Genomic DNA, 60948 nt, shown 5'->3' with positions numbered 1-60948 from the left:
GGCCAGGACTCCCAAAGACAAGGATCCAGCCCACTCTGTAAGAAGCCTTCTGGCCAGCTTGAGTCCTACTAAAAACTTCTCCCCAGAGAGGGGCTGCACACAAGTATCACTAATCCTCTGAATGAAAATAGATATGTGTTGAGTAAAATTAAGAATTTGTTGATTCCATGAAGGAGAAAGTAAAATTCAACAAATTTCTATCGCTATTCTTAATAAAGCATAAAGAATCATTTAAATTAAAATTCTAGGAAACATTGGCTCTCTCAATCTCAAAGTTAGCTGCAGCTTTTCCAGTAGTCCTGTTGGTGGAAACTATGACCAGCCAGGTGGAGCTACTTATCCCCACTGACATCAGAACTGGGAGTTTCATCACAAAGCTCTAGTAGATCTCTGCCTGGGTGAAGCTTCATAGGGACAGGGCACATGCAATGCCCAGGAATCCAAACAGGACTTTCCGCATCTTTAGGAAAAACACAAACAGAACTTCTCGTCCTGACTAACACAGGGTCAAGGCCTTTCCATATACCTGATGACAATTTTTTTCATTTCACTAAGCCCAGTGCCTTCTGGGCTCATTTCTAATGTCTGTCTGCAGCAGACAATGCGTTGTTATCCACTAATAAGGACTTTAAAATATATAAAGGATAATCTTGCATGAGGTGTGAGGTAAACTCCTCCTTTTTTTTTTTGCTTTTTCAAGGTAATTTTTAAAAATTAAATATACTCTTTCCACTATAGCTTGGCTGAGCCATCTCTTTAGCCCTGAGTTACTAGTTAAACCAACTTTCTATTACCAAAGTTGTGAATATTTAGTCATACCCAATAACTTATAGGCCAATAATCTATAACCAAAACAAGCAGAACATATTTATACTTTTAAAACCAGACAAAAACAAAAATGAAGTAGGTATGCATCTTATATATTTAGACAAAACAAAATTTTCTTACGTTTTCTAGCTGTAATTTTGAAAGAAAAGCACATTGTCACTTGTTGAACCCAATAAACACTTTTTTGAACATACAAAAAGAACAGCAATCATTCAACCAATGACACAAAACCAGACAATTAACACACATGGACAGACTGGCTTCCTGAGTACTGAAAATGGACAGGGAAAGCAAAACTAAGGATTTATCCAGTAGTAGCCAGAGAGAAAGCAGGACATTTCATGATTTTCTCCTGCTCCTAGGAGGGCTCTGAAATAGCCTTTTCCTTCTCTTTTGCCAACACGGCATGAGAGAGGACAACTGCTTTTCTGAAACAGTTTCTCTCTCTCTCTCTCTCTCTCTCTCTCTCTCTCTCTCTCTCTCTCTCTCTCTTTCTCTCTCATTTTCTTTTTTATTTTCTTTTCTATTTTCTTTTTTCTTTTATATTTTATTTACATTTCAGATGCCATCCCCTTTCATTTCCCCTCCCTAGAAAACCCTTATCCCATGTCCCCTTTTCCTTTTTGCTTTTATATAATTTTAAATTTTAAATTTTAAATTTTGAACAAAATGTTAGTCAAAGGCTTTATATGTTTGGTAATGTGTTGGGGACCACACTAGCCCCAAGTTGGGGCGGCCAAAATAAATGTTGCAGCCCAGGCAAAATGTTGAGGCTCGGGCCGACCCACGTTTGGGCAGCCACTGTATCCCGGCCCAAGCTGCTGCTCTGGTCTGCAGGTCGGGTTTCAGCAAGAGCGAGGGTGAGGGCAGATTCTACCTAATGTCTGATGTGTATGAATCTCTCTCTCTGGTCTGATGTCTGGTTCTGTCTTCTATAGTCTCCCTAATGTCTGAATCCTACTGTCTGCCTCTGCATTTTATATGTCTTACTTCTAAGCCACGCCTCTAAGTTACACCTTTAATCATGCCCTTAGGTCTTGTCTCTAACTCTGATATCTATACTTCTAAATCACACACATTTAATCTCACACACCTTTAATCTCACGCACCTTTAATCTCAAGGTATCTAAACCAAGATTATCGGAGTGTTCTCAGCTGTTGTAGGCTATTGTAATTCAAGTCTCATGTCAGGGTATATGGCTCAAGATGGCTGCAAAGCTGATAGCCACTTTCTGCTAAAAGTCGGCCCCCAACAGTAATGCTTAATCAGAAGTCTAACCCAATACCCAACATAGATATATAAACTGTCTTTGACTGGTGGAGACACATGGACATCTGCCTCCATGCCCCCCCCCCCTCTTTCTCTCTCTCATCACCTAGCTTCTCCTCTCCTTCATCTTCTCCTCTCCTTACTCCATCTCTTCCTCTCTGTACTCTTTCCCCCTTAGCTCCTCCTACATATCACCCTTCCTGTTAAAATAACACTTTTCTCTCAAAATACAATTAGAGCATAATTATGCCAATTTGTACCAGTGAGGTACAAGATAATCCTAATACCCAGTCCATCATTTTGTTGACTAAACAGAACATCTGTCATCTCTCCTAACTAAAACACTTAGTTTTGAACCTGGCTTTTTTCTTGGCTTAGAATGTCAGCTGAAAACCTTCCACTCAGATCTTTTCTCTCAAATTAAATAGCCAGGATTGGCTATGAGACTATAGGTCTTCAACCCTGTCAGATATCTAGAATGACTGAGTTAACTAAAATTATGGGAAGCACAAAGCATAGCTTCTAAAAGTTAGCCAATTTATAGAGACCACTGAACACCTGGTAACAGATTTGAGATGGTTAGCCTGTGAGTTAAGGGACTGTAGCAAATTCATGGCTTGGAGTTTATTGTTACAGTGTTCTCTATGTTTTATTTAGAAATAGCTGAGAGGAGTTAACAGCAGTCCAGTTTATCTTACATGGATAGTTGGTTTTCAAAACATCAGAAGTTCACAGAATTGACGTTACAAACATTTCTATATTAATGTTCATTTTGATTAGAGACCTGTCTGCTCCTGACAGCTTCCTGTCTTGGATTCTAAGACAAAATTGAGCATCCTTGCAGTTACTCCAGTTGTACAGAGACAGCCACAAGGCAAGAATTGCTTCTTTCCATCTACAGACAAATTACTGTCCAGAAAAGGACACACTTGCAGAATAGTCGAATGATTATATCTGCCTAGACAGAGTAATCAGTCCTTAATAATTCTGCATCACTAAGGTTTGTCAGATGATTCTGGGCCAGAAGGCTGAAGATTTGATGCTCCAACGTTCTCTCTCTCATTTTCAAGGTCTAAATTTTTATCTCCTTCCTAGAAGGTGTCACGCAAAGCCAAAATACTCCTGAGTTACTGTCTTTTTTAGTACCTGGGAATTCGCTTTGGCTAGATTTTCTATTTTAACCCATGCTTCTTCTTGCTCTTTTATTTTTAGCTTCTCTTTGAGTTTCACTGCTTTGAACTGCTGGGTGCAGTCATCAAAGAGTTTCTGGTTCATCTCCATGAAGAGTTTCAGAGCACTGTATATTAAGCCATGAATTGTCTTGTTCCAGTGGGTCTTTGAGTTGTGGTATAAGGATGGAAACATGATGAGCAGAATCTTCACTGCATTGTCACTGATTAAACTCATTATGTACTCATTGTTCCAGTAATAGAGTGCCTGCTCTGCCACTTGGAAATGAGGGCTGGAAACACATTTGGCTAACTGTTGGAAAAGAGGCTCCATGATCTTCACAAATTCTGATGGTTCAATTACATCTAAATTTCTTCTAATACATTTAAGAACATTACTTCTTTTGGACTGTGAGTCTTTGGTCAGTATTCTAGAAGTGCCATTACCACTGGTTCAGTGGGGGTACTGTTCTTCTCTAAAAACTACATGACACAGTATGCCAGCTTGGGATTGTAGACACTCAAGGACCTCACTTTGTGGAAGAGCAGCAACACCTTCAACAAGAAAATCTTGTGTTCTTCCTTTAGTGGTAAGGCAAATCCATTAATTATACTTCTCAGGATCTCCAGTAACCCTGCTATGCCATTGTGGTGTTCTGTCTTACAGATAAACCTACAAAAGATATTATGGATCTCTTTCCTGATGTAAGCGCACAGGCCTAAGAACTTCACATATGTTCTGTGCGGGGTCATTTTTAGAAAATCTCATTCCCAAGGATCCTCACTGTCAAAGAATTCTAGAAGCTGCAATACAAACTTCTGATCAATATATTTCTTTACTATATTGGGCTGGAAATCTGGAGACTCTAAAAATATTAAGAAAAAAATCATTAATAAGCTGCAGATGAGGCCAGGCTGCTTCTAACATGGGTTCATCTTCTTTTTGAGTTGAATTCAGGTCCTGTAGGATTGGAGGAGGGTGGCAAGGTTTGAAACATGTTAACTGAAAACATGTGGACAGCCTCAAGGTAAATAAATGGGCTCTGTGATCACGTTCTGGTTGTGGGTGATATACTCCACCATCTCGCTTAGTGTAGCTCACTTTACTTCCTTCCACTTTAGGTCACTCAGTGGGTCAGAAGCAAATTCAAAGAGGATACAACACTAAAATAGCTTCTGGATAAAAAGCTGCTCTTGGCCTGTAGGAGGAACATCTTTTAAAAATAAACATTTTAAAATGTTTATTATTTAAACATCTTTTAAATAATAAAAACTGCAAAAACTCCCATAAAGATGTTCCTTTAACATCTGGCATTGAACTGTGAAGAGTTCTGCTGTTCATCTGTCTTCACAGGGACAATGATGGCTGAGGGACTGGTACTTTTATTTTAGTAGATGTCAAAACCTGGACAGCTACAAGGCTGTTTTTTCTGCTGGCTATTTCTGCTTCTGCTGTACCTTGTCCTTCTTTTGAAGGTTTTCCACTTTTCAGCAGTTTTGGTGATTCTTTCTCCTTCTTGTTTGTATTCTGCATGGCTTGTGTGGAACAAAGCTGCATGCAGCCCCTGCAGCCACCTACTGCCACTGCTGCTGCAGTAGCAGAAGTGACCCTGGCCTGGCTGTCATACCGCACCAGTCACCACTGCCACCGCCAGGAGACTGAATTGCTCACCCATTCTCATTTCCTCCTCCCAGGCTCTGTTTCCAATTTTTTGACCTTACATTTCTTCAAATTTTCCTTTAAATCAGCTCTTTTCTTTTCTAAAGTTTCTTCCTCATCCACAGACTTGGAGCTATTCTCTACCTTATGCAAAAATTTCTTAGCTGCATCATCTGGTGCCACTTCTTGTAGAGAGGAACTCCTAGTCCCCATGGTGTGCTAAAAAAAAAAAAATGATCAAAAGTCACATAGCACTAATGACTTTCAGTTTGAAAGTCACACACACAGCTTCTCCAATACATTCTACTCACTGTGTGGCCAGCTTCTTTCAGGAACGATCCCATCAGGTTCTCCTCGTTTTCCCTGTTATGAGAGAATGCAGAAACTTTTACTGAGCAAGTTCAATATATACACTATACTGGGGAAGGAAAAACACAAACAGGAACTCAATGGGGGAGGGGGCAACAGTTTGTCAAGTGGAAAGTCCCTGCCCAAGGCAACACACCTACAACAGAATGTCTTGTTCTTAGAAAAACTGCAGAATGTTACTTGACATCAGCACACAGAAAGTCTCAGCCAGGGCATGAAAGCCCTTAGGGTTCTTTAACTCTTTGCTTTAGTAAACATTATAACTCTCTGTGCTTCATTTACCTCTTTATACTTAAATAAGCACTAGGGAAATTTAAGTCTTTCTTACTGTTCTGTGCTTCATTAAGTACTAAAAACTTAACTTTTATTACTTATGTATTAATAAGTGCTAATATCTGACAATTAACATATACTGTTTAGCAGCAGGGAATTAAGTAAAAATAATTTATTGCTAGTGCTCCTATCTTTGTTTAGTTAGCCAGAGGACTCTCTATCTAATCTAGTTAACTATTTGTTAACCAAAGAGGGAAGAAAGGAAAAGAATTAACATGCTTTATACAGGCAAGTATTTACAGACACATATGAATTCAAACATTCGTACATTCACACTCTGGTAAGGCTTGACAATCTGTCAAAATCAACTCCACAGGTATTCATGCATGCTTACCTACATGCAATTATACCTACATACAAACATGTAGACAAACAGACATACACATTTGGATGGATGAATGGATGGATGGATGGATGGATGGATAGATGGATGGGTGGGTGATAGAGAGTTCCCCAAGCCAAACCATTCAATCAACAACTTTATTTCTTTTCTCTGTCTTTTTATACCTTCTTTCCTTTTTTCTCCTGAGCCTTGCCTACTGAAGCAAATTCATCATAGATTTTTAATCCATGGCAGACACATCTCAGGAAGATCACCTGCTAGTTTTTAGCTTCTCCAAATGATGGCTTCTGACATTTTCCCCCCTGGAGTTACATAGATAAAGCATGTAAATGTCCCTTTGAGCAGATCTGAAAGCAGACCCTAAGTGCTTGAAGATGACTGGAAGAAGAAACAAAAGCTGAACAATTAATCTTATATTATTACTGAATTTATATGAAAATTCCATAAAGAACTGTTTTTAACAAAATTTATGATTGAATTTGAAAAATAATGGGCCCACTCCTCTGCTGAGGAACTCTGTAGTCTGGAGTGACTAATGACACTGATATGGGAATGTTAAGTATCCATATCAAGGATGAGTTGTGAATCATTCCACATGCCACATAGATGTATACCTAGAACATTTCTGACCTGTTGTAGGTCCAGGTGCACCAGTATCCTCTTCTCCTACTATTTTAAGCAAGTTAAAACTCATTTACTTTATGAATTATAGGCTTCTCCAACTCTCTTTAAGCTGCTGCTCTTTCTAAAATTTCCTGGTAAGTAGTATTTGCTGTTACTAAGTGATATACAACAATTGACTCTGACCAATTCTACAACATTTATGTGAGCCTGAAAATAAGACTGGGGATTCTCAAACTTAAAAAGAATTCTGGTACAGTTGCCAGAATTATGTTAAACTTTTAAAAAAGATGAGTAATAATTATGTACAACTCCTGCTTACTTTTGTTTGACCTCTATATGCCACTCACATACACACATACACCCAACAAATAAATGAAAGTAACTTAAGATGATTTAAATGCTCTGAGAAGGTTGTGAGTTTTTATCCACTGAAAACTTGATAAATTCCTGCCCGCAAAAAGGCACTTTTCAAAATAGATAAATAAAACTGCAATATAAATAAAATAAAATAAAATAACATTTTCAGAACAGAATAGAGTCAGCATATTGACATACTTCCTACCCAATCACTGTCATAAATGATCACTGTATCTGCTGCAGTCAAACTAATACCTAACTCACCAGCTCCTGTCCAAAAAAAAAAAAAAAATTGAATCCATGCAGAAACTGTGTATTGAAAAGCAAAAGAAGAAACAAACAGAAACAGAAAAACATTTCAAACGGAAACTAACTTTAAGCATTCATGGAAGCCATTATGTTTTTAATTTAATTTAATTTTTTTATTTATTCATGTTACACACTGCTTACTGCTGTCTCTTTGTCACCCCCTCCCACAGTCTTTACCCAATCTTCCCTACCCTTCTTTTCTGAGAGACAGAGGTCCCCTGGGTATTTCCCCGACTCTGGCACTAGAAGTCTCTGTGAGCCTGGGTACTTTCTCACCCACTGAGGCCAGACAGGGCAGCCCAGCTAGAAGAGCATATCCTAACTACAAGCAACAGCTTTTGGCATAGCCCCCACTCCAGTTGTTCAGGAACCACATGAAGGTCAAGCTTCACATCTGCTACATATAAGTGGGGAGGCCTAGGTCCAGACCATTTATGTTCTTTGGTTGGTGGTTGAGACTCTAAGAATGCCAAGGGTTCAGGTGAGTTGACACTATTTATCTACCTGTGGAGTTCCTATTGCCTTCAGGGACTGCAATCCTTCCTCCTATTCTTCCATTAGAATAACCAAGCTTCATCCACTGTTTGGCTGTAGGTATCTGTATCTGTCTGAGTCAGCTGCTAGGTGGACCCTTTTAGAAGACAACTGACTCCTGTCTGCAATCATAATAGAGTATCATTAGTAGTATTAGGGATGAGTACTTGTTCATGGGATGGATCTCAACTTGAGCCTGTTATTCACTGGCCATCCCTTCAGTCTCCACTCCCTCCCCTGTGCCTACATTACTTGTAGACAGAATAAATTTTGGGTTGCAAGTTTCGTGGGTGCATTGGTGTCTCTCTTTCTACACTGGAATTACTATCTAGCTATAGGAGGTGGTCTCCTCAGGTTTCTTATCCCCAATCTAGTGAGTCACCACTAAGAATACCCCCATTGATTATAAGTTTTTTAAGTTGTTTTATTTATATTACCAATCCCTCCCCCCATTCTTGGTATCTATTCAAAAGTTCTTCACCACAATCCCCATCCTCTTTGTCTCAGAGAGGGGGATCCCCCACCAACTCCCAAACCCCCTCACCAACATATCCTCCACATACACCTTCCCTGGATAATCTGTACAAGATTAGGCATATCCTCTCCCACTGAAACCAGAAAAGGCAGTTCTATGTTACATATGTGCCAAGGGCCAAGGACCAGCTTACATGTGTATATTCTCAGTTGGTAGCTTCCTTTCTGGGAGCTCCCAGGGGTCCAGGTTAGTTGATACTCCTGGTCTTCCTATAAGGTTGCCATCCCCTTAAGCTCCTTCAATTCTTTCCCTAACCCTTCCATAGGAGTCCACAACCTCAGTCCAATAGTTGGCTGTAATATCTGTATCTGTCTCAGACAGCTGCTGGTAGGGCCTCTCAGAGAACAGCCATGCTAAGCTCCTGTATGCAAGTGCAACATGGCATCAGTAATAGTGTCAGGGTTTGGTGCCCACCCATGGTATGGATACCAAGGTAGACTGGCCAGTAGATGACCTTTTCTTCAATTCCTGCTCCATCTTTCTCCCTACATTTATTTTAGACAACTATTCTGGGTCAAAAATTTTGAAGGTAGGGTGGTGATGCCATCTCTCCACTAGGGGCTCAGTCTATCTACTGGAGGTTGTCTCTTAGTTTCCACCTCCCCAGTGTTGGGCATTAAGGATAAGGTCATCCCCACTGAGTCCTGGGAGACTCTCACATCCGAGGTCTTTTGGACTTTCTACATCCCCCCAACACACACACACAACACACAGCTGAATATTTCCATTCATTCTTTTGGCCATCTGGGCTTATCTCCTGTCTCCCCCAATATATTATCCTGACCCCCTAACCCTCCATTCTCCCACCAATATCTATATCTTCCTCTGTTTCCCATGATTATTTTTGCCCCCTTCTGAGTTGGACTGAAGCACCCTCACTCGAGAATTCCTCCTTGTTAAACTTTTAACAATCTGTGGGTTGTATCATGGTGTTTGTATATGCTTTGGCTAACAGCCACTTATCAATAAGTACATACCATGCATACCATTTTGGGTCTCAGTTGCCTCACACAGGATGATATATTCTAGTCCTATCTATTTGCCTCTAAGGTTCATAATTTCTTCATTTTCAATACCTAAATAGCATCCCAATATGTAAAGAAACCACATTTTCTGTATCCATTCTTCAGTTGAGGGACATCTGGGTTGATTCCAGCTTCTGGCTATTATAAATAAGGCTTCTATGGACATAGTTCTTGTGGTATAGTGAAGTATGTTTTGGGTATATGCCCGAGAGTGGTATAGTTGGATCTTCAGATAGAATTATTTCCAACTTTCTCAGGAACAGCCATATTGATTTCTAGAGTGGTTGTACCAGTTTGCAATCCCTCCAAGAATGGAAGAGTGTTCTTCTTTCTCCACATCCTTGACAGCCTGTGCTGTCACTTGGCCTTATTTTATTGAATGTTTTATGTGTTTACATTTCAAATGTTATCCCCTTTCCCAGTTTCCCCTCCGGAAACCCTCTAACCCATTCTCCCTCCCCCTGCTTCTATGAGGGTGCTCTCCCACCCAGCTAACCAATCCTACTTCACCATCCTGGTATTCCCCTACAATGGTGCATCGAGCCTTCACAGGATCAAGGGCCTCTCCTCCCACTGATGTCATACAATGCCATCCTCTGCTACATATGTGGCTGGAGCCATGTGTTCCTCCAGGTGTGCTCTTTGGTTGATGGCATAGTCTTTGGGAGCTCTGGGGTGTCTGTTTGACTGATATTGTTGTTCTTCCTATGGGGTTGCAAACTCCTACAGCTTCTTCAATCCTTTCCCTAACTCCTCTATTGGGGACCCTGGTGCTCAGTCCAATGCTGGGCTGTGAGCATCTGCCTCTGTATTTGTCAGGCTCTGGCAAAGCCTCTCAGGAGATAGCTATATCAGACTCCTGTCAGCAAGCACTTCTTGGCATCTGCAATAGTGTCTGGGTTTGGTTTCTGTGTATGGGATGGATCCCCAGGTGGTGCAGTCTCTGGATACCCTTTCCTCCAGTCTCTGCTCCACACTTTTTCTTGTATTTCCTTTAGACAGAAGCCATCTGGGTTAAAAATTTGGAGATAAGTGGATGGCCCCATCCTTCAATTGGGCCCTTGCCTAACCTCTGGATATGGTCTCTACAGGTCCTCCCTCCCCTTTGTTGGGCATTTCAGCTAATCTCACCCCTGTTGGGTCCTGGGAGCCTCTTGATTTTCTGGCATCTGGGACTTCCTGGTGGCTAATCCCAGGTCCCCATCTCCCACTTATTTACATCTCTGTTAAAATTCCTGATCCTTTGTATATCATCCCTGTCTGCTCCCATACCTTATCCTGACCCCCCGCCCCCCCCCCCCCCGCTTTTTCATCCCCCTCTTCTTTTCCACCCAAGTCCCTTTCATCTTCTACCTCATGTGAGTATTTTGTTCCCCATTCTAAGTCATTCTGATTGGCTCTCATTCTAAGGTGGACTCCCAGGTTTATTTTGATTTGCATTTCCTGATGACCTAGGATATTGAACATTTCTTTAAGTGCTTCTTGGTTATTTGAGATTCCCCTGTTGCGCATCCTTTGTTTACATATATAATATCTCATATAATATCTCATATATTGACACATATATGAGATATTAACTCAATGTCAGATACAGGGTAAGTGAAGATCATTTCCAAATATGACAGATAGGAAGAAATATGTATTCATAGACAGACAAACATAGGAAAGGTAGAGAAAAAATATATATGTAGACAGATGCTAGATGCTAGATAGATAGATAGATAGATAGATAGATAGATAGATCAACAGATGAGAGTCCATTTGAAATAACATTTGGTTCATGCTGTCTTAGAACTGAGAATCCAATTGTAAAGGCCTTAATATACAGAAGTAAAGTATGTACCCTATCTTTTCTAGAACAAAATACACAATTGCACTTAAATGCTTAAAAAGCATTTAAGTTCAATTTTACAGAGAGCCACATTAAGTGCCACAACTATCAATATATAGATCACATAGAATATGTGGATGTATGACTTTCTCCTAACATTTGTGAGGACATATCTCTGCAGTAAGCTCCACAGTAGAAACTTAGAATAACAGACACAGTGACTTCTTTTAGACTGAGTCATGAAGGGGTAATGAGTGATGTCAGTGTTTATTTGGTAATCTTTAACACAGTGGAAAGGAAATGGAGCATCTAGAAATAATAGAAATGTGAATTCCAGGAACCATTATTCTCGTTGGAAAAGAACAGTGGCACCCAGAGCATGTGACTAGCAATAGGAAAGCAAAATGCATGCTCAGTTCTAATCTGTGAACATCAAGTCAATCACAAATTTAAAATTTTACATTTTGTTGACAGCAACAATAAAGTAAGATTTGCCCTGCATTTTGCCTTTTATTCTCCCCTGTAATTGGTCTTCTACAGAATGAAGCTGCTCATAGTTATTGTTTATGTGTGCAAAATTTACAGTGACTCTAATGTCACTTAGACAAAAACCTTTAATACCACCTTTCTCTTCACATTCAGTTTTACATGTATAAATGTGGGTGTATGGATGAGTATGGATAATCAGGTGCAAGTGTGTAAAAGAATGAATGTGCATGTATACTCACACATGTGTAAGTAAGAGGTGAAATTTGGGTATTGTTTATTAGGAGCTTGCAAGCTTGTTTTATAAGAGAGGATGTCTATCTGCAACACTAATTTAGCCTGTCAGGATGCTGAGCAAGCAACAGGTCTCTCTGCTCTCCAATGTTGGTTTAACAAGCACACAAAACCATGCTTGGTCTCTCTCTCTCTCTCTCTCTCTCTCTCTCTATATATATATATATATATATATATATATATATATATATATATATATATATATATATGCTAGAGATTATCTAGGTCTTCATATTTGGACTAAAGCACTTTAGCAAACAATATGCATCCTTAGCATTTTCTCTTGCATTCTCTATGCTTCTTTTGATGTGGTCCAAAATGATGTGTTAGCATACTAGTTTCTTACCTAAATTGTAAGCAAGTCTGAGACAGATAGACAAATCAAATATAATTGTTATTGAAAATTTGCAAAAGAAAAAATGATGAGGAATTTTCTTCTGCTAATTATGATTTTACAGTGAAGCCTTATTTTACCTCAGGAATGGATACACATAAGCACAAGGGATCAGACAACTGTTATATAAAAGAGAAAATACAAGTGCATTTGTGCTATAACTCCAGAAACTGCATGTGTTTGCTGGGTCTTGAGAGAAGCAGGTTCTGTGAGCCAGGAGGGAGGATGTATTATCCATGATAGAGAGGGAGATGGATTAAAACCTGAAGGAGATTGCATAAGACAACACAGCAGTGGCCAGAAAGTCTGATCTCTTTAGAGAGGAATGAAGCAGAGCTGGTAAGGGGGTGGTAGAGAGGCAAGTCCATTCACCACTGGGGTCGTATCAATGTCTTTTGGGTGAACCAGAGATTTCAATTTAAAGTTCTGTAAAATGGTTGTCAGGAATAGAAACAGCTCCATACGGGCCAGGCCCTCTCCAGCACAAATCCGCTTTCCTAGAAAACAAAGTCAAAGAAGATTACTGTCTCTTATTCATAAATGTGTGAAGCACTGTATTTTTAAATGACACAAGACTTGATGATTGAATGATAAGTTGTTATATAGGTGGTTAGATGGATGGCTAACTGAAAGGAGAACTAGAAAGACAAAGATAGAACAAATCTGTTTTCCAGCTAACATATAATCTTAATAATTACATTATTCAAAAATACTTTTTATCAAGTTGTGGTTGTTCACATTCATAATCAAACTGCCTGGTAGATATAGAAAAATGGATTCTGTGTTAACTATCAAAATCAAACTCAAGGAAAGAAGCTGCATATCCAAAGGCAGTCCACACACTGCAAGTTTAGACTCAAAATACATTTATTCTGAGCCTAAATGGAGAAGAACAGGGTTCCCAGTGATCACTGCAGGATGTCCTGCCACAAATATAATGTCTCCATCATCTCATAATGATCTTGAAGTTTCTGGCATCCAAACCGCATAGAAATGTCCTCATCTAAAGGTTCTTTATTGATATGTAGATCCTTCTTATAATTCTCCATTATCCATGTTCTGAAGCAATAAGGAAGTCAATTATTAGAACGGTGATATATTTGGCATTTGTAAAAACTAAGGTTTGACCAAGAAATTTGCTTAACATCTTCTCAATAACCAGAGAGTTGGGAGACTTTCTCATTGCTGTGTCCAGCAGAAGTTTAATAAGTGATGTTCATTCATCTGTTTACCACGTGTACTTAAGGCTCTATGATAATTTTCTATATTTTTTGAGACTTGTAATTGCCTAACTGAACTTGGAGGTGAGTGACACAGCAAAAGAAGCATGGATTTAAATTCTGATGGCTTAATTTCTGTAGTGATGCACTAAAGTGTAAATGAAGTTTGCTTTCTTAGATGGGTACTGAGACATGGATAAGCATGCTGCTGGTTGTGCACAAGTTGAAAATCTTCCAGCAACTGGAAGCCACTGTGTAAGTCTCCACAGATTTTCATATTACTGGAGTCCTGGGAATAAGTTTGTATTACCTGTTGAGAAAGGCATGAAGTAGTCACTTTTCTTGAAGTTTCCATTCCCATCTAGAAAGTGGCCAGGGTCAAACATCTCTGGGTTGGGGAACTCCTTACTGTCATGCAGCACTGATGACAGTGATGTTATTACTGTTGTTCCCTGGAATAACACACAAAGAGACATCAGTTACAAAGAAATCATAGAGCTAAAGTATTACAGGAAAATAACTTAAATCACACCTTCTGTTCTATAGAAGGAGTAAACTACAAAGAACAGCAGTGATATTTTAATGCACAAAATAGGGAGGTGATAGGAAGGAGTCTGAGGCCAGTCATATTGATGTGCCTTCTAGTGACATTTCACATGAGTACTAGAACTAAAATGTCTAAAGTGTCTAAAGTGTCTCTTCTCCAATTCCTACAGATTGGACTCATACTTCTCTTAACACTGGCTATTCTAGCTCATCACATCTGACTCCATACACCTCAGATAAATCAGAGTCTAACAGTAATAATTTGAAAGTTCTAAATGGAATAGATTATTCATTAAGCACATTAGGGAGTATATGGAAAGACAAATACTACATTTTCCCCACATGTACACAATCTATTTATTCATCCACCTATCTCTGTATTTATAGGAATGTAAATGTGGGGCTATGTGCCAGAGTAGAGGTCTGCTATTATATATGTAATTTAAAAATCTATATGAATGCACAGACAAAAATACACAGAAATACATATATGTATATGTGACTGAAAAGCAGGATGAGGATTATTTGGGAAAATGAAAGAAAGGAATATTAAGAGTAGGAGAAGAAAAAAATAAAATAAAACAAATAAGACAAAGTAATAGATGTGATAGTCATAACCTGATAGAATCTAAATCATAAAGCCTCTGAAGGGACACAAATTTTGGGAAGGTGGTTCTGACAAGTTCTCTTCAACTAAAACACGAATTAACTTCATATCATCACAAACTGTCTAGTAATGTTTTTCTCAAAGGTTTGACAAGCCTGTCATATGCATTAAAATTAAGCTTTACTAAATATGTTTAAAATGTAAAAACTAAAATGAATATTATTAACATATGTAAATTATGTGAAAATGAAGTTCTAGTAACAATAGACATGGAATGTATTATATTCATTTGTTTACACACTATCTGTTACTCCTTCTCTACTACTCATGCCAAAGCTTCTGAAGGGAAAGCACGATCCTCATGAGCAAGAAAGCCTGAAATTTTCCATGCTTGTTATGGCAAAGATAACTGGTTCCTTTTTATTCTATGTTCTACTAAGATGAGTGGCTCGAGTTTGATCACAGAAAATACCTCATTTTTTTCAGCTGTGAAGTCATGCTTATTTCTAAACCATGTAGTTTTGTAAAGGAAAATAATGGAATATTCTACTCAACTAGAGTCCAAAGAGACCAATCATATCATGAGCCAGCAGCAGTATGAAGTAAGTTTAGCTGATGAAACACTAGTCTCAAGCTAGGCTATAAACTCAAGAAATCTATCAGGAGATAAGTCATTTCTATGTTGTTCTTCATTCTATTTACCATTTAGATGAATCTAAAGACATAAACATAAACAGTTTTTTTTAATATTGGCAATAGATCTCAACTATAAGAAGTGAAAATAATATCTCATGAATATTATTTGGCTAAAAAGAGCAAACTAGTATAACACTTATAACAAGCCTATCATTACACAGCAAGACCCATTGCCACCTGACAAAGTTAGTTCCATCATCTCCACATGATGTTAGTAACTGAAACTCTACCAGAATCTTTTTGCCCCAACTTCTGAAAAATATGAGATTGCCCAGGAGATAGCATTGAACTCCTTCTGTATAAAGTTATCATTATAAAAATTTGGCATTTTTCATCAGTGCTACTACATATTCAATCAAAAGTTTTTCAATGCCTTGAAAGTAACGCTAAGTACCCACAAAAATTAAATAAGTAAAAACAGAATCATGTTAGGGAACATATTCAACTTAGTTATAAGCAGACAGCTCAGTTTTAGAATCAAAATTCTAATAAGTTAAAGGAAAAAATAGTATGGACAGAAATTTCTTAACATAGAAGCCATAGACAATGTGTGGCAGAAAATATCCAACGTATATACATGTTTCTAACATATGCAGTCAGTGCTAAAAAAGTAAAAAATACATAGAACATTCAAAATGGTGCAGAGTACAATTTTGAAGACAATGTACAGATTTTGAATAAATATATTATCTCAAAGTAAAGATATGTATTTCTGGTTATACTCATACATAATTAATTCCAGAATAAAGTGTTTCCTATACCCTTAAATAAATTAGAAAAAAGTGTTCATCTGATCAACATGACTGTGTATCATAAAACATCAAACTGAATAGGGAGAGGTTAAAATTTGTTCCTTCACCCTAATGAGAAATGAAATGAGCCAGGCCCATTAGAACCAGGTCTGTTCATCACTATCAGCAATTCATTGCAGTGAAGAGAAACTAGGATACAAAAAGTACATAGAAAAATATTGGCTCACATAACACCTTCAAATTATATATATATGTATACATGTGTGTGTCTGTGTATGTGCATGTGTATGCATATATGATGTATATATGTATGTGTATATGTATATGATGTATATGTATGTCTGTATGTGTATATGAGATATATATCATTAGAAGCAATAAATTTACATTGAAATAAATATACAATCAACAGAATGATTAAAAAATTGTTCCATTAAGCAGATAGAAAGAATGTCAGAGGCACTAGAAAAATAATAACAGAAAGATATTCACCAAACAGACTCCCACCCCAAAGCTCCCAGGGACTAAACTACCAACAAAAGAGCACACATGGAGTGATCCATGGCTCCAGCTGCATATATAGCAGAGGATGGCCTTGTCTCACATCAATGAGAGGAGAAGTCCTTGATCCTGTGAAGGCTCGATGCCTCAGTGTAAAGGAATGCCACAGAGGTGAGGTGGAAGTGGGCGTGTAGGGGAGCACTTTCATAGAAGTGGAGGGGCGGGGGAGAACGGGATAGGTGGTTTCCAGAGGGGAAACCAGAAAAGGGAAAAACATTTGAAATATAAATGAATAATATATCCAATTAAAAAAAAAGAAGAGGAAGAAGAAAAATATAAATTATGTAACAATGTTCATCTGTATATTTTTTAATTGTTTAATAATATGCAAAACTAATATTTTTGTTTGAATAAATTTTTTTCTTAGTACATGAAAAATAAGGACTCAGATTTTAGTTAAGGGTTAATTTTCCCCCTACAATGGTAAAATAAAATTCTAACATATTTGGAAAATACTATAGTTTAAAAAGTAGAAAAGTGTGTATTTAACAGTTGAAACAAATTAATTGGGGGATTTCTTTATATATTGCTTTAAAGCTATTTAGTTAAAAGATTAATGTAGTATTTTAAGAGAATAGTAGAGAATTCACAGCAATCCCTCTAGAAGACAAACACTAGGACTGCATCTTGATGCTTCAAAGATTACTTGGCCCTCTGGAAATCCATGTTAAAGATGTAACATTGTTTTGGTTTTGTCATAAAAAAGAAAACTTTAAGAAAATATTTATGGGCTGCTTTATGAAAAAAATCATGGCATAGAGAAAATGAACAGCCTCAATAAATCAATGAATGATATCGATAAATTAAAGAATTCAGGATATAATTTTTTCAAAATTGGAGATTGTTTTCTCATAATAATAAAAATTTCAGCAAAGACTTTTGGAAAATTGACAAAATGTTGAAAAATTCACACAGAAATACCTAAGCTTTGCAAAACAGTATTTGAAAGGCTGACCAAAGTGGAAGTGTCAATACAAGACATATCTGTGCCTACAGTAGAGCTGCCCGCTGGGTCATGAAGGCAGGCATAGATCTATCAGAGGACTGGTACCACACTTTGAACCTGGGAGCATCAAAGAGGTTCATCAAAGAAAAAAGCTTACCTTGGGAATGATGTAGTTTCTGAATTTAATGTCACATGTAACTGCATGGGGCAGGTTGGTGGGGATGAGGTCAATGTATCTCTGGACCTCATGAATCATGGCATCTGTATAGGGCATGTGGCTCCTGTCCTGCATGCAGGGGCTGCGGTGTCTGCCAATCACACTATCAATCTCTTCCTGGACTTTAGCTGATTGGAGAAATGGGGAAAAAATGACATGTTTGTCATAATGTCAGGCCATACATAGCTCAATATATGTATTCCAAAAGAATTGTAAATGTGAACTTTATGTTCACACATAAAAGGTTATATACATACATTTATACAGAAATAATATGTTCTGGATTAAATCCTGCTATATAAATATGATAGATCAGTATACACTCATTATTTTGTAGCCATAACAGCAAATACAATATAAGTAATTTAAAATAAAACAGTATAATTAGTCAACATATTTTAATCCTTGGTTAAGGTCATTAGTGTTGGCCTTTAAACTCAAAACCAATTCCATTTGCCCTGTTCTCAAAGACCTAGCAATTTCTACATAGGCACCTGCAATCTCCAAGTGCCCCAGGTGTGTGTTGTGTGTTTCAGATAAAAGAACTACTCAGACACTCCAGATCAGATCTCTCTCTCTCTCTCTCTCTCTCTCTCTCTCTCTCTCTCTCTCTCTCTCTCTGTGTGTGTGTGTGTGTGTGTGTGTGCTGTGTGCATGTGCGTGTGTGTGTGCATGTGTGTGTGTCTTTGTCTCTCTGCCTCTCTCTGGCTTTCTCTGTCTTGCCTCTATGTCTCTATCTCTCAGTCTCTGTCTTGACAAACACCAGCCTTGACACCAGAGGGTAAACTCAGAGGGGCAGCCAATGAGGGATCAGTGTTGGCAGCAACTGATGTATGTGGATCCAGATATCTACAGTGTCTGTAGCAACTAGGGAAATCAAACACTCACACACAGAGAGAACACTTGAATCAAGGACAAGCTTCAGCAACTTATATCTTCTATTAACTTTTTTATACCCTAGACACAAATTATTTTTTGTTAGGAAAAATTAACTCATAGCCACAAGTTACAAATGTTCCAGAGACACTCACTATACAAATATTCTTCAAAAACAGATCAAAATCATTACAAAAAGTAAATTACAAGATATTAAGTACATATTTATAATATGAAACTTATATTTAATAAACAATTCTCATTTATATATTTTTTAAAAAGCTCAAAGTTATCTAAAAGAAGTAGATTTTAGTCACTGATTTACGAAGTTTAAGAAGCCAAGTCTGTGACAGCAATTTTTTTGTATGTTAGGTTGACAACAACTTATAGTGATTGGCAAGCATACTCCCTCTATACTTCCTCTTCTCTGCTCAGTCTCTCTCTCTCTCTCTCTCTCTCTCTCTAGCTCTGGCTCTGCTGCATCTCACATTGCTATTTTCCTCGACTTGTTATTGGAGACCAGTGAACCCACTAAAGAGCTGTTCCCAATACATCTATTTTTCTACCTTTACTTCACCCTGAATTGGCTTATTTCATCCTCAGAGAAAACCTATTAATTACAAATCAGATACTAAGTTTGTATTCAAATACAATACTCTATTATGATCACATTCTGATAGATGTGTATCTATTAAGATGCATGTGCAGAATTTGAAAGATTCTTTGTATTCCCCCAACCCAGTAATTATCATGTTCAACCTTTTTAAGCTGCTTTTAAAATGGATCTATATTTGTAAAATAACTGCTTCTTATATGCCCACATATGTACAAAATTTATAATTTTCAGATATGAAAAATAAAAGTTGCAGTTAAATATGTAAACATCTATATAAACACCTGATCTATATAAACACATGAGAAGGAAATCATGCTAAACATACATGCACGTACACACACACACACACATTTCCTTTTTTTCACTTCATAAATAGTAGCATATTGGAACCTCATGAAACTGAAAAGCTTCTGAATGGCAAAAGACACCAACACAATGACAAAATAACAAACTCTAGAATGGGAAAAGATCTTTACCAACAACACATCCCAAAATAGCTATATAGTTGAAAAAGAGATATCAAGAACAAATTTTCCAAGTAATAAATGGGGTACAGATCAAAGCAAAGAATTCTCAAAGGAAGAAACTTAAATGGCTGAAAAGCACTTAAAGAAAATTTCAAAATTCATATTCATCAGGGAAATTCAAATAAAAATTACATTGAGATTTCATCTTACACATAAAAGAATTGTGAAGATCAATAAAGAAAAAATGACACCTCATTCTGCTGAAGGTTGGATCAAGGGAAACACTTATTAATTGCTAGTGGGAATGCAAACCTGTTCATCCACAATGGATATCAGTGTGACAGTACTTTAAGAAGGTAAGAGAGGTGAGAAACTATCTATATTAAAATCCAGCTCTACTAATCTTGGGCATACATATGATGGTTGCATCACCCTACAGAGACACACATTCACTAACATGTTCATTACTGCTTTATTTATATTAGCCAAAATTTAGAAACAAAGTAGAATTCCCTAAACTGAGTATTATAGGAGGAGTTAAGGTGGGAGGAGTAAGGAAAGAAAGAGGAGGAGGAAGGAGAGGAAGAGGAGAAGGAAGGGGAGGAACTAGAAGACAGGAGAGGAGATGAGAGAGGGGAACTTGTGGGCAGATGTTAATATGTTTCCCGCAGTCAAAGGTAGTTGGTATATCTAGGTTGGGGATTGGGTTACACCTCAGATTGAGTGGGCATCTTGTTATTGATCATTACCAAATATATAAGCCTTTGGATAATCTAGCATTTAGAGTCTCATTTGAACCAATTCAGTGTGGTTGGTGGGATGGTCTGGGCAATGCCCAGCATTGTGGAGACAGCATGGAAGATTGGCAGAGCTATCAGCTGAAATACGCTGGTGGCCTCTGGCCACAGAACATGGTGGCTGAGCTAGGCAGACTTGCTGCAGATAAGATAGTCGGCTAGAACAGTGGCCATTTTTAAATAATTATTTCAACAAAGTGGCACCCAACATGATGCACGAATTCACTAGAAATTTCAGTCTATTCACCTGAGAGTAAAAGTTGTATTTTTTTTTTTTAAAGAAAGTGAGTGAGTGATTGGCACTGAGAGGAGTCACAGGACTCCAGCATGGGAACTGTGAATAAAAAGACTGCTGGCGGGCAGGTACTATACTGAAAGAAATTGTAGGCTTCTTTAAGCCAAGAGAGCTAAATAAGCCTCCGTGGTGGAACAGTTACTGATTTAAGTATAAAGTTAAAATATAGGGATTATTTGCTTTTAGGAACGATTTATAAACAGATTTTTCAGAATCACGTGGGGATTATCACCCATGGTTTAGAACTTAAATAGAGAAAATTGTCACTGGCTCTAGAGTGGAGACTACAGTGTATAAGTAAAAACTGCTCTGGAGTACAGAGCCAAATACATGGATGGTTCAAATAAAAACTGTTCTAAGCAGAGGGCTGAACATAAAGATAGTGTAAATCAGGTGTATTCAGATGATATAAAGTTATATTGGCTCACAGGAAACTCGGGCTCTCTCTAACGTGGGCCCCACAAGAATTCTGGGTTCATTTCCTGCTTGACAAAATAGGGAAAGCCTAAGAATAGGCACATACAGTACTTTAGTTAAGATAGGGAAAATTGTCTCTGGCTCTAGAGTAAAGAGTATAGTGCACAAGTGGAAGCTGCTCTGGAGTACAGAACCAAACAGATAGATGGCAGAAATAAAAAAATGTTCTAGGCAGAGGGCTGAACAGAAATATAGTGTGAATCAGGTGTATTCAGATGATATAAAGTTATATTGCCTCACAGGACACTCGGGTTCTGTCTAAAATGGGCCCATGAGAATTCTGGGTTCATTTCCTGCTTGGGAAAACAAGAAAGGAAGATGGGAATGATTTTCAGTTTTGTGATTGTAATTTTCCTCTGGGAAAGAGGTCAAGATAAGGGTTTTTCTGGTTACTGGCATAAGGATATTCTATTTGGGGAAAAAGGTTTTGGCTGTGTTTTTTCAAAAGAGATGATTAAGGTATTTCTACCTCCCAGAATTATATAGATTAGACATGACAGAAGCAGGCCACCAGAATACTAGATTCCAGAATTCAAACAAAAAATTATCTTGATACTAAGATTTGTTTTGAGAATTGTATATCGCAGAATACACAGCCTTGGTGTATCTATTCATCAAGCAAGCTGAGCAGACCTGCTTGAACCTCTGATGTCCTAGAAATGTCCAGCTAGATGCAATGAAGACACAGACATCAGAGGCTTATCAATTTACTCTTTCCTCATCCCTCTTCTAATATCTCAATGCCTGTAATCAGCTTGAAGAACTTAATCAAGAGTTGGTTCCCCTATTCCCTGGGCTTGGAGACTGAGGTGATTAATATTGGGCTGTCTTTCTAGGGAAAAGTAGTGGTTTGTTTGGAACAGGGAGGAATAGCTAGGATTTATTGCATAACCTATTGTTAGAAATCTGTAAAATTGTTATTAAGTTAAAGTTATATTTCTTAAATGGTAAGTTAAAGTTATATTTCTTAAATGGTAAAAAAGTTAAAGTTATATTTCTTAAATGGTAATTTCTTAAATTAAAGTTTTTCACTGGTAAAAGTTTCTTATTGATATAAAAGTGAGATTAATATTTTTATTCTCATAGGCATTGTGCCTATATAAAACATTTAGGAATACAAGGCTTAGACGCAGTCCCTCTTTAACTTTTTTAAAACTGATTTGAGATAGTTGGCCTTTGAGCTAAAAGCCTATAGCAAATTCATGGCTCTGAGTTTATTGTTAGGGTGTTTTCTAGATTTTAATTAGAAATAGCGGAGAGGAATTAACAGACAACAGTCCAGATTGCCCTATATAGATAGTTGGTTTTTAAAATGTCAGATTTCCACAGAATTGATGTTACAAACATATCTGTATTAATGTTCATTTTGATTAGAGACCTGTCTGCTCCTGACAGCTTCCTTTTCTTGGATTCTAAGAAGAAATTGAGCATCTTTGGAGTTACTCCGGTTGTGGTGAGACAGCCACTAGGCAAGAATTGCCTCTTTTCATCTACAGACAAATTACTGTCCAGAAAAGGACACACTTGTGGAATAGTCTACTGATTATATCTGCCAAGAAAGAGTAATCAGCCCTTAATAATTCTGTATTACTAGGTCTGTCAAATGATCCTGGGCCAGAAGGTTGAAGATTGGATGCTCCAATGTTTTGAGGTTTAGGGACTTTCCAGGTGTTCAGTGGTCTCTATAAGTTGGCTAAGTTTCAGAAGCCATGCTTTTTGCTTCCCATAATTTCAGTTAACTCAGTCATTCTGAATTTCTGATGGGGTCAAAGACTTATAGTCTCATATCCAATCCCGGCTATTTACTTTGAGAGAAAATATTTGAGAGAATAGTTTTCAGCTGAGATTTATTCTAAAGCCAAGAAAAAAGGCAGGTTCAGAACTAAGTCTTTTAGTTAGGAGAGATGACAGAGGTACTGTTTAGTCAACAAAATGATGGACTGGGTATTAGGTCTATCTTGTACCTAACTGATACAAATTGGTATAGTTATGCCATAATTGTATTTTGAGAGAAAGTTTTGTTCTTTATTTTAACAGGAAGGGTGATATGTAGGAGGAGCAAAGGTGGGAGGAGTAAGGAAAGAAAGAGGAGGAGGAAGGGGAGGAATAGGAGAAGAAAGAGGAGGAACTAGGAGATGGGAGAGGAGACAAGAGAGGGAAACATGGAGGCAGATGCTCACTTGTCTCCTGCAGTCTAAGATAGTTGGTATATCTAGGTTGGGTATTGGGTTACACCTCTGATTAAGTGGGCATCTTGTTGTTGATCATTACCAAATATATAAGCCTTTGGATAATCTAAGCATTTAGAGTCTCATTTGTACCAAGCCCATGTGGTTGGCAAGATGGTCTGGGCAATGCCCAGCCTTGTGGAAACAGCGTGGAAGATTGGCAGAGCCATCTCCCACACTGGCATCTCATGGGTGGCAGGGCTGGTGTTTCTAGCTGGCCATTTCTAGGTGCAGCTCACTAGTGGCCTCTTGCCACAGAACAAGGCACCTGAACCAGGCAGAGCCGCTGCAGCTTAGATAGTCTGCTTGACCAGTGGCTGTTTTTAAATAATTATTTCAACAGAGTATAGATTTTTAAAGTGAAACATTTAATCAATGGAGTAATACTCAGCCATTTAAAAGAAAATAAAAACATGAAATGGTTTGGATGGTAAATTAGTGGAACTAAGAAAGTATCATCGTGTAATTCACATCCAGAAATGCAAATACACTATTATTTTCTTCTATGTGGATATTAGTTGTTAAATCAATGATAACTAAGCTAAATCTATAGAACTACAGAGATTATGCAGAAATTCAAGGACTAGAAAGGAACAGATTATATAGAAGTTATAGATGGGTTGTGGGCTGAAAATGAGGCATCAAATAGGGAGGGGAGAGAGAGATGATGGAGAGAATGCAGAGAGAGACAGCTAAAATTAAGGTCCATTTGGAGGATAGTATGGAATTGAGGTACAGTAGAAACTTCTTTAATAAACATAAAACATATAGAAAGACGACCTAAATAAAATCTCCAAATAATGGGGAAGCAAAGACCTGACTGTGTATCTCTTGTCACCAAATGAAACTTCCATTACCAGGGTTAGGGTACATCTAATTGAATTAGTTGCCAAAGAAGTCCCAGGAGAATCTCCAAATAATCCAGGTAAGAGCCAGAGATGGTAGAGAACACTCAGAAAACAAGGCTGTGTGAAATCAATATAACCAAAGGACATATGAATTCAGACAGAGTGAAACAATATGCACAGGTCTATACTATATATGCCATTTTTTTCTCACATATTATGTCATGATTATGGTTTATTCTCCTACTATTCTTCCCTACTCCTCCTCACTTTATCTCCTTCAACATACAGATAACATATATAGATATATGTTATTGTTTAAACTTTAGTGTTTTATGGGATTCCTTGGTGTGAAAATTAATGGGCTTCTGCATCTTGGACCTTCTTTTTGACTCTTTTCCTTTGTTTGTATTGACCAATTCTGATGTGTTATTTTTCACTGTATCTTATTATAATGTATTTTATTATATTTTATTTTTATTATTATTCTTTAGAAACCTGTTTAATTTCTAATGAGAGGCAGAAAGGAAGTAGATCTGTATGTTGAAGGAGATAAAGTGAGGAGGAGTAGGGAAGAATAGTAGGAGAATAAACCATAATCATGACATAATATGTGAGAAAAAAATGATTTTCAATTAAAAAAACAGTAGATTGGATTACAATACTTTTTATACCAATATTTATAGTTAGATTAATTATAATCACAAAACTATTATTCATGACAATAAATATTATTTATTGTCATGAAAATTAATTATGATTACCTTACATTAGCACATTTTGATAAATGGATACATTTTTATTTGTTTGTAATTTTCCATTTCTTGAGTTAGAATTATACTTAATATTGAGGTAGGTGTTTTAAGATTCTGGGAACTATATTCAAGTGATGGAAGCTTTAGGCTACAGAATATTTCTCTTTCATCCCTCCTTTTTTATTCACACCTGCAGCACCTATAATGTAAATATTGATTTTGAGGCTTGAGACTCAGAATTCTCATTGATACCCTCATCCTCTCTGATATGTTATTCAGACTCCTGGATCTCATGACTTCCTGTGACTTTACTTTAGATAATATGATTAAAAAAAAAAAAAACATCTTACAGACTCGCGAAGAACTGGAAAATTGGAGAAAGCAAACAAATAGGTCTCAACTGCATTTTAACTTACAAATTTATCAGAAATCAGTTGTTCTTGAGAATTCTGATGTAGTCTCAATGAGAATAGTTTAAATTTGACTCAGTGATCTCCCTGAAGGGTTTCCATACTTCAGTTCATGAGTATACATAAGGATAAGATTCATAAAACAATGAGTCTGTGTCTTCAGTGGATGTTTTTACTCCATTTTGATGAATACTTGAAAAGTATTTTTTATTAAGGTAGTAAAATATGGAGCACTATCAACTGTCTGTATGTAGAGAATTGACTCTAATGCTTACATTCATGGAACAAAGCAGAGAAGGGGCACCGAGAAGAATTCAGGAATCAAATGTTACCTGTCTCCCCTTTCATACCTATTCATTGCTGATTCCCTGTTAACCATTGATTTCTCAGTTAAAACACTTCTTATACAACACCACACCCTTATTTAAGAATTTGGTTTATCTGCAAGGTAAGTCCTTCAATGAATAAGAGTAGGAAGTAAACATCAGCAAGATGAGCATGCTATATATAACTCCGTTCTTTACTGAAATTTTTATTACTGTTGAACATTAGTCTTTACTGGTCCATAGATATAGATATATAACTTGTTTTTATTAATGCATGTGTGTTCATCTAGCAATTAAGTTTCGGTATATAATCTTTACTGTTCTTTTTTCTTGAACATCATATTTTGCTTTAGTAAATTTGGGAAGCTTTAATGTTATTTCCTTATATATTAAAATATTAATTTTGATAACATTTGTACTTTTTTGTGTAGGAGATACTGGTCACAGGAGTGAAGGTGGGTTTCAATTATGCTGAAACACTGGATATGTTTTAAGGTACACTGTAAAAGAAAACATTACTGGTAGAGTAGAAAAAAATCATTATCCAACAGAAAGTTAAGAAAACGGACTTATAATGTGATGCAATTACTTATCTACATTTTCTGGATGAATGGAAATATATCACTAGATAATATAAATATTTTGATTACTTCTCAGTGTGTACATTATCTCAATCAGTAAAATTTAGGCTTTCAGTTTATGCTTCAGTGAGGTATTTTTTTCTCTACCCTAAAGTTAGATTCATCAAAATAAGTACAAGAGACCATGAGATTTTAGCTGATCTACAGACTTTTAAGAAAATTTTAAGAATGGAAGGATATGTATCCACAGAGCAATATATGCTGGCCATTCCTGCCAAAGTATTCCTCTCAGGGAACCTAGACACTGACCAGCATTTGATTGCTTTTCCTACAGCCAGAATCCATTTATCTCAGTAATGCTGTTCATTACAATTAGTAGCACAGAAGGTAAAAGCCGAGACTGCTCTAAGAATAACAACATGCAGGACACTGTTATCATCTTTCCAGAATCTCACAGGACCACTGTGGTTAACCAACTGTACCCTCACCTGTGACATGTGGATTCTTCAGCAGGAGCAGGAGGGCATATCTGAGGGTTGTGCTTGTTGTCTCTGTCCCTGCACTAAAGAGATCATTGATAGTGCTTGCAAGATTTTCAAGTGAAAATTCTGATTGTTCGATGTGGTTTGCCTATAAACAATTTGATACAAGAATCTGATAAATTATTTACTGGAACATCTTATTACAATAAATCTACAGTTGTACATTTTTATATTTGTACAAGTTGTACAGCTGAGTATTTGATATTGAAATTGTAAAATTTAAGGAGTAACTACATAACTTCCATTTGAATGGCTGTTCTAACTGTATAGAAGTTCACTGAGTTAGATAGACTTTGGGTCTAAGTTTTAACATGATATATTTATTAATTTACAATGTTACTTTGTAATAAACCTTATACATTTTTTAAAAGTTTTATGATGTTGCTAACAAAGATCCTGGAATGTACAGTAGAAGAAAAATTGACATATCATTTCAGAAACTATGACACAGATTTTTACAATTTGCAATTTCACTCTAAATTTTTACTAGCCTGAGTCTTCCATTGATGTGATTATCTTCATATAAGTATATATACTTTTGTAGTTTTATGTCTTAAAAACATCTAAATGAAACATTTTATTTATTATTTATTTTCTCCTATCAAATCCATATGAAGAAGAATATGTAATATATCTGACCTTTGGATATGCAGATTCATCCATAAAAATTACTTGGTCTCTCAATATAGTGAAGAACAGTGTGTGAGGTGCTTGATTCTAACTCCCTGGGTCTTCTCTGCTAAACTAAGATGGGTCTATAATAAGACTCTTTGCCCTTGAGTTAAATAAATCCATTCTTTCTTAGTGCATTAATAACTAGATTTCCTCTTATTTTTAAATATTAACTTATCATTGTGTTTGTACATCACATTTCTATCTATCTGTTCTTTGAAACATGAATCTGCAGGTATGTTTTCCATATGATATGTTTTGGCTAGAAACTCAGAAGAAAAATATATGTGTCCTATGATAGACACACAGAAAAATTCTAGCAGACCTCTGACATTGTTTTCCACAATGACTATAATAATTAATATCCCCTTCAACATTATATCAATATCTATCCCATTATATTATGACCAGTAGTTGTCCTTTGAAAAACTGCTACAATTACTGTGATAGAATTGAATCTCATTTTAATATCAATTGTGCTTTCCTGGTGAAAACATTTTATGCATAATTGTGTTGAATTTATTCTTCCAAGTATAAAACCTAAAACTATGTTTTATGAAACAATAAAAAATATGTAAAGGGCACCATGTAAAATAAGAATTACAAACAACGGTCAAATCGAAATTATCCCCAAATTCAATGCTTACTTAAAAATCAGTCACTATAATATAATACAGTGTTAGAACAAAATAAACAAGATCACATGATCCTTCTATTTGACATAGAGAAGTAGTTGAGAATTGTTTATACACACTTTAATGGCATAAATACTTAGAACATGTAGATAGAAGAGAATGTATAAACAATGAGGAAGACTATCTAGAAAAAATGCAAATCCAAAGTATAATCTGTTGCAACATACCAAAGGTTTATTCTAAATTTAGTATGGAAATGAGATATAAAAGCATATGCTTTAAACTAGCTTCCATACTGCTAAATATTTTAATCTAAACTATTAAATAAAAATTAAATAAGAGAATCAAAATAGTAAAAGATAAAAATACATTGGCATTTATAAAGAAAATTTGATTACATATGTAGAAAAGCCCATGCAATCCAGACAGGAAAAGAATCAATCAAAGCTAATACATGATTTCAGCAAAATTTTAGTGGAAAATAAATCCAGTTAGAACATTATCCAGCAGAAAATAACTATCTGAGATAAAACAGGGTGTTGGCTGATGCTGTTGATGGGACAAGACTCACATGGTTTTTAGCAACAGGTTTTCTTCTCTCCTTTGCATAATTTTGGGCTATTTATTTTATAAAACACTGGCTAAGGAACTGGAAAATGTGGCTAGAATTGGAGAAAATACTGCCTTAGTAAATGGGAAAGAAGAATACGCGTGTAAGTAGAGAAGATAAGATAAGGAATTTTTTAAAAATCAAATAAATGATCAACAAATAGGTTCATTCCCAGAGACTGAACCAAAGAGAAGGTATTTTCTGCATATATGGAGAGGAGGAAGGAATTGTGTCTAAAGGCACTCAAGTCTAAGGAATGAAAATTCAGGAGGATGGTAAGAGGAGACCCACAGCAGTTCTGAGTCACAGAATCACCAACAGAATTCAAAGTAGTTATAAAGTCTATGTCTGCTAATGTGGATATCCACAAGGTTATGATAAAATAGGATGGCTTTCTGTAGAAAAGACAGACCGAAGGCATTTTAAACAGGAAGTATATCTTATGGGGTACACATTTCCCATGTGAAAGAAACTCTAAATAATGTGGCTACTCAAAAGAGAATTATTCCCACAAGAATGGAGGGGATTAGTAACAGCTGTACTAGAGTCTGGACCAGAATTGCAGTGGTTGTCATGGTTAAGAGAAGAAGCCAATAATTTGAAACAACACAATAGACCAAGGGGAATCAATAATATAGTGAGGATCAGTATATAATTGATGGTCATTATGCTAATATACAAGAAGAGGTTCAATTTGAAGATGCAGTCACAGACCTATATCATTTAGCAGCTTTAAGAGCTTGGGACAAAGCTGAGAAGCCAGGAAAAATGTCTACCTTGTTTACAAAAAATATATAAGGCTTAGGAGAAAGCCCCACTGATTTTTTTTTTACAAAGATTTATCCCAGTGGTAAATAAAACCATACCTAATCTGAATCAAGACAAGTATTGGTAGAGACACTAGTATTCATTACTTGGAATTCAGAATGTAAAAATGTTATTACACCACTTAAATCATAGGCAGTGACCATGGATGAATGGTAAAAGAATACAAATGATATTGGTTCTGAAGTATAACATATTAATGTAATAGCTCAAGCTATAGCCAGAGGTTTCTGATATCAAAAAAGCCTAGTGTTTTAGTTGTGGGAAATATGGAAATTGAAAATAAATGTGGTAAACAAGGCATTACTAAGGACAATAGTTTTTACACGTATAAATCAGAAAAAGGCCCTAGGCTTCCAGGGTTCTGCATGCAAGGTGACAAAAGTTGCCATTGGATAATAAATAGATGTAGATAAAGTTCCAAAGAAATGTCTTGCCATAAGGCCTACCTCAAGGCCCCACGGCAAATGTATGAGCTGTTTTCATCTTGTTAGCCAGGAAATAACAAGCAGGCAGTAAAACCTCAACTTAGTATTGCATATCTAATATATGCTACTGCAGGAAGTAATGCTGTAGACTTGGCCATAGATAAACATTTTATATTTTCCCATAAATCAAATGCTACAAAATATCTACTAGAGTTAATGGTCATTTGCACTTGAAACAGTAGGAAGAGTCTTGGGAAAATATAGTTTGACATCTCAATGATTTATTGTATATCCATGAATTATAGTTGAAGATTTCAAGGGAGAAATTAAAATAATGGCCTAAGTTTTTAAAAAAGATATGCCATTTCACACAGGTGATGAGATTTCTCAGCTGTTAATGTTTCCCTATATCAAAGATAAAGCCATTTCAGTTCAAAGATTAGAAGACTTTGGAATTACAGAAAAAAAACATATGTTCTTGCAAACAGTTAAGCATCAGAGTCAAAAATTAAAGTTTCAAGTGGTATTGAAATAGAACATGTGATGGATACAGAAGCTAATATAACTATTACTTCACACAAATCTTAGATTTCAGAATGACAACTTCAAAATAATTCTAGGTATTGGAAAGTCATCTCACAAGAAACAAACTTGTGATGCTTTACATGTGTGGACCAGAAAGTCAAATAGGAAAGTTAAGGTCATATATACCTGACATAGCCATAAATTTATGGGAATGAGATTTAGTACAGCAGTGTGGAACTTATATTACTATTCCTTCAATACCAAATACAGTCCCCCAAATAAAAGGTGAAATGGAACATACTTTTTGGGAAAGTATAGAAAAATATCATCCAGAAAAATCATAGACTGCAATTTGTCCAAAAACAGAACAGAACAAAGACTGAGTTTTCAATTGCATAAGGGGAGGGCCACTGCTAAAATTATACCAAATGTCCTACCCATAAAATAGTTGACTAATAAGCTTATGTGGGTAGAGCAGTGGCCATTAAGTAAGAAAACTTACAGACACTTGAGCAGCTTGTACAAGAGAAACTGGAGGCGCCACATATAGGAGAATCAGCTAACCCATGTTATTCCCTTGCATTTGTTAAAAGCAAAGAAATCATGGAAATGGAGAATGTTGACAAATTTAAACCAATAGGTTCATTACAACCTGTAGAATATATTCTTTATTACCTAGGCAAGGCCTATGATAGTGATTGAGTTAAAAGACTGTTTTTTGACTATTCCCTTGCAAGATCATGATAAGGGAAAAAAATGACTTTTGGCGCCTACTTATAAACCATGCTTAACCTCTAAAAAGATATCACTGAAAAATTCTTTCACAAGTAATGTTAAGTAGTCCAACTCCATGTCAATATTTTGTGCAACAACCATTAGAAATAGTTCATTGGAAATTTTCTCAATCCATTATTTACCATTACAATGATAGAATTTTGTTAGCTGATTCTGATGCACATACTTCAGAGAAAATGATAAAAAATATGTTGTTAGAGTTTGCAGATTGATTCTGAACAAATAGAGAAGAAAGTCTATCCAATGTCTATATCAGGAAATAAGTCAACAATGAAATTCATTAGCAGAAGGTAGATCAGAACTTATCAGTTATAAACTCTTAATGATTTTGAATAATTAATGAGAGATATTAATTGGTTATAGCAAATTATTAGATTAACTACTCAAGAGTTAAGTAATTTGTTTCAAATATTACAAGGAGAATCAGACATAGACAGACCAAGACAGCTAACAAAGGAATGAAAGAAAGGTTTAACTTTACGAGAAAAGAGAATGTAAGGTGCATATAAAAATTGCATAGATCCTAAATTGGATGGTATCTTGCTTATTTTGCCTTCAATTCATTCTCCTACTGAACTCATTATTCAAATGGAAGATAGTATTTTAGAACAGATCTTTTTAGTATGCCAAATAAAAAAATTAAAGACATATGTAGAAAAGGTTTCTGATTTAATTATAAAAGGAAGAAAAAGACTATGTAAATTGTCAGGAATAAACCAAGCAAAAATTATAGTGCTTTATACTAATGCTGAGATTACTTAATTATGCATAATCAATAAAAATTATCAAAGAACTTTTAGCAACCATTTGGGATAAATTAATAAAAGCAAGAGTCTTTAGTTTACAAAAAGCACTAATTGAACATTTGTGTATATTGTAAAAGAAATACCAGTTCTTTAAGCACTTACAATTTATACTGATGCAAAAGTTAGGAATTCCTGGTTATAAGTCAGAAAAATAAGCAAAGTAATACAAAGCCCACATACTTTACTTCAAAAATTAGAGTGTTATGCAATTCTCATGGCATTATTAGATTTTTCTGAAACTCTGGATATAGTTACTAATTCTCAATATGTAAAAAGAGTTATTTTATATATAGAAACTGCTGAATTTATTCTGGATAATTAAGAATTATTTTCCTTATTTATGCAACTGCAATACATAATCAGAAATAGAAACTATACCTCATATATCACCCATATTCCAACTCATACCAGCTTGCCAAGTCCTTTGACACAGGAAATAAAAAAAATGTTCACTACTTAGTAGAAAATGTGTTATAAGCCTCAAAATGTCACAGTCAAAGTCATGTTAAAAGTAAAGGTCTAAAGAAAACCTTTTATATCACCTGGCAACAAACCAAGGTATTTATAATAAAATGTCTTACTTGTCTTTTGTATACATAAACTCCATTACCTGCTGGAAAAAAAAACCTTAAGGGTTGCTTCAAAAAAAGAAATTTGGTAGATGAATGTGGTTCATTTTGCAGAATTGAAAAACTAAATTTTATATATATTCATGTTTTTCATGGGCAACTGCTTTGAGCTCTGAAAGGGCTTCTTTTGTAGTTAAACATTTACTGGAAGTAATGGCTATTATGGAGATACCTGTACAAATGAAGACTGACAATGCCCCCACATATGTCTCCAGTAACATGAAGCCATTCTTTTCATTGTATAATATAAAGCACATTACAGGTATACCACATAATCCTGCAGAACAAGTAATCAAAGCAAGATCTAATCATGCCTTAGAGTAAATGCTTATAAAATAATAACGAAGAATAAAAATCCCCAGTATTGGACTAAATAGTGCTCTGTTAACTTTAAACTTTCTGAATGTTAATGAGAAAAAACAGCAGCTAAGAGACACGGGGTTATAGAAAAAGTTGTGGAGTTCAATCATTCTTTGTACTACAAGACTGTGTTAACATCAGAATGAAAGTCAGAGAATGTTTGGTGTTGAGAGCATGGATGTTTATATTTTCCTCAAAAGAAGCTATGAATATTATCAAAAATAATAAAGCTCAGAGTTAAGGATGGGAGATCTTCTGGAAACTTTGACCCTTGACACAAAAAGAAGAAAGAAGAGAGCCTAACAAGTCACTGTCTTCTCCTGCAAACCAGAAAACCCTGGACAAGAAATATTTACCACCTATTATTGACAGTCCTATGAGTGGGATTTTGGTCTCCTGCAATACAGAGCAATCCACGATGCAGAGCAACAATAAGACTGTGAATAGGACTTTATGATAGACTATGCTGAATACCGCAACTTGCACTACCAAGTTGTGACAACCCAAAGTTTCACAGAGCTGGGGCATAAACTAACAAACTTTATCAAGGAATCCCAGAACAAAATATTTTAGAATATCAGACAGTCTATACATATAAAAGGTTCAGGAAGCAGAACCCAAGTTACAGAAAAGAGAAGCATCACTGTTATGTTTTTATCTCTGTTGCAGACAGGCTACTGAAAGATCATCAGAAAGATCACATAAAACACCTTAGAACCCTGGAAAATACATGGGAAAGAATGGAGAAGCAGCTTCAAAACTGCATAATTAGCTTCAAACTGCATTTGGTAAAACAAATGGAGGGAAATATAATGTGATTTACTTTGTGTAGTTATCCCTTTCAGGGATAGCAAATGGCTAGTCAACTGACTCTTGGAATTCTTATCCTTTAGAACTGCTTCTTTTTGTTCCAACACTTTCAAATGTGCTGTCAAGTTATTAATGTATGCTATTTCCATTTCCTTTTTGTGGGTACTTAGAGCTACGATTTTTTCTCTTAGTAGTGCTTTCATGGAGTTCCACAAATTTTGACATGATGTGTCCTCATTTTCATCGAACTCTAAAAAGACTTTAATTTCTTTCTTTATTTCTTCCTTGACCAAGTTACCATTGAATAGAGCATTGTTTAGTTTCCAAGTGTATGTGGGCTTTCTGTTGTTTTTGTCCATGTCAAAGACCAGTCTTAGTCCATGGTGGTCTGATAGGGTACAAGGGATTATTTCAATCCCTTGGGGGTAAGGGGATAAAATCTGAAAGGTAAATATAATATCCAATTTTTTAAAAAGAGATGAAAAAGAAGAAAAAAGAGAAAAAAGAAAAATAAGAAAAATAAGAGATTTAATAACACAAATGAAAGTATTTAGAAATTTAGGAGGCAGTTTATGTTAATGGAAACAACATCATAGAAACTGGAAAATCACACCCTCATAGAAACACGAGGAGGGGGGGATGGGATAAGGGGCTCCTGGGTGGTGGGGGGAATGGGATAAGGGGATAGAATTTGAAACACTAGTATTATAACCAATCAAAAAAAGAAAAAAAAATAAGAAAAGTTGTTAGAACCAACATCTTTAAAAAACTGTCAGCCCTCTATGAAAAAAAATTTTTTTTCTTGATACTAAAACTTGTTCTGAGAATTATATGTTGCAGAATACACAGCCTCGGTGTATCTACTCATCAAGCAAACTGAGCAGACCCTCTCAAACCTCCGATGTCCAGGAATTCCAACTGGATGCAGTGAAGACACAGTGCCAGAGGCTTATCAATTTACTCTTCCCCCGACCCCTCTTCTAATATCTCAACACCCATAATCAGCTTGAAGAAGTTAAAGAAGAGTCAGCGCCCCTATTCCCTGGGCTTGAGGACTAAGGTGGTTAATATTGGACCGTCTTTCTAGGGAAAAGTAGTGGTTTTGTTGGAACAGGGAGGATTAACTAGGATTTAGTGCATAGCCACAACATATTGATAGAAATCTGTATAATTAGTATCAAGATGAAGTTATAATCTCTTAAATGGTACAAAATTTACTTTGATTTCAAATTTAAGGTTTTCATTGGTACGAGTTTCTTATTGATATAAAAGTGAGATGAATATTGGTACTTGCATAGGCAGTGTGCCTGTATAACACATTTAGGAATACAAGGCTTAGACCCAGTCCTTCTTTAACTTTTTTAACTGATTTGAGATGGTTAGCCTGTGAGTTAAGGGACTGTAGCAAATTCATGGCTTGGAGTTTATTGTTAGGGTGTTCTCTATGTTTTATTTAGAAATAGCTGAGAGGAGTTAACAGACAGCTGTCCAGTTTATCTTACATAAATAGTTGGTTTGCAAAATGTCAGAAGTCCACAGAATTGACATTACAAACATTTCTATATTAATGTTCATTTTGATTACAGACCTGTCTGTTCCTGACAGCTTCCTATTGCAGATTCTAAGAAGAAATTGAGCATCCTTCCAGTTACTCCAGTTGTGCAGAGATAGCCACAAGGCAAGAATTGCCTCTTTCCATCTACAGACAAATTACTGTCCAGAAAAGGACACACTTGCAGAATAGTTGATTGATTATATCTGCCTAGACAGAGTAATCAGTCCTTAATAATTCTGCATCACTAAGGTCTGTCAGATGATTCTGGGCCAGAAGGCTGAAAATTTGATGCTCCAACGTTCTGTAGTATAGGGGCTTTTCAGGTGTTCAGCGGTCTCTATAAATTGGCTAAGTTTTAGAAGCTATGCTTTGTGCTTCCCATAATTTCAGTTAACTCAGTCATTCTAGATTTCTGACAGAGTTGAAGGCCTATAGTCTCATAGCCAATCCTGGCTATTTACTTTGAAAGAAAAGATCTGAGTGGAAGGTTTTCAGCTGACATTCTAAGCCAAGAAAAAAGCCAGGTTCAAAACTAAGTGTTTTAGTTAAGAGAGATGACAGATGTTCTGTTTAGTCAACAAAATGATGGACTGGGTATTAGGATTATCTTGTACCTCACTGGTACAAATTGGCATAATTATGCTCTAATTGTATTTTGAGAGAAAAGTGTTATTTTAACAGGAAGGGTGATATGTAGGAGGAGCTAAGGGGGAAAGAGTACAGAGAGGAAGAGATGGAGTAAGGAGAGGAGAAGATGAAGGAGAGCAGAAGCAAGGTGATGAGAGAGAGAAAGAGGGAGGGCATGGAGGCAGATGTCCATGTGTCTCCACCAGTCAAAGACAGTTTATATATCTAGCTTGGGTATTGGGTATTGAGCATTACCAAACGTATAAAACCTTTGACTAACACTTTAAAAAAATTATATAAAAGCAAAAAGGAAAAGGGGACATGGGATAGGGGTTTTCTAGGGAGGGGAAATGGGGAAAGGTGATGGCATCTGAAATGTAAATAAAATATAAAATTAAAAAAAACGAACTGCTTCACACTATGACCTTTAGTGTCAATTGCCTTTTGGAATTCTGAGAACAGGAGAGGTTATAAACAGCCAATGGAGGCTGAGAGTTGGCTAGTAGGTTTGGGGACTAAACAAGAGAAGGCTACCAAGAAACAGAAGAGTAAGGTTGGCAAGTAGGAGAAGAGAAGACTGCTGGTGACAGTTGTGCCAGGAGAAACTGAGCTGAACCAGAGAATATATTGTCAAGATATAGGGGAGAACCTATAAGCAAAGTAACAATATAATGAATAAAATAAAAAATAAAAGCTACAGGACAACAGTGATCATTAATGGGTGTGGTATGTTTTTCATAGTGATAAGATGTCTTCAAACTAGAAGAAATTGAAAGTTGCAGTGTTTTGTAGGCACATAAAATACCACCACAAATTAAATGAAATATGGTTACTGCCCTGAGGTACCAAATAAACATACTGGGCTGACTTTCTGAACTATAACCGTATAAAAATACAAATTTTAAAAGATACAAATGAGACAAAGTAGTCAGTCAAAAGACATTAAAGTTACAGCAAAATTAAGGAAACCAGACACTTGAAATTTAAATATTGCTAATAGAGTTGCAGGAGTGAAGAACTCATGGTGGTGGACCTCTAGCAAAGGACAATCAAGATCATTGGAGCAGAACCAATGTGCACAATCAGCCCCAAACATCTACAGTCAACTGACTTTTACTGAGAAAATTAAATGGGAAATTGTCTTTTGAATAAACTACACAGTGCCAATCCTTAATCACTTCTGGTGAAAATTAACTTGAGGTTATACAGAAAGCCTCACTCTTTCATACACCAATTCTTTTCCCACAATATACCTCTCCATACACCATACAGTCATTCAGAAATTAACCTTTATATAACTATCATTTTAAAATAAGCAATATGACTAGATCAAGTTTAATCCACTAGATGTGCAATATATGCATTTATGGTGCCAATATTTACACTGCTATAATAGTTGGTTAGTTTTTACTTGATTAAATTTGTTTTGCCATCTTACCTGCCCTTTGGGTTGTTTTCTCCTCAACTACAATGAAGTCAATGTGCTCTGGTTAACAAATTGCTTTTATGTTACCAGTATCTATAGGGTACATTTCAACACATAACATAAACTAAATTGTTTTTCAAATGATACTGACTTAAATCTTTTCTGACAAACATTTCAATGTTCAACAAACCACAAAATGCTTGGACAATAAAATAATCTGATATTACCATTTTACCTGTTTTTGTTTAATCAGGTAATAATCAATAAAGTCACGAGGGTTTGCAACGTCCAGTGATTCCTGATGTTCTTTTATTTTCTCCAACACATAACTTTTTACATAATTAATATTTTTTGCTATTTTGTGATGACTTCCTGGACAATAGTCAATAAGTAAAGGGAACTTATTGCAGACCTGCAAAATTAAATCAAGAATATATTTTGTTAAGATGTTTTAGTTTTAGTTATATTTGTGTATGTGTGTGTATTTGTTTCTGTGTGTCATTATCTGTGTTTGTATGTCTCTGTGTGTCTTTACATATACATGCATGTGTGTGACATATGTATGAGTGCCTATGAAAACCAAATGTGTCAGTTCCTCTGAATCTATCAGTTGTGAGCCATCTGACATGGGAGCTGAAGATTGGACTCAGGTCCTTTGGAAGGCAAAACACACTCTTAACCACTGGTGTATATCTCTAGTCCCTGACTGTAGGCATAATGTATTATATAGTGTGTAAAATATATCCTTCTGTCATTTGAATGCTGATTTTCCTGTCTGGCTCTCTGGTTTCAATCTGAGAGAATATTATAATGCTCATGTTAAGAATCTCTTGTATGAGGTTTGTGTAAACAACGTTCGCCATTTATTCTCTGACTTGTCCATAAAAGCTGAAAAGCCAGTAGTAACTAGGCAATAGAAAGAATAGGGCAGGACTTCCAACAGCCAGGATATGATGAAGATAAAGATAGGAAGAAAGGATTCAGCATGAGGAAGAGATCCACAGAGACATGAAAGCCTTATACATCTGAAGTCCAGAGAGCCAGATCAATCCAAAAATGCAAATGCTCCGGAATTTTGCTGATAGGCAGCTAGATTAGATTAGAGAATTATAATAAAATTATAATGCCTAGATATTGTGTTTTAACTTGGAAATTATCTTGATCTCTCTGTGTCACTATTGTGGAACTAGCCAAAGAAAAACAGCCTCTGTATTAATTTACTACAAACATTTATATTAATATTCACTATACATCTCTCAAAAACCTTTTTAATGTACAGATACAAAGAAGTACACATATCTAAAATATATAGAATGCCCAAATTAAGTTTATAGATTCAGACATGAATAAAAATGGTATCCAACATAAAGAAATGTATTTCATTTCATGCATGGAGTAATGTAGTGCTTTGTGATAGTAGAAAAAATTGGGTAAAAAATTTTTGACCAATTGATCAAATACCATAAATTTTTACATTAATGAATCCTTTGTAGCAAAAAGCATATTTATGGCAATTCATTAAAGGTTTATATCATTTCTTCCCTGCAGGTTTGAAATATGATATGATGTAATTTATTCACATTGACAGATTTCAGATCATAGCAGAAGTAGAAATTGGGTGGCTTGAATTACAGCAAAAAGGTATATTTAACTCTTGTAAACCAGTCTCAGCATGGAGTGAATATTCGGAAGTGGGTAAGACTCCTCAGGACCTTGATAGAAAATGTATATCATACCATTTACAGGTTTATATATGATATCACAGTTATTATGCAGAGTTCAGAAGATGCCAGTTCAGCCTACGACAACCATATAAGGATAGTTTTGGTCCACACAGCATTGAACTACTCATATTTGCATTTCTTCCTGTCACCTCATCACTAGGATCCTGGCTCAAATATCAAACAACTGAAAATACTCAGGGTTTTAAGACAGATTTATTATTACTAATATTCTTTCTCCTTTAAGAGATTATTCTTGCTAAACTAAGATATTACTGCCTAGAAATATGATGAGTCTTGCTTAGTAGTTTAAAGAGGACAAGAATGTTGCATAGAATTTCCTGTGAGTGATTGGGCATACTTCTAGATGTAAATGCTGTACTTGATATCAACAATTCTGTGTGCATCATTGGGAAGCTCAATAAATAAGGAGCTAGAAGAATTGAGCCAACCTAGCCTTCATCCTTCAGTTTTTATAGTGGCATAGCAAAGGGCTGAGGCCTCCCTTCCATATATTCTTTCCATAATACATTGATCAGAACTAAGGTGTCTTGTCACCTCACTTTGTAGTCCATATTGAATTTGATCTGTGACAATAAAGTACCATATGTTTTCACTCAGGTGGAAAAAAAATCTTGACTTCACCTGCAGCCATGGGGAGCTCAGAATCTTGACATTCTCGTTTATTTTTTTCATGAGAATAAGAAAATCCTTATCGTTAGAATCAAAACGATTCTGGAAAATAATGGAGCAGATGACATTGCTTGGAGCACAGCTCAGGATGAAGGTGGGGTCACATGGTGAGCCTGAAGATTTGGAAAATAATTAGAAAAATAACATTAAAATAGACAAAAGAAGATATGTTGCTTCTGTTAACAGGTAAAAATTCTTAGGAGTTTTAGGCCATACCTTGCCTACAATTTTTCTAACAGCTAAGCATTTGTTACATATAAAATTGACATATCATTTTGACCTTAAGCTTGAGGGTTTCTTTTTGGGGGGAAAAATTGAAATTTATAGGTTTATAAACATTTTCCAAAATCATCATTATCACATTTCTATGATGAAATAATACTTAAAATTTTGCATCACATTGAGCATATACCACTTAAACAGTTTTATCTCTCTTCTATACTGAAAGGAAACAAAAAATATAATAAGAACATTTTAGGTATTCAGAATTACATCTTACTGCACTGCCTATATGACATATGATATTCAGAAGGAAGTAGAAAAGTGTATACCTGAAAGTTTTGTATCCACAATCAGTAACTCAAAAAAGCAACTCTTAATCCAAAGAAGGACGGGCAACACTGCAAGTGAGTTTATAAATGAGAGGGGAAAACATGATGAGATTTCCTCCTTGTTACACAAAAAGATTGTGCAACTTCTAGAACAGCTATTTCTCTGTGGATTTGTTAACATTACCAAATAAAATTTAAAAAATTATCTTACATATTCTAGGTGGGGAAACCAACACTAAGGAAATGATAGAGACTTCCCTTTTTGATTTTATCTTTGAAAGAAATACATTTTGCTGAGTGTCATGTCTTGCATGCACAATTTGGAACCATAAGCCCAAGGTTCACAGAGCTGGGGGCAAACATTATGAGACTTCAGGGGGGAACTTTAGAACACAAGATATTAGAAGATAAGACAGTCCAGAGTTATAAAATTTTAGCTAATTGTACCCAAGTTATAGAAAAAGAAAGCAAACCCTATTAGGTGTTTATCTCAGTTGTGAATATGCTCCTGAGAGAGAAACAGAAAGAGTACATCAGACACCTGAGAACCCAGGAAAAGACATTGAGAAGAATGGAGAATCACCTTCAAAACTGTATAGTTAGGGGTATCAGACACACTTTTCTTATCTCTGTGACCACCAGGCATGCCAGTGGTGCAGTCATATATTTGCAGGTAAGTATTTTTACAAAGGAAATAAAAATAAACATATCTTTTTGTGTATAACAATTCTGAGCAAGAAGGGAATAGGAAATATGGAAATGAAATGTCCAGAAAAGTGATGATATGTAAGCATGTTCACAACACATGGTACATAAATGTCTTCATAAAACCGACACTACATACAATATTAGAAAAAGTTTTTATTATATAATTATATTATATAATTTATTTATTATTATATAATTTATTATATAATTATATAATAAGTATGTTAAATCATGCTCCACATAGCATGTCTGGGGAAACTGAGATTTATAGGTGTGTAAACATTTTCCAAAATCATCACTATCAAATTTCTTGGCTGATATAATGCTTAAAATCGTGCATCACATTGATATGTATGACCTTACAGGTTTAAAACTCATAATAAAATTTTTTATTTTTATTTGTGTGTATACAAGCACAGGTGTGTGTGTGTTTGTGTGTGTGTGTGTGTGTGTGTGTGTGTGTGTGTGTGTGTGTGTACCTAAGGAGACCAGGAGAGCATGGCCTACATTATGAAGCTTCCTTATATGGTTCCTGGGAACCTGTTGCTGCTCCTTTGAAGGAACATACTCTCTCAAGTGATAAGCCATTTCTCCAACTGTCAGGGAAGTTTCTTTTGATGTCCTTTCTGTAGTGAATTTGCTTTGATCAAATGATTGGTACTCTTTATATTCCAGGTGATCCTGAATTTCAATCTATAGACCTCACATAATTATCACTTAAGTAGGCAGTGTTCTGAAAACATTAATAAACATTTAAATAAAAAACTCCTTAAAATTGCTGTGGCTATGCTAGGCTTTTAAAACATAACTATATTTTATACTGTCAAGAAATGTTTTAATTTTCCAAATATGAGTGGAGGGTAAACCTTTGGGACTTTTCACATGTGTATACATATCACTCACAGGTGAAATTTGATTTTTCAGTCTTTCCTTTCACTTTATTTGGAAGACTAATTTACAATCCTTAGAAATAAAATACCTAATTAAAATTTTCGCTACAAAAATTTCTTGAGTAAGTAGCATTCATTGTCATAGCAAAAGGAAAGTCTTTTTCTAGACAAACACACACAAGGAGTTAAATTGTGCAGAAATGACAGAATTGACAACCAGAAGAGTTAGTGGAAATAGTTCAGATTTTATTTTAAAAATGATTTAATTAAAAATATATTCACAGTTTTTCTGTGCATTTTAAAGATCATGGCTGTCATGCGTAGTTTACTAGAATATAAGTCAAAATGCTGAGTATCATAGAAGAAATAATTAAATTGATTATATTTATTAAAATATCCGTGACACTCTGGAATGAATCCAACTAGATCATAGAGGATACTCAATTTGATTCATTTGACAATTTTTTACAAATATTTTATTGAAAAAAATTCTATAATCTTCAGAGATGTTAACCTATAATTTTCTTCCTTTATTATTTCCTTCCTTTCTTCCTTCCTTCCTTGATTCTTTCTTTCTTCCTTCCTTCCATTCCTTTCTTTCTATAGATCTATCTGTAGATATGTCTGGAGTGCTGGAATTGAAACCATGCACCAATATACCCAGACTTCTTTTTGTCTACATTTTATGGCATTTTTTCTTTGGTATGTTTTAGAGGTTTTTGGGTACATCATTAAGTTACAAATTTTATATTTCTCAAATTGTTGATATAGGCTAACTCTCATAGTGCCTGAAGGTGCTATGTGGGCTAACAGAAGAGAAAGTAATGATCAAGTTTACCCAGACTAAAAACTCTTCGAGTTACAGTAACAACTTGCCTGGCAAGGCATATCAACTGGTGCCACAGTAGCATGCACATCCTGAAAATTACAATTTTCTCTTTTGGCTTAAGACCTGTTACATAAGATAAAGCACATACTTGGCATCATTATCAGGCTAAGACTCTGTGGCTAGACATATCATGGACCCTGAGAAAGAATCTAATGTGTTTTTATGTATTCACTTATTATTTAATTAGATATGTTTTATTTACATTTCAAATGTTATCCCCTTTCCCAGTTTCCCACCCTCAAAAGCCCCCTATTCCATCTCTCCTCCCCATGCTTCTATGAAGGTGTTCCCCCACCCACCCAGTCTAATCTTCCCTTCCTCACAGTCCCCTAAACATTGAGCCTTCACAGGACCAAGGACCTCTTCTCCCATTGATGCTCAACAAGGCCATCATCCTCTGCTACATATGTGGCTGGAGTCAGGAGTCCCTCCATATATACTCTTTGGTTAGTGCCTTAGCCTCTGAGACCTCTGGGAGGTCTGGTTGGTTGATGTAGTTCTTCCTATGGGGTTGCAAATCCCTTCAGCTCTTATAGTCCTTTTCTAATTTCTCAATTGGGGTCCCCATGTTCAGTCCAATGGTTGGTTGCTAGCATTTGCCTCTGTATTTGTCAGCCTCTGGCAGAGCCTCTCAGGAAACAGTTATATCAGGATCTTGTCAGTATGTACTTCTTGGCATCCTCAATAGTGGTTTAGTTTTGTGACTGTATATGGGATGTATATTATCACTCTAAATGGGCTTAGTGTTAATCAACTCCAAATAACTTTTTATAATATCCATTTGTTAATGCATTTCAAAACCCACATCAAAGAAATTTTTACTTGTAGTAGATGACAATTAACACAGAGAAATGTAGAAACTCAAGGCACAAAGCAAAAAGAAACTATGATATACTCAGTACTAAATGGGACATTGATATATTGGGGCTTCTTCTTAAGGCTTAGGAGTTATTATGGAAGAGTGGAAGAGAAAGTCTAGAAGTCAGAGGTTGATTGCCACAAGAAAACAATGTCTCCTGAACATAGCAGTGTAGCAGCATTTATCAATTTACAGTGGTGATGACAACATTCATGAAGTGCACATAAGCTTAAGCCAAACCTAATCCCAATATGGCAAGGGGAGATGGCTACAAAGTCCCACCAATATTCAAGAAGTTACTGGCACTTCTTAGTTCTTAAAACAGAATGATTCTGTTTTGTGGGGAGCTGACAGAAGGCAGCTATCATCCTTGCAGCCATCTTAAGCCATATACCCTGACAAGAGACTTGATTACAACAGCCTACAACAGCTGAGCACACTCTGATAACATCTTGCTTTAGATACCCAAGTTTTTCCCTTGGGTGTGTGAGACTTAAAGGTGTGTGACTTAAAGGCGGGACTTAGAGATCAAATTTAGAGACAAGACCTAAGGGCATGACTTAAAGGCGTGGCTTAGAAGTGAGACATATAAAGGGTGAGAGGCAGACAGAAGAAATTATTAAGTATTAGGCACTTGGAGTAGGCACTTGAGACTTGAGATAGGCAACTATTATTAGGCACTTAGCACTTGGAGAAAGAACTTGGAACTGGGAAAGAGAATAGCAACTAGAACTGGGAATTAGGAACTGAGACTTAGTACTAGGAACTAGGGACTTGGAGAGAAGAAGAAAGACTGAAGAATTAACGGGATTGAATAACACTCTGTCTGGTCTCCATTTTTTTCATCTGTCCTCACTCTCTCTTGCTGAACCCAGACCCCTGGACTGGAGCTGCTTGGGGGCAGTGCGGGTTCTAACAACTTAGCCCTCAAGGCTTTCGTAGTTCGGGTTCCAACATTGATAGAGTGGTCCCTGACATTTTGGCCCCGAAACGTGGGGTAGAGTGGTTCTCAACACTGTTTTCATTAAGAGTATAGCCTATAATATATTAACCATATTCCAGAAGAAAGTTACACATACAAGACATCTCTTAACCACTGTCAGAGAAGCTTCTGCTTACAATAGATGAGGACCAATGCAGAGGCTACAAAAGAACAAGGTACAGAGAACAAGAGACTGTAAAATGTTCAGTCCTAAATATAACTTATGTATTATCCCCCTACCTTAAAAGATTCTGGAATCATTGAGAAAGAGGGAACAAAAAAGTCGTGGATGACTACAAAAAAACTGTCTTCTGGGAACAGCAGGACAGTTGTTTATATGAACTTACAGCACATGTGACAGGATGAACAAGACCTGTGAAAGCCAAAGCCAGAAGAAATTCTAACATGGTAGTTGGGCATGGCGTACTATATCTAGTGAAGGAATTATTTGCAATTATTAGCTTCTGGAAGAGGAATGGTCAATTTCTTCTAAAAATAAGTATGCCATCCTTTATTAAAGAAGTCTCTTTTTAAAGCAAGTGTGGGATCATAACAGAAAGCCACAATTGGATACAATACAGATACCAACATGTTGTGAGGATACCAGCCTCCACAAATACATCTAAATTACTTCTGCATGTATTCCTCAGAGAATATGCAGAAGAGGAGGCAGAAAAATTCAAAGGAGAATATCTAGAAATTTACTGTGAAAAATTCTATCCTAGAAATGGCAGCAAAAAGATTGGAAAAATGACTGGATCATTAAATGTGCTAATATGAGAAGATAAAAAGTTCAGAGACCTATACCTAGACAAGGAGCTACATATGACTGCTGAGGTAAGGACAATTATCCTCTCCAAATGATAAGGCCACTTATTCATTTTATAAGTGGTTAATTGTCAGGGACTGGCTTTAACATCCACATGGTAGGTAAACTGAGACAGACAGCCATTGTGGGTCAGTGCATAAAGTCGCTGACCAGGGTGGATCCAGATACATATGGGGGCTACTACTAAAGGCAACCAACAATTAGAGAAGTTGCTTAGCAGAGTTTTCTGGGGGAAGGAAGCTTAATTTACTGGGGCTGGCACTCTGTGTGACCAGCAAAAAACAAAACAAAACTATGAATGATGAACTATTATGGGGCCAGTGAGAAACAGAAGGAAAGAGAGAAAGTTCACACACACACACACACACACACACACACACACACACACGCAAACACACATACACACACATAAACACACACACGGAATGGACAAAACAAAAGGCAGAGTCTACCAACTTCATACACACAAATACACATGCTTATATACATACACACATACATACATGCATACAGATCTACAGACAGACATATACATAGTCACCCATAGAATGGTTGGAGCAAAGCTCCAGCAATCAGGCTCCAAGCATTCCCCATTTATATACATAAGTTCATACAACTGGTGGATGGAATGTGCAGTGTTCCAACACAAATTTACAGAAACTTTATACACACACACACACACACACACACACACACACACATTGATCAATGGGAGAAACAGTGTTCCAACCACACCATACATTATTCTTTCTTCTACAGCTTATTTATCCCAGCAAAATCATTCAAGCAGTATACAATTACAATGTGATTACATGTTAGTGTTTTTCTACTGAATGATTATGAAGAAACAGTATGTTTTCTCATACCTTTACAAAACTAACATTACATAGCACAGGTAAAGAAGAAACATTCTAAAAACACACATATATTCATAAGCAAGGAACTTCTATAGATTAACAAAGTATAAGCAAGAAAGATAGTTTTCTCAGCCTGTTTCTCTTACTGGCAGGCACCAATTTGCTGTTACAAAAAAAGAAGTATTTACAATATCTTTAAAGGTAATCTTGTAAAAATCACAATCACAAATCTAAACTTTTATATAAAAACCAGTCATCTTTCTTAAATCCTCAAAATGCAAATCTACTAATCAAAATTCTTAATAAATTATATCAGGAAACTGAGGGCAAAATGGGTATAATAAATCAATGATCATCAGTCCTGCCACAATGAGACTCATATCATACAGTTCTGCCATTGTTCTTTTTCCTGACCATAAAAGGTCTCTAGCTTAACTAAGAATGTGCCTTTCTGAACTTCATATTTTTCCCTAATGTTTTCTCCATCAGAGCTAGTAGTAAAAATATCTCAACCTAGCTTCACTAACAACTTTATTTTCCCCAAAGTTTCTAGGGGTGATAGTCATTGTTGACAATCTAAATTTCTAAGTTCTTCTCTAAGGTGATGATAGAATCATCACCTGTTCCTAGTAGCAATGCCCCCAAAAAATCAAACACTAATATTGTAAATGCCACCAATACTGCCCAGTGAGGGACTGAAAGCCCCCTTAAAATTTTCATATAACTCTTAGATTAAGAGGGCAGCAAATAGAACAGAACTCCATAACAGCATAACATCCTCAGGACACCTAGTTCTCAGGGATGTGCCACACCAAGGCCCACCCATATGGCTGTGATAAATCATGGGACACAATTCCATACATTCCAAAGCCATTTGTCCTTCCTCCTGCATGGCCCTAGACAGAGAATGTTTGGCCATAAAATCATATATACTGTATCCAACAAGAAAGACCTATTCAAGAGGCTATGTATGTGTGCATGTACGTACACATGTACACAATAATAATCAAAGAAAAAGAAGCTATCAACTTGAGAATGGGAGAGGCATGGGATGGGGACAAAAGAAGACATCTGGGAAGGAATGGAGGAAGGAAAGGGAATGAAGTATATACTTCTACTTCAATTAAAACATGTTACAAGCAAGTACAAAATTCTGAAAGCACTAATAAAAATTTGGCTAACATATAAATTATGTCAGCACAAATTGGATTTGATGAACATAAAGTTGGGTAGATAGAGTAGAGGTGATCATGACCAAGTCACATACAATATTATCAAAGTTGTAATAATTTTCAAATAAATAACTATGCATTTTATATCATGCTATAGAAGATACAATAATTAATAAAAGTTCTATATCCTTAGCTATAAAATGAAAACCATGAACTACATCATTGATGAACAGAACTGTAATATGGACCTAGAAAACTATCTGTAGTGCTCAATGAATTTAGGAAAACCTATGTAGTTCAGAATAATGAAAATGAACATCCTTTGTCACCTTTATCAGTAGCATTTACTCTCTGGTGAAATGATCCACAATGTGAAAACTACATTTGTGCAAATGAGAATGCACAATTTTATAACTCAGCAGAAAATTAACATGAAACCTATATTATTATTTCTGATTAAAAATAATGAAAATGTTTTAGATGAAACATTATCAACGTGACTGAAGCATGCTTATCTAAACTAAGATGCAAATGTATAAATTTTCATTACCTTTGGTTTTTCTCAGTTCCTCCACAAGGCACTGTGCTTCCTCTTGAACACGGTCCTCAATATTCCTTTTCCCCATGCCCAAATTCCGCAGGGTCATGAGTGTAAATCGTCTTGTCTCTTTCCATCCGTTTCCATTACTAAAAACAACACCTAAAGGAAATGAGAAAATACTAGAAATAGATGCTAGGAACAGGTGAGAGTAGAAACCATAGAGAGGTCCCTCTGTACCTAAGAAGGAAGCCCATCACTTTCAACTTTATTTTATATCTCACCAGAAACACTGTACAGCACATACATGAATATGTACAGTTACTTACCAAGACCTTTAATAATTTTGTCAATAATTGGAAAGCTTCCTCTACCAGCAAACTCCTCCCCATGATCAATCAGAGCTTCCTTCACTGCTTCATACCCATGCAATATGACAGTGGGCTGTGAGCCCAAGTACAGAGTGAACACGGGGCCATAGGCTTTTGAGAACTAGAAATAGGAAAGAAAAAGCAAACACTAGCAAACATATGTAACCTTAATTATTGTAAACCTCATTCACACTGATATTATCTCTGTATTTTAAGATTTTTTTATTTAGGCAAACTCACCTTCAAATGATTTTCAAGCTTATTTATAAAACATTGTGGTGATTATTAGTTACTATTGCCTGCAGTGGACCATGCAATGGCTCTGGGTTCAGGAAGTTGTTACACAAAGATAGCAATGACTTTTTGTAACAAAACATTCAGCAGGACACCAGCCACCAGAGCTCCAGGTAAGCTACCCTCCTAGCAGCATTTGTCCCAACTTTCTTAGTGCCTACCCACTCAAACTACAATCACCCCTCTAGTCCCCACCCCCCCCGTTGGGGGCCGACTTTTAGCAGAAAGCGGCTATCAGCTTTGCAGCCATCTTGAGCCATATACCCTGACATGAGATTTAAATTACAATAGCCTACAACAGCTGAGAACACTCGGATAATCTTGGTTTAGATACCTTGAGATTAAAGGTGTGTGAGATTAAAGGTATGTGACTTAATAGTATACTTAGAAGTATAGAGATCAGAGTTAGAGACAAGACCTAAGGGCATGATTAAAGGTGTAACTTAGAGGCATGGCTTAGAAGTGAGACATATAAAAGGCAGAGACAGAACAGATCAGAATTGAGACGATAGAAGACATTAGTCAGACTATAGAAGACAGAACCAGAGATCAGAGACTATAGAGGGATCATCAGAGACGAATCTCAGACATTAGGTAGAATCTGCCGTCACCCTCGCTCTTGCTGAACCCCCGACCTGAAGACCGGAGCGGCAGCTTGGACCGGGATACAGTGGCCGCCCAAACGTGGGTCGGCCCGGGCCTCAATATTTTGCTCAGGCCGAGACATTTATTTTGGCCGCCACGACTTGGGGCTAGTGCGGTTCCCAACACACACCCCCCCCCCAACTTGTCCAAGATTCTAACCTGAGCAGAAATTGCTCTGCTCAACCAGAGGACATCTGAGTCTACAGAAGCCCAGTCAATAACTTTGGTGGAGATCTTCTACTCAATGACAGGCCATCCAGGACAGAGGACCAAAGACGAAACAGAAGTCAAGGAACACAACACCCATATTACTTAATTTAATTTACAGATTTAATACTATATATCAAACTTCTGATACAATATTTACAGGTTAAAAAAAAACACTATGGAAGACATCATATGGTACCATAAAGGACCAAGAATAGTCAAAGAATTCTTAAGGAGTAAAAAAAACTGTTCGTGGTATGACAATACCACACCTCAAATTATACTAAAGAACTATAGTGGTATAAATAGTTTGATACTCACATGAAACAGACAAGTAACCTAATGAAGTAGACAAAATGATGCAGAAATAAAGCATCAAAACTTGGCCTAATTAAAGTTTGAAGTGCAAATTTTTAAGTCACCACAAGTAATCCTATTGATCAGTCCTGATTTGGCTTACTGCTGCTACAGACACAGAGAGTGGACATCTCAGAAGCTGCACTACAGGTGTGCAGTATTTCCTGAAAAAAAAAAAAATGGTACCTTATCTGGCAGCATTCTTAATTCCAGACTTAGGCTTACATGAATTAAAAGTGGATATGAATATCACAAAATATGCTGAAAGCTTGGCTTATTTTTTTTGTTTCTTGTGTTTGTCCATGTCCATTGGTATTTAGCTAAATTAGCCATCAGTGACTTCTCTAGAGTCCAGCAGCAAATAGATAACCTCAGTAAAGATGTATTTCTAAAAGTAGACTTGACTTACAGAATAAAATGTTACTCACTATTGACCTTCAACCAAAACTAAAGAAAAATATGTTTTTTAAAAAGACAAGAAATATGTTTTTTAAAAAGACAAGAAATATTAATCAATTTTCCAGTTTGGGTGGATTTTATACTTTTATTTTTAAAAATGCATTGAACTGGAGCTTCAGTTCCAGCCCATAGTTCAGCTTCATTCCTGGAGGCCTGAAAGCACTAAGGACAAGCAATTGGGCCCCTCCTTTACAAGCTGTGCCTTCCATGTTTCATATACCCATCACCCATGATCTATTCCCTGTTCCCTGAGCTCTGTCTTCTGCCCTACATCTCTGCATGCATTTCTGGAGGCTTGAAGACATCATGGATAACCTGGTAGAAACCTGCCTTAGGCTGCTTGCCTGCTAGGTCTCCTGGGTCATCCAACAAAAGAAAACTGCACCCTGTCCCCTATGCTCCATTTTTCCCTATACCTCCATTCTCTGAGGCTGCGAGCACCAGGGGAAACCAGGTAAAAGTGCTCCCCACATTGCCTGAAGACCAAGTCCCTCTAAATCACACACAAAAGAATCCTAAACTGCACCTGGTCTACTGTGTTCCATTTTTCAGCACACAACTCTGTCTGCATTCCTGGAGGCCTGAAAGTACCTGGGATAACCACATGGTTAAAAGGCAGCTTAAGAACACAATCAACAAAAGCCTGAGAAATATAGCACCACTAGAAGGTAGATAAACCTTGGCTATCCTAACACAGTTAAAGCACAAGAAAATGACCTTAAACCCAATGTTGTAAAGATGATCGGGGCCTTTAAAGAGGAAATGAATAAATCTATTAAAGAAATATAGGAAAATACCATGAAACAGATGAAAGAAATGAATAAAAATGTTCAAGACCTGAAAATGGAAATAAAAGCAAAATATAAATTAATAAATAAAAATCAAAGCAAAAAACAAACAACAACAAATAAACAAACAAAAAATCACAAATAGAGAAGTCCTGGAGATGAAAAACCTAGGTAAGAGAACAGGAGCTACAAAATACAAGAGAGATCAAAGAAATAGAACAAATCAACACATGTGTTGAAGAATACAGTAAATCTAAAAAGTTTCCAACATGAAACACCCAGAAAATCTGGGACACTATGAAAAGATGAAGAGGAAGACGAGGACGAGGAGGAGGAGGAGGAGGAGGAAGAGAAGGAGGAGGAGGACAAGGAGGAGGAGGAGGAGGACACGGAGGAGGAGAAGGAGGACACGGAGGAGGAGGAGGAGAAGGAGGAAGAGGACAAGGACGAGGAGGAGGAGGAGGAAGAGGACAAGGAAGAGGAGAAGGATGAGGATGAGGACAAGGAGGAGGAGGAGGAGGAAGAGGACAAGGAAGAGGAGAAGGATGAGGATGAGGACAAGGAGGAGGAGGAGGAGGAAGAGGAGGACAAGAAGGAGGATGAGGAGGAGGAGGAGGAGAAAGGGCAGATTGCTACCTCCATGCCCAGAAAATATTTTCAGTTAAATCATAGAAGAAAATTTCCCTCAAGCTAAAGAAAGACATGCCTATAAACATACTTGAATTTCACAAAATGCTAACCAGATTCAACCAAAAAAAGAAAATCCTCCCACCACATTTTAATCAAAACCAAAAACCTAAAGAAGAAACAAAGAATATTAAAACATGCAAGGAAAAAATACCAAGTAACAAGCAAAGGCAGACCTAACAGAGTTACATTGGATTTTCAATAGAGACTCTAAAATGACATGGGCCCAGAAACATGTCTTGTAGAGTCTGTGATGCCACAGATACCAACCTAAACTAATATATACTACAAAACTTAAAATCACTATAGATGGAGATAAAAAGATATTCCATAACAAAAGCAAATTTAAAACAATATCTTTCCACAAATCCAGCCCCACAGGAGATACTAGAAGAAAAAAACCAACTCAAGGAAATTAATTATACCCCCAAAACACAAGTAATAAATAATTACTCACCAACAAAACCAAAAAAGGTATACACATGCATACACACACACGAGCACACATGTGCACATGCATACACACACACACACCCTCCACCATCATCAAAAGAACAGGAATTAATAATCATTGGTTATTAATATCAGTCAACAAAATGGACTCCATTTCTTGATTTTTTTAAAAAAGACAAGCTAACAGTATATGGTGAATACTATGAAGGAAGAGCTTCAGTGAGCAAGTGAGCTCCCAGGGGACAGGCCTCTATGTTGCTCTGCTATGATGGGTGCATCTTGAAAGGCATGACCCCTGAGACTTCATTCTAGGATTGCTTCTTCCTACTGCTGTGCCTTGTGATCTTTGTCATTAACATACTACTCATTCAATTTGGCTTGGAATGAGTGGACAGTGGAAGATTCTAACTGCCAAAAGCCTGGTATGATTACTTTCTGGGTGATACCCCAATCTGGGCAAGCTTCCTGCAGAATAACATGACATGAAAATTCTTGATATAATGCTGTTTAAATGAATTAATGGTTTTATAGAATTCTTGATTTGTTTGTATAAGTAGTTTTAAGAAACTAATTTTGTTTAAATAATTTTGAGAAGTTAGGGTATCTGATAGAAACTTTAAAGCTAGTATCTAGAACAAAAAGTGGCCCGTCCTCGTCATAGATTGGCAAGAGCTGCATGAATAACATAAAAGAGAATAGTGAGCACTTATGCATTATAAGGATGTAATTGTAATAGCAAGTAAACAGGCTTGGAACATGTTAATGATCAAGAAAATGATTCTAGAAATATTAGAATCAAGAAATGATTCTAGGTCATGTCTAAAAGGCTATAAAAACCTGAAAACAAAAATAAAGGTTCACCGTAGTCCTTGTCTTCTTCAACTAGTGTGTGTTTGTCTGTCTGTGTGCCTGGCTTGCTTTCTTTTCCTTTACTCCAAGCTTCTCACCTGACCAAGGAAACGCCCCTGAGTCAAAGTGTAAAGACTCAGTTTCTTTTCTTTATCTCCTGCTGCTATTAGCAAGAGTGAATTGACAAAATCCATCAGCTTCTAACTACAGAGAGAGTTAAATTGCCAGTTCCAAGGCCCAGAAAATATTTTCAACAAAATCATAGAAGAAAGTTTCCCCAACGTAAAGAAAGATGCCTATAAACCACAAGAAGCTTACAGAACACCAGTTAGATTGTAACAGAAAAGAAAATCCTTCTGGGAGAAGCTAGAAACCTAGTAAAATAGAAATTCTCAGGAATCTATGAGGGTGACCCCAGCCAAAACTACTCACAGTAGGGGATATAGAACCTAAAATGGCCACCTTCTATGCCCAGGCAAGACTTCTAGTGGATGGGCAGGGACACCAACCCAGCCACAAAACCTTCAAGTCACAATTTGCCATGTCTAAAAATGTTGCAGAAGTAAAATTGGAGCAAAATTTGAGGGCATGAACAAACAAAGCATAGCATAACTTAAGATCCATGCCATGAGAGAGAGCCCACCCCTGACACTATTAATGGTATTCTGCTATACTTACACACAGGAGATTAGCAAAACTGTCATCTGATAGGCTTCACCAAGCAGCTAATAGAAACAGTTGAAAACTCACAGTCAAACACTAGGCAGACCTAAGAGGATCTGGAGAAAGAGGGGGAGGAAGGATTTAAGGAGCCAGAGAAGTTGAGGACACCATAAGGAAAGCTACAAAATCAAATATCCTGGGCAAAAAGTGGCTCACAGAGACTGAACCACAAACCAAAAACATGCATAGGATGGACCTAGGCCCTAAGTACATATGTAAGAGTTGTGCAACTTTGTCTTCATTGAGACACCCAACAGCAGCAGAAGCAGGGAATGTCTCTGACTCTGCTGCCTAACTTTAGGTATCTTCCCCCTAACTGAGTGACCTTGTCTAGCCTCAGTAGGAAAGATGTACCTAGTCCTACTGCAATTTGATATGCCAAGGCTGCTTGATATTCAGGAATGGACTCCACTTATAGGAGAAAAAGGGGATAGTGGGGTAAGTGGTGGGGGAACAAGTGGGAGGAGAGAGAAGAAACTTCAGTCAGGAAAAAAGTAACTAAATTAATTAATTAAATAAATGCAATGAGCTAAATTTCTTCCATCTGAAACCTTGCTCATTACTCTATTCTGGACAAGTGCCAGCTGTAAAAGGCAAAAGGTACACAATAATTGGCAAGAGGTATGATCTTATGATGATTTATAACTTTAATGCCTTTCTTTTTTTTCCTTTTTTTAAAATTGGTTATATTTACATTATCCCATTCCCCCAACCACCACCACTCAGGAACCCCTTATCCCATCCTCCCTCCTTGTGCTTCTATGAGGGTATGATTTTCCTGTTTCTATGATGCTTCTTCCATTAACATAAACTGCCTCCTAAATTTCTAAATCCTTCCATTTGTGTTATTAAATCTCCTTTTTTTCTTTTCTTGTTCTTTCTTTTTTCTTTTTTTCTTTTTTTCATCTTTTTTTGAAAAATTGGGTATTATATTAACATTTCAGAATTTATTACCTCACCCCACTTCCTCCCACCACTCAGAAACCTCCTATCCCATCCCCCCTCCTCATGCTTCTATGGGGCTGTGCCCCCCACCTACCCCTGCCCCCACTACCCCCATCCCACCATCACATTCCCCCCCACTCTGTGTTTATTTTTCATGGGACCAAGAATCTTCTCTCCCACCTATGCCCAACAAGGCCATCTTCTCCTACATATACCTCTGGAGTCATGGGTCCCTCCCTATGTGCTCCCAGGCTGGTGGTTTTAGACCCTGGGGTCTCTGGTTGTTTGGTATTGTTGCTTTCCTCCTGGAAATGAAATGCCTTTCTAATACTGCATTTTCATTTAAAACAACTTCTAATCTATCTCTCTTATCAAGTTATTAGAGGAGCATAAAGAATACTTACATTAGTAAAGGATTGGCTGATGTTCTTCACATCTATCTGGAGAAAATTACCAATAATTGGAAGAGGGGTGGGGCCAGGAGGGAGCTTCCCTCTTCCAGAGCTCTGTCTCCATAGTGAGAGAAGAATGAGACAGGAGAGAGTAAGTACCAGGAACGTGATCAGATCCATAGAGACCTTCCTTACTGACACAGTTGTGATCAGACAGCACAGAGCTTTTATAACACTGAAAAAAACATGCTCTGCTTTGATCATCACTGACTAATCAATTAGGAAATCTTTAATCTCTCCGTCTCAAGTAAACTTTGTCCCTTTGATAGAGATAAAAATAAGATGTTATTTGCCCTTGACCTCTACAGGGTGCCCATTTGAATTTCTGGTTAGCAGTACAAATTGGTGTCTAAGTCCTGCTAATAAAATTAAACAAACATGTTTCTAATGTGCAGTTATTCTTCAGAAGTAATAGAATAGTTTTGAGATTCAAGAAAACTCCTCAGTCTTTACATACTTGGGTTAGTGGCCAATATAAAACTTAGAAAACAAAACATAAATATCAGTCACATGTCTTTACCATGAAAGACCCATTATTCATTTTCTGAAGATGGTGAAACAACAACAACAAAAAAAAAAAAACCTGTCAGTGTCTCGTGGCTCATAGCTGGAAGAATTTAAAATCCACTGTGACTATCTAATGATCATCCTTACTACCATGACTTTACAATAGATTCTTAAAGAAAAGTCTTAGAATTCTCCACTTTCCACTAATGCTGGTATGAAACTGGCTAAGCACAAGTCTATACAGAGAAAATAACAATAACTGATACCAGTTAAACCTCCCAAAGGCAGCATCAACTGGGTACCTTGTATTCAAATGCCTGAGGCTAGGGTGGGACATTTCTAAATTAAACTATGTCTCTTGCATTTTGTGCCCTTCTCTGCACAAAAACTTTCAGAACAATGATATCTACAATTACTTGACTATGTACTGTATCACTATATTGATGATAACCACTATCACTAATAGTAAACATGAACCTAGTTAATAATTATAACATTGTTTTAACTTACAAGTCAAAAAAGTTTGCTTATTTTGTAATGTTCAGAACTTTGGTCACCCAGTGTCATGCCTATCCTCATTATTTACAGTAGAGAAAGAAGTAATTTGTTATCTCCATAGTATATTGCACTAAAGTCCTCCAAATATTAGATTTCATGTTTCTTTGATTATGAGGAAGGAGTTGTTGGTGATGCATGGAGTATCAGTAATCACTCTAACTCTATCAAGGATGAATGATCTCTTGTGGAAACTTTTTCTTGTCCCCTTTTTTATTTCATTTATTAGCTTGTCTCTACACTCATCATCACACTTTTTAAAAGTATTTTTATATCTTTATATAAAATTATTAGTGCATATTCATTATACAATTGAATAGAATTCATAACACCATTTTATTCAAGTATATCATGACTTTGACATTATAAACACACTTTCTTTACCTGGTTGGTTCCTCTGTATAATGAGTATTATGTATTATAGTCATCTTCCTCTTCTGAAATTGTTGAGGCCCTCTCCACCCTGCCCTTGGCAGCCACTGTTTCCCGGCCCAAGCTGCCGCTCTGGTCTGCAGGTCAGGGTTCAGCAAGAGAGAGCGTGAGGATGGACTCGAAGAATGGAGACCAGACAGAGTGTGATTCAATCCCATTTATTCTTCAGTCTCTCTTCCTAGTCCAAGTCCCAAGCGTTGAGTTCCTAGTTCCTAGTTGTACTCCTCTAGTTGTACTCTTCTGAGTGTCTAATGTCTATTCCTACTCCTAGTGTCTGAATCTCTGTTACTCCAAATTGTTTTGTTGTACTGTACTAATTGTTCTGAACTCTCCTGTCTGCCTCTCGCCTTTTATATGTCTCACTTCTAAGCCGTGCCTTTAGGTCACACCTTTAAGTCATGCCCTTAGATCTTGTCTCTAAATCTGATCTCTAAGTCACATCTTTAAGTCACACACCTTTAATCTCACACACCTTAAATCTCACACACCCAAGGTATCTAAACCAAGATTATCAGAGTGTGCTCAGCTGTTGTAGGCTTTTGTAATACAAGTCTCATGTCAGGGTCTATGGCTTAAGATGGCTGCAAAGCTGATAGCCGCTTTCTGCTAAAAGTCAGCTCCCAACATGAGATAGTCCCTCTTCTGTGTCATAGACTACATTCTGTATTTAAGAAATACCTTAAAAGAGAGACCCAGGGAGTCTATGAGAGTGATTCTACCTGGGACTCCTAGCAGTAGTTGATGTGGCACCTAAAGTAGCCACTGTCTGTAGCCAGGCAGGACTCCCAGTGGAGGAAAAATGACAGAAACTCACCCACAGAACTTTCTACATAAATCGCATCCTGCCTACAAGATGTGCAGGGACAAAGATGGAGCAAAGATGGAGAGAAGGGTTAGTGAATGACTGGCTCAAATTGAGACACATCCCATGGGCAAAACCCAATCCCTGATACTATTAAGGATATTCTCTTATGCTTGAAGACGAGATCCTAACATAACTGTCCTCTGAGAGGCTCTACACACAAGCCAATGGAAACAGATACAGAGACCTACAGCCAAACATTAAATAGAGCTTGAAAAGTCTTGTGAAAGAGTTGGGAAAAGAATTGAGGGACCCCAGGAAGATAGGGAATCCAACAGAGTCAACTAACTTGGACGCTTGGGGATTATCAGAGACTGAACCACCAGCCAAAGAGCAAGCATGGGCATATCATAGCCCTACCCACACACATATGCAGCGGATGTGCATCTTGGTCTTCATGTGTGTCCCTCGACACCTAGAGAAGAGGCTGTTCTAGAACCTGTTTCCTGTCTGTGGATCCCATTCCCCTAATTGGGCTGCCTTGCTTTGTTTCAGTGGGAGAGGTTGTGCCTAGTCCTACAGTGACTTGATTTGCTAGGGTGAGTTTTTCTCCAAGCAGGGTAGCTTCCTCTTCTCAAGAGAAGAGAAGAAAAAAGAAGAGAAGAGAAGGGAAGGGAAGGGAAGGGAAGGGAAGGGAAGGGAAGGGAAGGGAAGGGAAGGGAAGGGAAGGGAAGGGAAGGGAAGGGAAGGGAAGGGAAGAGGGAACAGGGGAAGGAGTTCTGTGAGTTGAGACATAAAATAAAGAAATAAATTAATGTATAGAAAGGAAAAAATAGAAATGGTTTATTCTGGAATCAAATATGATTGCCCATACCTGAGAAAACTGAAAGCATGTTTCCTCCAATAGCTTATTCCAATGTGGAAACAATGTCATTAAGAATTTTAGTATCATAGTATTATAGTAAAAGAAAAAAGAAATTCATGAATCAAGACCTTAGTCAAATTTATCATTGGATGTGTTAAGTGGGTATAAAATGAAGAGAAATTTCAGGCATATGCATTAGATGCTTCCTGACATTCTGAGCATTTTGGTTGGTGGAAACCAGGGATCTATTTATATATCCAAAAAGGTACCCTAATAGACATAAAGAAGATAGATCACATCAGAATTTGGAGCAAGTGCAAATAAGGGGATAAGATGGACTGTGCTCATTTGGTTCTAGACTTGCAATGTTCTAACTTCTTCACAATGTTGAAGCTCTTTTTTCTTTTTTTTTCTTTTTTTTTACATTTGTCTTTTTTTTATTATATATTTTTTTTATTAGATCTTTCATTTACACTTCAGATGCCATCCCCTTTCCTCATTCCCCCCACCCTTAGAAAACCCCTATCCCATGCCCCCTTTTCCTTTTTGCATTTATACATTTTTTTAAAAAATGTTAATCATAGGCTTTATAAGTTTGGTATTGTTCAATCAGAGGTGTAGTCCACTACCCAACCTAGATATATCTACTATCTTTGACTGGTGGAGATTCATGAACATCTGCTTCCCTGTCTCCCCCCTCTATCTCTCTTTCATCACCTAGCTTCTCCTCTCCTTCTTCTTCTCCTCTTCTTACTCCTTTTCTTCCTCTCAGTACTCCTCCCACCTTAGCTCCTCCTACACATCACCCTTCCTGTTAAAATGAAACTTTTCTCTCAAAATACAATTAGAGCATAATTATGCCAATTTGTACCAGTGAGGTACAAGATAGTCCTAATACCCAGTCCATCCTTTTGTTGACCTACCAGCACCTCTGTCATCTCTCCTAACTAAAACATTTAGTTCTGAACCTGGCTTTAGGATGAATGTCAGCTGACGACCATACACTCAGATCTTTTCTCTCAAGGTAAATAGCTATAAGTTTTCAACCCCGTCAGAAATCCAGAATGACTGAGTTGACTATAATTGTGGGAAGCGCAAAGCATAGCTTCTAAAACTTAGCCAATTTATAGAGACCTCTGAACACCTGGACACTCGCTCTACTTCAAAACATTGGAGCATCTGTTCTTCTGCCTTCTGGCCCAGGATCATCTGACAGACCTTAGTGCTGCAGAATTATTAAGGGCTGATTACTCTGTCTAGGCAGATATAATCAGTCAACTATTCTGCAAGTGTGTCCTTTTCTGGACAGTAATTTGTCTGTAGAAGGAAAGTGGCAATTCTTGCCTAGTGGCTGTCTCACCACAACTGGAGTAATTCTTAAAATGAACAAATATTTATTTAAAACTATCCTGGACTCAATATTATTATTTCTTAAATTAGACAACATAAAGTTTTTCCTGTGCCAAATATGTAGAGCGATATATATATATATATATATATATATATATATATATATATATATAAACTATTTTTGATTATACAAAAGCATTAGAAAATAAGGAAAAAACAGATTTTTTTATCTCATGTGATAATTTCAGGCCAGCTGAGAGGGGCTCCTCAGTGGGAATGGTGGGGTGGGGAACCCATAACCTGGACATGGTATTTGTATCAATGGATGTCATGTGGTTCACATAGGTAAGACATTTATAACATAACCAAAGGACACCTTATTCCCAAATGACAGTGTGTGATTGGATTCAATGTTTTGAGGTTCATAAGTCAGATTTTATGGGAACATTGTTTCAGGGAAGTATCATTCCTAAGGAGAAACCTCTAGATAAGTATTTTTTATAGGGTGGGCTCTGACAACTAGCATTAATAAAAAGTTGTACTGACAGCATCTAGCTTTCTTTAACCCATAGAGAAATTTGAATCCAGCATATTAAGTGTGAAGAGAACAAGGAAGTATAGAAGAAATGAAAAGACTTGAATGAATATTTTATATGAATGTATGAATTGCATATGTTTTCTTCTTTTGTTTAAT

At 36.6% G+C, this 60948-nt stretch overlaps 1 protein-coding gene and 1 pseudogene across 4 annotated transcripts; both read right to left on the bottom strand.

Annotated features, from left to right (window-relative positions):
* Window positions 1-588: 588 nt before the first annotated feature.
* LOC143436273 (serine/threonine-protein phosphatase 2A 56 kDa regulatory subunit gamma isoform pseudogene) lies at window positions 589-7045 on the bottom strand (annotated as a pseudogene). The gene is made up of 2 exons (XR_013106410.1): window positions 5239-7045; window positions 589-5146 (listed from the first exon to the last, which is right to left on the bottom strand). The product of XR_013106410.1 is annotated as a serine/threonine-protein phosphatase 2A 56 kDa regulatory subunit gamma isoform pseudogene (transcript).
* A 4390-nt stretch (window positions 7046-11435) lies between these two features.
* On the bottom strand, window positions 11436-55904 carry LOC117710944 (cytochrome P450 2C29). Of its 3 annotated transcripts, none has more exons than XM_076920369.1 (10): window positions 55696-55903; window positions 48843-49005; window positions 48526-48675; window positions 40790-40858; window positions 40191-40351; window positions 38060-38236; window positions 27068-27209; window positions 17847-18034; window positions 13892-14033; window positions 11436-12858 (listed from the first exon to the last, which is right to left on the bottom strand). In XM_076920369.1, exons 1-10 carry the CDS (start codon window positions 55861-55863, stop codon window positions 12677-12679), a joined length of 1542 nt encoding a protein of 513 aa, XP_076776484.1. In that variant the 5' UTR covers window positions 55864-55903; the 3' UTR covers window positions 11436-12676. The 3 variants fall into 3 exon arrangements, with proteins under 3 accessions (XP_076776484.1, XP_034362174.1, XP_076776499.1); XM_076920384.1 differs by having other exon boundaries at window positions 12770-13420; window positions 55696-55904; XM_034506283.2 differs by lacking the exon at window positions 40790-40858 and having other exon boundaries at window positions 55696-55902.
* Between the last annotated feature and the right edge of the window lie 5044 nt (window positions 55905-60948).

The sequence above is a fragment of the Arvicanthis niloticus genome, chromosome 1 (assembly GCF_011762505.2).
Source record: "Arvicanthis niloticus isolate mArvNil1 chromosome 1, mArvNil1.pat.X, whole genome shotgun sequence".
NCBI classification, from domain to species: Eukaryota; Metazoa; Chordata; class Mammalia; order Rodentia; family Muridae; genus Arvicanthis; species Arvicanthis niloticus.
Note: the sequence above shows the minus strand (reverse complement) of the source record. Positions and strands in the feature narration are given on the sequence as shown.

Excerpts from the sequence above, each read along its gene's own strand:
- LOC117710944 (XM_076920369.1), bottom strand. The coding sequence starts at position 55,863 with ATGGATCTGATCACGTTCCTGGTACTTACTCTCTCCTGTCTCATTCTT. Across the intron at positions 18,035-27,067 it reads GAAGAATCCACATGTCACAG|CTAAAGTCCAGGAAGAGATT; the intron begins GTGAGGGTACAG and ends TTCTCCAATCAG. Across the intron at positions 12,859-13,891 it reads CTTCATGCCTTTCTCAACAG|GAAAGCGGATTTGTGCTGGA; the intron begins GTAATACAAACT and ends TTTGTTTTCTAG.